The sequence below is a fragment of the Bactrocera tryoni genome, chromosome 3, assembly GCF_016617805.1.
Source record: "Bactrocera tryoni isolate S06 chromosome 3, CSIRO_BtryS06_freeze2, whole genome shotgun sequence".
Lineage (NCBI taxonomy): Eukaryota > Metazoa > Arthropoda > Insecta > Diptera > Tephritidae > Bactrocera > Bactrocera tryoni.
In genome coordinates, this window is record NC_052501.1 from 14,760,082 (window position 1) to 14,831,699 (window position 71,618).

At 37.7% G+C, this 71,618-nt stretch overlaps 6 protein-coding genes across 9 annotated transcripts in view; 3 read left to right on the forward strand and 3 right to left on the reverse strand.

The window, feature by feature from the left end:
- The first annotated feature begins 9,399 nt into the window (after positions 1–9,399).
- LOC120772085 lies at positions 9,400–44,132 on the forward strand. 2 transcript variants are annotated; one of them, XM_040100483.1, is made up of 11 exons: positions 9,400–9,538; positions 17,749–17,884; positions 18,045–19,489; positions 19,552–19,614; positions 39,817–41,100; positions 41,168–41,515; positions 41,603–41,920; positions 42,069–42,219; positions 42,401–42,606; positions 43,178–43,361; positions 43,443–44,132. In XM_040100483.1, exons 1-11 carry the CDS (start codon positions 9,400–9,402, stop codon positions 43,750–43,752), a joined length of 4,584 nt encoding a protein of 1,527 aa, XP_039956417.1. In that variant the 3' UTR covers positions 43,753–44,132. The 2 variants fall into 2 exon arrangements, with proteins under 2 accessions (XP_039956417.1, XP_039956418.1); XM_040100484.1 differs by lacking the exons at positions 9,400–9,538; positions 17,749–17,884; positions 18,045–19,489; positions 19,552–19,614 and adding an exon at positions 33,896–34,453.
- Positions 44,133–46,233: 2,101 nt separating this feature from the next.
- On the forward strand, positions 46,234–47,551 carry LOC120771155 (endonuclease G, mitochondrial). The gene is made up of 2 exons (XM_040099031.1): positions 46,234–46,502; positions 46,571–47,551. The coding sequence occupies exons 1-2, from the start codon at positions 46,359–46,361 to the stop codon at positions 47,381–47,383; spliced, it is 957 nt and encodes a 318-aa protein (XP_039954965.1). The 5' UTR covers positions 46,234–46,358; the 3' UTR covers positions 47,384–47,551.
- On the reverse strand, positions 47,547–50,157 carry LOC120771153 (T-complex protein 1 subunit epsilon). 2 transcript variants are annotated; one of them, XR_005704955.1, is made up of 5 exons: positions 49,917–50,157; positions 48,444–49,425; positions 48,226–48,380; positions 47,707–48,167; positions 47,547–47,647 (listed from the first exon to the last, which is right to left on the reverse strand). XR_005704955.1 is itself a non-coding variant. In XM_040099030.1 (4 exons), the coding sequence occupies exons 1-4, from the start codon at positions 50,022–50,024 to the stop codon at positions 47,790–47,792; spliced, it is 1,623 nt and encodes a 540-aa protein (XP_039954964.1). In that variant the 5' UTR covers positions 50,025–50,157; the 3' UTR covers positions 47,547–47,789. The 2 variants fall into 2 exon arrangements, 1 of the variants encoding a protein (XP_039954964.1); XM_040099030.1 differs by having other exon boundaries at positions 47,547–48,167.
- A 419-nt stretch (positions 50,158–50,576) lies between these two features.
- LOC120772262 lies at positions 50,577–52,483 on the forward strand. 2 transcript variants are annotated; one of them, XM_040100764.1, is made up of 2 exons: positions 50,577–50,766; positions 50,963–52,483. In XM_040100764.1, the coding sequence occupies exons 1-2, from the start codon at positions 50,704–50,706 to the stop codon at positions 51,806–51,808; spliced, it is 909 nt and encodes a 302-aa protein (XP_039956698.1). In that variant the 5' UTR covers positions 50,577–50,703; the 3' UTR covers positions 51,809–52,483. The 2 variants fall into 2 exon arrangements, with proteins under 2 accessions (XP_039956698.1, XP_039956699.1); XM_040100765.1 differs by having other exon boundaries at positions 50,578–50,766; positions 50,966–52,483.
- Positions 52,484–53,106: 623 nt separating this feature from the next.
- Positions 53,107–57,042, reverse strand: LOC120771229 (uncharacterized protein B0495.5). The gene is made up of 5 exons (XM_040099140.1): positions 56,438–57,042; positions 55,836–56,345; positions 54,615–55,769; positions 54,048–54,256; positions 53,107–53,977 (listed from the first exon to the last, which is right to left on the reverse strand). The coding sequence occupies exons 1-5, from the start codon at positions 56,614–56,616 to the stop codon at positions 53,514–53,516; spliced, it is 2,517 nt and encodes an 838-aa protein (XP_039955074.1). The 5' UTR covers positions 56,617–57,042; the 3' UTR covers positions 53,107–53,513.
- A 2,163-nt stretch (positions 57,043–59,205) lies between these two features.
- Positions 59,206–71,618, reverse strand: part of LOC120770991 (protein Shroom) — a 279,299-nt gene continuing 266,886 nt past the window's right edge. Inside the window, exons 7-9 of the mRNA XM_040098738.1 lie at positions 61,303–63,100; positions 60,973–61,242; positions 59,206–60,824 (exon numbers count right to left, since the gene is read on the reverse strand). Coding sequence (XP_039954672.1) covers positions 60,561–60,824; positions 60,973–61,242; positions 61,303–63,100 — 2,332 coding nt within the window. The 3' untranslated portion in view covers positions 59,206–60,560. The remainder of the gene's footprint in view (positions 60,825–60,972; positions 61,243–61,302; positions 63,101–71,618) is intronic.

Here is a 71,618-nt window from a genome sequence, read left to right on the forward strand (position 1 = left end):
TCCACTTTCTCTGCGAATGCCCAGCTCTAGCACAGACCCGACACAAAACACTCGGAATTCACCAAGCACCAAATCTTGAATGGATTTCCACCAAAAGCATATCGGACATAAGTAGTTTCATCGAAACCTCAAAATGGTTTGAGAGAGAAGGTGAAACGTTGGTAAAACCAGCGCTAATCTTTTCATTGACCAAAGTCTTCTCAGGTTGATTTAATAAATTATCACTGATGTGTGCAAAAATACCGCCGGATTGGTCTGCTTGGTCCGGGGGACTTTAAAGGCCGTGTCCTTGTCGCCATGATTTCTACCCTTGTATAAGTAAATCGGCTGATTAGAACTTAAAAAAGTAGTTTCTAGAAAAACGCCTTTAAAGTCCGGGTCACCAATATATGTATGTTAATAATGAAAGAGCAAATCGATTTTTTCCAAATTTCTAGACCAGAATTTCCCCTTAAACTGCACGGGCAAATCGAAGCAATAATTTTTTTTCATAGATTGCACTTAGCAAAGTCAATCATACAGCTATTGTAGGGGTTCTGACTGCAGACTGTCCAATAGGTACACACACGCGGTACGACTACATATTTTGTTGCACCCTCTTTGTTAAACTTATATGGAGGAAGGCAAAGTGGTATTACCTTGTCACTTTCTACTCAAATGGTCCTGCTTTTGCCAGACTGAGATTGAAATAACTCGCTAGACACACTTTTGAGAACATAAAGATGCTGAAATTGATACTAATCGACTTAATAAACTTGATGTAAGTTCAAATGGAAGTCTACTTTATCACGAAAGCAAGTATTTGAGCATTCAGTAAAGATCACGAAGTCATCGGAACACTTGTCTCATGCTCATCCACCTATGTCCATTGCCCTAACATCGAAGAGCTTAAAGAGAATTTTCTACAAAAACGTCGTGTTAGCATTAGACAGATATCAAATGATCTCAACATTACGTATGGATCGACTCATTTGTCTTATTTGAATATGAAGCGTGTTAATGCTAGATTCTGATCTAAGTCTTTTGCAAAAATGACGTCGAGTGGAAAGTCGCATTAGAGATGATTGATAACTTAACTGAAGACCCTACAGTCAAAAAAAAAAAAACGCATAATTACTGGCAACGAGACTTAGTTTTATGAATATGACGTCGAAACTGTCTAGTCAATGGTGTTCTAAAGTCGATACAAAAACTTCAAACTTTACTGAAGGCTGTACCAGACGAAGTTTATAGCAAGTAAAGATATATGGATAATTGGATTAAGCCTTGGTATGCTTATATTGGCACAGAAGCCTGTTTGTAAGCCGATAATAAATATTTATAAAAAATATATGAATAGGTTTTTTATTGTCAATCCGAATCGAATTTGATGTGTGTTGTTTGTTACTTATGACAGCTAAGAAATCACTTAAACGGTAGGTCTAGGTTAGGTTAGGTTAGCTGGCTGAACAAAGATCGTACGCGCTACGATCTATTGCTGCCTTAATGGCTGCAACCTCGGCTTCGTTTATCGTTGAATCCCAATGTATTACTGCTATTCAGGGGAAAATTGTCGGTGTTAACAAGAACCTACGAGGTATGGCTCGTCAATTTTTTCAATCAAAAAAGATTTTTTGGTGGTCGAACCATTTTCTTCATCAAAACTCTCGGCAAAAAAAAAAATCATATCTTTATTTGTTATAGATTTAAAATATCTTTGGCTTATGCAAGATTTAGGGAAGAACCAAAAAATTTCAAAATATGTATTAACAAAAAAACAAAATTATTAAAACTTCCCACTATGCCTCAAAGTTGGTATCAGCAACAGACACAACAACAACAATTGTTAGAAAAAACAGCAAACATGCTACAATATCAATAAACGCACCAACGACTCACAAAACAAAAAGACAACGCGAACTTGATGCTCCAACAGCAACACAACAACAACACAATAAATACAAAACTTGCCAACAACGACATGTGCCAGCAACTCCAGCAATGAGAGTCACATAGTACCGGCTTTGAACCTTAAATTGTACACAGCATGTACAACAACAAAAAAGCTGGCAAATAACAATTAGGTAAAAAGAACTAAACGATGGCAGTAATAATAGCAACAACAACAACACTAAGAGGCACAACAATTCAATAGCAAAAGCGCCAGCAAAAACACAAACAACAACATAACCAATGTGTGTGATGCGCAACAAAAAATTTTTAATAAAAATAAAACAGCAATACAACAACAAAACAGTTGATACAGAGAAAAAGGCATGAAGGAGAAAAAACATGGAAATTAATTTCATCCAAAAACTCATTGGAATACAAAACTAAATTAGAATTTATTCAGTTTCGATTGTTTAGAGAGTGCGGACGCGCAACGCAACAGTGACACAACGGATTATTTGCCAGCAATAACAACAAACACGATAAATTCTGTGGTGCTAAATGTGGCGTTTGGTGGCTGCAACATAACGTTGCAACTAAAATGTAGGCATTTCATTCGATTTTTGGCGGCGAATTAGTGCAATTTAAAACAAATTGTGATTTTGTGCTGGTTATGAGAATTTACAAATTTTATAAAAATATTTGTATGGTAACAGTAACATATTTTCGATATCGAAAACAGCAAGAACCTTGAATTAGAATAATTATAAATACAAATCGGAGAAATATTATACATGAATTAAAATATATGTTTGGACAAAGTCAATGCTATGCCATCGAACCGTTATCGAGCGCGTCCATCAGCTGCGGCTTAATGTTGCCTGCACAAAAACAAAAACTATATATATTATAATTGGCCAATGATATTAGGGACAGTGAAATGAAAGTGAAGTGACACTTGAAAGCGAAAGAGCCGAAGGCAAATAATGAAAAATTATTTATATATAAAATATATAAGTGTAAATCTAAGCAAACAGGGCTAGTTAGAAACTCTCGCCTTGGCGAACGTGTTTTGGGCATTTCCACGCAACGGAACCGGAAGTGACAAGCGCACAAATTTTCAAGCGGCTAATTGGCAAGCAGCCGTTAATAACGAAGGCAATTTCTTCGCAGCAAAAGTGTGTGCGAAACAATCATAAAGAAAGCTGGCTAATATTCTGCTTCAGCGCCGGCTTGACTTTTGAAGTGTAGCCATGCTAGCGCTAAAGTTAATTACGCAAAGCCAAAAAGACGTAGTTGACCCGTTTCCCGCGAATATGTTGAACTATGAATCGGATTACAGTAGTGATTATTTTTATTCGCCAAAAATGAGTCTGAAATGTTATGGCGGTTTGTGCGACGCTTCATAAAAAAGCGCTTAAAACTTTTTGCAACAATTTTTTTTTATAATTTTTGGGTATTTTGGCTTACTAATATATGTTTTAGAAAGCTGCAAGCGCTGTGTGCGTGAAAAGCAAAATTATTACGCACGTGTGTGTATATTTTTTTTGTTTATAATGCCGTTAAAGTAAATAAAAGTCACTGGACCATGCAAACTGGATGCCAACTATTTGCATAAAATTTATAGAAAAATAAACTAAACAAAAATATTTGAACCAGTTTGTAACGAACTTAGGAAAAATAAACTGCATTTTCACGAGTTTTAGCAAAAATCTTCATTATCGCCTTCAAAATATGGTAAATTCCTTTTGAGTCAACACCAGCGTACCAACGATGAACCCAATTAATCCAATTTTCCATATTCTTTCCCGGCTGCGATTGGCTTTAGTGCCTTCAGAGAAGTTTGGTTTCTTAGGTGTCAGCTCGTTTTTAGATTGTTGGACAGTTTCGACGTCGCAGTCATAAGCTCACGTCTCCAGTAATAATACGTTTATAAATAAAGACTTGTCATCTACGTTGTCAAGCAACCCTTTTTCATTGCCAAATACTATCTCTTCTGCGACCTTTACTCGTCATTGTTTTTGCAAAGAAATTATTCACTTTTGGCAGGAGTGTGGCATTACCTCACTTTATACCCAAAACATTAACCAAAATGTGTTCAGTCAATCCATAATAGACATTAATATCCGCTGCTATCTTTCTGATGACAATTTTCAAGCATTGTTTCTTTAATTTTCTCGATTTATTGTAACTAAAAGAGTGGTTTCGTATGAGAAATTTTTCGATGACTTCACTACCTTCGCTGAATGCTTTGTGCCACTCATGACTTTTGTTCGCGTTAAAGTAGACTACCCAAAACTTCATCAATGTTTTCCTAGTCGTGCTTCCATTGGAAATACACAACTTTAAGCACACACTTTTTAATCAGGGTAAAAATCGCCAGACAAACTTCGCGCCGTATTTAAACAACTCACAACACACACTAATTGACATATGCAGATCACAATTTATATGTACATATTTAGGGAAAATTGTTTATCGATTCGACTTTCTCTTGAACACTTCTAACGCCGACTCATCAAATGATGGCATTGTCCATGCCTCCACTCCATATACCAGGACAGTATTAATGAAGGACTTATTGAGTTTAGTCTTTTCTCGTCGAGAGAGGACTTTATTTCTCAATTGCCTCTTCAGCCTGAAGTAGCACCTGTTAGCAAGAGGCAATTCTGTGTTGGATTTCGAGCCTGACGTTGTTGTTATTGTTAATGCTAGTTCCAAGATAGACAAAATTAACTACGACTTCGAAGTTAACAGTAATGAGGGAGCCAATTCGCGAATGCAATGACTATTTGTTTGATGACAGGAGATATTTTGTCTTGTCCTTGTTCAAAACCAGACCCATACGCTTCGCTTCCTTATCCAGTCTGGAAAAAGCAGAATATCAATATCATCGGCTGTACACCCTTATAGAAGATAGTACCTTTTCTATTTAGCTCTGCAGCTCGTATTATTTTCTCCAGCAATAGATTGGAAAAGTCATACGAAAGGGAGTTGCTTTTTCTGAAACCTCGCTTGGTATCCAATAGCTCGGAGAGATCCTTACCGATCCTGACGGAGCTTTTGATGTTGCTCAACGTCAGTTTACACAGATTTTCGGGGATCCCAAGTTTAGACATAGTAAAATAGAAGCAGCTCCTTTTCGTGTTGTCCAAGGCGGATTCAAAATCGACGAAGAGGTGTTATGTGTCGATCTCCCTTTAACGAGTCTTTTCTGTTTCGTTGTCGGTTGTGATAGTAGCGTGCTTTTTTGTACAGACGCGGGTGCGTATCTTCGCTACAATAAGGTAGTGGTCCAAGTCGATGTTAGGTCCTCGGAGCGTACGCACGTCAAGGACACTGGTGGCATGTCCTCCATCTATAACAACATGATGGATCTGGTTTAGAAATTTTCATTCCGGAGACTAGTACTACAGACAATATTTCGGGCGCCTGCGAAGTCGATCTGCCTCAACCCCTTATTTACTTTTTGATTGTTCTAAAACTTCGTGTCGATTCACCTTTTTTTTGCATAGAAAATAAATTTGATTGTGTCATACCATAGCGAAAAGAACGTCTGCGTAGCTTTTTTATGTTCACATCGAAATTTTATGTATACATTTGAGAGTTTACTATAAATATGTGACCTGGTCTACGAAAAGGGGGCTGAGGTGTCAAAAAAAGGAGAACAATTAATGAGATAACGAGAAACTGACGATTATTTTTAACAGCTTTTCCCAGAAAACTAGTTTTCGCACGTTAGCCCCCTTTTCGTAGACCAGGTCACATATATCAATTAACGATCCCAGTAGGTGGCGCTGTAATAAAAATTTAACAATACCCTCATTGGAAAAAGGAAAAAATACTTCTCCAAAATCTTATACTTGTTACACGGATTACTCACAATTAATTGTAATTCATAATCGTATTATACACTGATATTAAGAAACATATTTATCACTAGATGGCGCAGTGGTTGGCTAACTGACATAACTTTGATCTATAAAAAGTATACCTTATTTTTTGGGTTTGGAAAAAAAAATCTGCTTATTTGACTTTTAAATAAGTAACTATATATATATCAAAAATCTGAAGTTATTAGTCATTTCGGTTAATATAAATTCAATATTAATTAAATTATGTGGAATTTTTCTCTTCGGAAACGCTTACTATTCTTTCTTTTTAATATTCGAAAGGGTATTTCCTGCTGGGTTATCTTCGAACTCAAACCGGGCTTACTTATATTATTAAAATAATATCAAAGTATTAATTATATTAAGAAACTTTGTACCAAAATATAAACTTTATGAAAATTCATGCGGAAATAACCCTTAATAACCGTGAAAGGCCGCCATAGGCTGTGTCGAATAATTTCGAATAAAAAACAGAGTAGCAAAATACATACTAGCATATGTGCTAACTCCAAATTTGTGAATTTTAATTAGTGGTTGCCACTGGATCTCTACTGTAGGGTTTAATTAAGTTAGCTTTAGGTCATTTAATTGTTCTGTTAACGCATTGCTGAGCGCTTTGTCCAACAATTGCAGTGCCACTTACACTGCCAGCGATTTGGTAAAACATAGAACCCAGAATACTATACACAACAAAAGCGGTAACAACCACACATAAAGAATTCGAATAATAAACCCAAATTAATACACTTTTCGGCTAAACAATCGAATTCTGAAAAATCAGAAAAAAATTAATCTAGAATAGAAGCTAATAAAAACTAACCCCAAACAATGAAGCGCCTCATTTTTTTTGCTATTAATAATTAGCAAAATGGTTAAAAATTTGCAAAAAAAAAATTTGCTAAATAAAAAGAGGAAAAAACGTGTAACCTTTGCCTGGTTCACAGAACACCCACCAAATAATTATTTATGCTAATCAAGCAGTGTTTTGTTAAACATTTGCTGGCATTCTAAAAAAAATAGACTATCTTCTTTTCATTAGAAGTTCTTAACCACAAAATGTGCCAATAAAGCCATAATGTAATTGGTAAATATAACGAAAGTTTTTGTCAACCGCTATTCTAGCTCAGCTCTCAGAAGACGTTGCCACAATTTTAAGAAAAATGTCACTTGTGAGCTGAACGAAGAATTAAGCCAATAGAACAATCTTCCCCTTTTTCGGCGCAGGTTCACTGAATGAAATCTTGGTTTTCACTGTTCCTTTGTCTTTAATGAATTTTAGTGCATCCATGTTTCGACGTGCATTGCAGAAATCCCTTTCAAACCTGCTTAAACAGCATCAATCATTATTTTGAGGTCATCTGGCGGTTGTGCTTGTTGCTCGGAGCAAATGCGGTCTTATTCGCCGAAAGCATTTTCATGTTCAATATTTAATACTGAATATGTCCCAGGGACCTTCTGAGAAGACTACTGTCTCAGTACTCTATAAACCAATCATACGAAATAGCAAAGAAATAAACCTTCTTAGTTGGCTTGGGAAGAAAATAAGCTTTGATGGATTATGTGATTTCCTTAAGCTTTGCTGAAGTCTATGGTTTTTACTGTGTCTTGGTCTTTAATAAGTTCTAATGGATCTATGTTTAGATGAGAGTTGCAGAAACCCCTTTCACACCCACTAAAAGAGAATCAAGCATTATTTTGAAGGCATATCGCGGTTGTGCTTGTTGTCTGAAGCAAAGGTGGATCCTACAGCTTTCTCAAGCTCAATATTTGATACAGAATATATCACAGTGGCTTTCTGAGAAGACTACTGTCTCAGCTCTCTATGCGCACCATAGACCAATCATACGAAATAGTAAAAAAAAAAATAAAACCTTCCTCGTTGGCTTGGAAAGATAATAAGCTGTTTGGTGGCTTATGTGCTTTCGTTTGTGGTGAGAAACTTTTTCATCTCTTTTTAACGAAACAACGCACTAACGACCACTTATACTTTATACCATATACATATATACATACCATATGTTCTATTCCTATATATAGTATTTATATTAACCATAATTACGCGTGACACCTAGATTTGACTTTAACCTTTTTAATAATGATTAAAAACCATATAAACTGTTTAAAGCATATCCAAAATGAACTGTCAACTACGAATTACAAAGAATTATTTAGATTAACAATCTGCGCTTGGCGGAAAGAGTTCTGCGCTTAAGTCTTTTCATTCGGTAAAGCTTTTGTCTAAGTATCTTGACCTTTCACGCTCAACCGCCGCTGAACGCTATGGCGTTTTGTGTGTGTCGGGTTAATGACAGAGGAAGATTTCAAACAAAAAATGTAACAATTTTTTAAATACAAATCAAATAATAGAACAACAGACTAGCGGATGGAGTCGGAACTCCCGCAGCTTAACCAAAGCTTAGTAGCAAATCAGCAAGCTATCACTATAGAGTACGTATGCCTTTGATTGGAGAGTGTATTTGCTGTAAAAACCATTTCAATACTATTCAAAGTGAGAAACGGTAAACTACAAAAACATATGTTTATGCTCGCCTGCGGCCAACCGCAGAGCTCGTCGCTGACTATTGCACACTTGTTGAAAGAACTTCAGCATGATTCATTATGTTGTGGGTGCAAGACTTCTCATTTCCACACACAATTCACACTCGTCTAAATACAATATTTGCTCTCCACGCTATCTTCCTATTTAAACACTTGGCATTGTTTTTGTTTTTCTTCCTCTTTCGCGGCAATTAGTGAAATTTCGTTAGGGTCCAACGACAGCCGCCGACAGCGCTGAGCAACAAAAAGCCGGTGGGGCACAGAAGAATCGCTAAAGATCGCATAGCGCGCAGAAAGCAGAAGATTGTCTCAGTGTGTGTGTGAGTGTGTAAGAAGTTAGAAAGAAAGCACGCAAGCAAGCAAATAATCTACAACAACATCAACTGATGAGCGAAGACGCATGCGCACAAGCGCGGCCCGCTGTCTTCAGCACCTGAGCGACCGAGAAGAAATCGTCAACGCCAATTGCGCCTAAGCACAAATAGCAATCGGAAGAGTAACAGCAAAAATAGCAAAAACAACATATTGGCGTTGGAGCATCATCAGCAAAATACTCAGCGTCGTTATTAACGTGGTGATCATTAGTGGCGGCGCCGCAACTTAGAAAGAAATGCCGCTGATTCTTTGTGTCTTCCTTTCACACACTTGACTTGTTGCCTCAGTTGTGCCGCGAATTTCGGTAAAAGCGGCCGCTTCTTTCTACTCGCCCACAAAAACTGAAAAGCAACAAATAAAAACACACTTAAAATATTCGATAAATATTTAAAGAAAAAAGTGTTGAAAATAGCGTGCGAATGTCGTTGCGTGTTTCAAAAATGCAAAATTGAAAAAGAAAAGAAAACGAAGTCGACTCTCGAAAATTATATAAACAAATATTCGCTAGTTGCGCATAAATTAATAAAAATTGATTGATGTGATTTGTGAAAAAAAGTCAAAAATTTAATGACATTGTGAGCGAGCTGCATTAAATATTTATAAGCAACGAGCTAGGGCTTAGTGAAAGTTTATGTTAAAAATAACTAAAAAAAATTAAAAATATAAACAAAAATCCCATAAATTTTTAAATTGCAAAAATAAAATGTCTCGATATAAAATTAAAAATAGTTTAATGCCAATAATATACACGCAAAAGAAATTAATTTTGCTGCTGCAAATAATTTTTGCTGGGCTCTCTGCAGCGCTTACGGTGGATAATCAACTGGTGTCGGCGCGAAGTGGTAAGTTTATGAATAAAATAAAGTACATTTTTTATATTGTACTATTTCAATATTCTAAATCATATAAACAAGCCATAAACTTTCAGAACGTCCAGCGTTTCACAAGTTCATAACAATGTTTGAAAAAAATTAAAATTTTTATTTTATTTAATAATTAAAATATTTTTTAATTTTCGCCATGAACTTTCATAGAGCATTATAGCGCTCCTCCACAAGTTCATAAAAATTAACTTAATAGAAAAATATATGTATATTTTTTTAATTTTATAATGAAAATATTTTTTAATTTTCTTAATGATCTTAAGTACCCTGAACTTTTAGAGAACTTTATAGCGTTCCACAAGTTCATAAAGTCTTGTAATCTTTATTGTATCGAAACTAAAATATTCTCATTATATTTCAATCCATCTTTCTCCTGCTTTCTTTTCTGCCTACAATTTTCAAAGGGCAAGGTGCCTACTGCGTCTATACCTACTACTACTTCTTTATTCACAAATGATTTCCATCCTACTTCTATCTACTTCTTTATTCATAAATGGTTTCGATTTCGAAATCACTTGACGCTCAATATTGTCCCTTGAATCTTAGTTGGACAAGAAATTACTAAATTTTCAAAGCATCTAATCTACATTAGATACCATCACATGTTCAGCTGTACACAAATTTCTACCAAAATTTTTTGTACGGGGGTTGCTTTTATATTTCGCGATTAGAAACCAAAAACAAATCGTATACTACTGTGAACAAAAAATAGTTAGATTCATAATTCCATTCGTCGAAATATTTTCTTTAGATTGGTATGACTGTCAGTGGAATCTTTGCCAAATGTCACAACAAAATAGTCTCTAATGTTTAGTATACGCTTGTCTTTCTGAAGAACATAAAGTGCATGCCGCGATTTTTACGATGAGTGAAATTATTCAACAAAGAAGTTCCAATAAATTTTGTGTGCGGAATCAAATTTCTGGTGTCGATACGTTCAGAATGTTGGCAAAGGCCTTCGGAGATAATTGGTATATTTTAATTGATACAAATTATTCAAAGAGGGTCGAGAACGCGTTGACAACGAACCACGTCCAGAATGTCAACATCAACTGATGATGTCGATAGAATAAAGAAATTGGTACTTGGGAATCGACGATTAACAGTCAGAGATTTTACTGGCAACGTTGGAATATCGAAAGTGAAATATCAGTTAAAAGCACTTTGAAAGATCATTTGGGTATAAGAAAAGTGAACGAAGGATTGGTTCCAAAATCACAAAACTTTCTCGAATAAAAGCGGCGCGTTGGCGTCGTCTGCTTTCCGACAATCAGGATTTCATGAAACGTATTATTATTGGTGACGAGTCTTGCAGCTATGCTTACTAAATCAGCCAAATATCGTGGCAAAGGTGAGCCGAAGCTGAAAAAACCACGTTAAAGCAAGCGGGTCAAAAATTAAGGTTATGTTGACAGTTTTCTTCAATTATCGAGATTTTGTGCACTTCGAACTCTTTCCTACCGGCAAACTGTCAACAAGAAATAGTATTTGAGTGTTATGCGTCGATTGCGCGAAGTTATTCATAAGAAGTGGCCGGAATTATGTGTCGACAAACCTTGGTTTTTGCACCACGATAAAGCACCGTCACATACCGCATTGACGGTATATTAACTTAATTTTCGTAATAAATTATTTTAATGGAGAAATGGCCTGTTGTTTGTTTTTCGACAAATTTTCAATCAATATCACGCCTCAGCCAACGTATCTGATTCCTGATTTAGCTCCGATTGACTTATGGCTATTCAGCAAACTCAACCGACCGCTCTGGGGAAACCGTTTTGAGTCGATTGAAGACATCGAACGTGAATCGCGACGCGCATTGAAATTGACTTTGACAACTGTTTCTAGATTTGTAAAGGAGTTGTCAATTTTGGGGAAGACGACATAGAGTTTGAAGAATAAACTAAGAATTTTAAAATTCACATTGCCGTGAAGAATGATCCGTCTTCGACGGTTTTCTTAATTTTTTGAGAGACAATTAGCAAGCAAATGCCAGAATTTACTCTTCTGCGTTGTTCTAGTGGTATGGTTGCGACATGTCCAATTAAAAAAAAAAAACAAAAACAGGCAACCATTTGCTTGGAAGTGCTTCGTACGCGAACAACTTTTGTAGGATTCGGCTCATCTTGAAGCGCCCCCCATATAGTTGACCACTGTTTACCTTCTGGCTCATACGCGGAAGTCTGCCATTTATCACCTTTCATGATGACATAGAAACACCGCTATAGTATTTTTTAACATTTCGCTCGATCAATCGACACGAGCCTGTTTTGAGCAATTGACAAATTGTGTGAAATGCAACGTGTTCAATTTTTTTACAATAGTTTCTGAAACAACAACTGATTTTGGACGACATACCCAAAACTCGTTTTGGAGTGATCTATGACCTCGATTAAATCCACCATGCCATCGATAAACCATGGTTCTTGATAGAGCTTCGTCGTCAAAATTTAAATTAAGTTCATCTATGCACCGTTGCTAAGTTAATCCACGTCGAAAGTTGTAAAAAGTTTTCCCACGAAAAGTTTCGCTATTTAATTACATTTTGTGGGCGAGATGAATATTTTAAGTTACTGTATGTGAAATTTTCTGAGAATGAGTATTGTCAAATATAAAAGGTAACCTACGCATACGTTACACTATGCTGTGACGGGACGTCTTACGAAATACCGTCCTTTCACTATTTTAAAAAGTACGAGTACTAACTCTTTATTATCTAGTAAACTGTAATTTATATTCTATAATAAATGTAAGATAGAACATCACTCTAGAATCGGCTGCTTATTTGACATATCCTTAGACATGTTTTAGTAGAGGTTGTGGGTGATGATCTCATAATCTGAATGGGTTTGTGTTCAACTGAAAATATTTTCGTGAATTTTAACTTAACAGAAGGTTACTGTGATACCTTAACGAAGTTAGAAGCCAGCTGGTTGTCGATAAATCAAGCGAATTTCTAACTTCCAGTGAAAAACGCAATGAACGATAATGCACTCCTACAAGTGCCCTTGAAAATACAAAGCCAACAAAGAAATTGTTGTTTTACTCTTAATTCAATTATTTAATTTAACAATTCTGCATTCATTGAATTTTATGTATTTTTAACAACTTGAGTTTAACAGGGCATACGAATACACAACAGTAGTGAACAATTCAGTACAACAACTTCAATCAAAACAAAAACTAAGGTGGGAAAGGTGAATGAGACCGTTGTTCATATGTATGTATTATGCAAACAATATTTGAATAATTTGAATAAAAGCCTAAAAGTACGAAATTTTCAAAAACCATCAAAATCGCTCACAGCTGTCAGACTGGTGCGTAGGTTCTGTCGCCATGACGAAAGGAAGTTGTCGAGTTTGTAGCAGAGTAACTATTGTTGGTGCGGTAGGGTAATGCCACTTTACGTATTTGTCATTTATGCTGTCACAGGCGTTGCTGTTGTTGGCGCTTTTTGTCACCAGCATGGCATTTTGTTGTACTTTTGGCTTTATGTGACCTTATTGAATAATTTATGAGCTGTGCCACAAAAGAGTTGGCATAAATGACATTTGATATAACTGACTTTTTTGATTAGTTCTATTAATGTGTGTTTCTGAAAAAAAGTTCTTTTCTACACTAAAGTTGAAGAAGACATTTTTGTTAAGCCATTTTCAACAAAATATTCTTTTTGACTAAAGAGCGAAAGTCTAAGAAAATAAAAAAGTAATTTTTATGAACTTTTGGAACACTTTGATTTCTTTGTAGTTTTCTCTAAAGCGGTGGTGTGAATTCGATGTTTTTTTTTATTGTTTGGATAAAACTATGGAAAAATACTTTTAGAATATTATAAGAATATTTTGAAAAAATAACACTAGAGAACAAAATGTTAACTTTTTTTGTGACACGTAAACTCTTATCAAATTTTGAATGTACTAAGACCCATAAACAATAATATGTTATTGAAGAGATTGACATGTCGGTTGTCTTGGGGCATCGGCATGAGCCGATAAGACTTTTTGTGGGAAATCTATAGAACAATTAAGGTTATTGAATTAGTGAAAGTGTTCGAAGAAAGAATCACTCACTTTTAAGGAATTTTTTTTTGCCTCTTAGGACGTTCTTCTTTTTCCAAAATACGATGACTTTCAATTCAGTTAGTAAAGGCGCGAATGGAGAGAATACCGATTTTCTACTCAATCAACTAGTTGTTTGTTGTTGTTATTAGTATCTACATAGTTCCAGTTAGGATGGTAAGGTTCAGATAAGTTGTCATCGAAGTCAGCCATTGATAGGGCTAGGAAACGTGCTGTTTCGACGTGGTCAGACCATAAGGAGAGGGGTGTCAGAAGTGTAGGGGTTAGCTTGGCATGTGGGACTTATTGCACGCTGGTCATGTATTTAATATGTCAGGGTCGATTCCGGATAAGTAGGAGTTTAATCTGCTACAGCATCCAGAACGAAGCTGCGCAAGGATCACTCTCGATTCTCCCGGCAACTCGAGCTTGTCATCTGCAATGGGTGGTGGATGGACTTGAAGTATGCCATTCTCTGAGACCGAGTCGGTGAAGGTGTTTATGGCTCCATTGTGAATGGCAGTCAGTATAACGTCCACGTAGTTAGGGAAGAACCTTTTGATGCTCCTAGGAGGCGGCTCCGCTATAAGCAGTTAATTGCAGGGATGATTTCTAGGAAAGCACTCCAGCAGAAACATCTGCATAGCAGCCGTAAATAAAGTTTTGCTAATTGGATTATTTCAAGGAAACTTAATAGCCGTTAAGCATAAAAATGGCACTAAATTTAATTTGGACTACATTTTGGTGATCTCGAAAGTCTAAGTCTATGGTCTACTACCGCCACTGCATACATATGTATGAACTGTGCGTAAGCGGTAATGAATAACAATTATCTGCTCATATCAGTTATTTGATCAGTGCGTTTGGAGGCAATTCTGTGACATTGAAAATGGGGGCTCAACCAAAGACAGAAACAAAATGAAAAATAGATTAATACATAAAAAACAACAAAGTAACAAAAAACATAAACACAAGTGTGAATAAAACAACAACAAACCCACATTTAACCACACGCACTTTGCATTGAAAATCATTCATTCAAAAGTTGTTGTTGCTCTTTTATGTTGCATGCATTCGTCACACGCATTTATGTCATTTATGACTGCTGGCGTTGTTGTAGCTTTTTTTCATTTACACTGTGCGCCGCTGTGGTCTGACACAAGGTGCGCGCAAGAATTTGCATGCAACACACTCGGTGTGCTCGTCATGCACCAGAAAGTTGCCATAACAACAACAACAACAGCAATCAAAAGAAATAATTATAACAGCACAGAAGTGAACAACACAGCCGGTGTAATAAAATCATGTAACAGCAACAACACCAATAAAACTTAAAATTGTGTTAGAACTGTGGCTGTTACCATTCATTGCCGCTTTAAATGCCGACGCGCAGGTTGCTCCAAAAAGTTAATTGCCGTTGCTGGGAGTAAATGAGGCCCAAAATGTATCTACGCCAACCTACAAGACAATTTTGCTTACACATTAACGGTTTCAGGGTGAAATGTGCTATAATTTTAAGGTTAGCGACGAAGATGGGGATGTGTGTGCATGTGTGCAGAAGCTTTGTAAATGAGTGTGGCTCCATTAAATATTTAGAAGCTTGATTTTTAAAATAAGAATTTCACTTTAATAGCGCCACATTAAAAATTACTCTGCTTAATAGGCTAAGTAATCATAAAATACTCATGATTATACTCAATGCATGTGGAAATAATAATTATATGAAGAACATGCGCTATAAATCATTATGAGGTGGTAAAGATCTAAAATTTATTCATAATAATATGAAAAATATGGCTCTCCACCGTGGCAGCGTGTTTTGTTGCTAATTTGCTCAGAGAAATTTTAGTACAGAAATTATAATAATAGTAACAACAGTTATGTTGTTCCATACCGATTTTTCAATCAAAAATATTGCAATATTTATTCGCCAAAAATTTAGTAATCATTTGTTCATTTTCACTCTTTATGATCATCTGATCAAATTTGACCCGGACTGACAAAAAATTTTTTTTTTTCCGTGTTATATTTTCAAAATAGACTCTATTTGATCCAATACAAGCATGTATACGCTTAATTAAATTTTCAATATACTAATTATAATCTCAGCAGGAGTAACCTTCAGCCCCTTCATTGAATTTTGGTTTTTTCGATTTCACTTTTTTGGACCTCCATTCACTACATTGTTGGATAATTTTGAGATTATATACATAAACCAAAACTTTGTTAGCAGAAATGATGCAAAAAGATTCAGGTCTTTTGATACGGATATAGGAATAACTTCGATTCGCTGAGCGTTACTTTCCAGCGAATCGAACAAATTATACCAGATGCTTAAGCAAATGAACAGCAGCTGGGGTGCAACCCTGCGCCGACATGTCTTTGAGATATGTACAATGGTGTTATGATTTAAGAGGTATGAACTCAACTCGATAAATTTGTGTTTGCTTTTACATGTATTTTGTTTTGACAAGCGAGCAGCAGCGAGCAGAGAAATGTCGAATCGAAGATAGCTTCACACATTTCATACCAGAAACATTAACCAAAATGTGTTAAGTCGATCTAAAAAAGTTCTTAAGATTCTCTTCTAGCTCTCTGATGCCAACAAAACGATTTTCAAGCCTTGTTTATTTAAGTTTTTCGATGTTATCGTCATTAACAGTAACAGCGGTGCATAAACAACACTGATGAGTCAAGTCTCCGACGACTTCCCACGACCTTCATGAATGCTTGGTGCCACTCAAATACTTGTGTTCGTGTTAAAATAGGCTCTCCGATAATTTTAATACATTTTCAATGATTTCATAGCCGTGGTTTTATTGAAAGTACAAAATTTCTAGTTAAACAGTCGTCAGACAAACAAACTTTTCGTGAACATAAAAACGGGTTGGACCAAAAAAATGAAAAATGGACCAGTCGAAGTCAAATTTTCAGAGCTGGAGTGTTTTCGTCCATACGTGCGACATGGCATAGCCAGCGCGGCACTATGCCAATGTCGTCATATATCTCATACAGCTCATTATTCCATCGAATGCGATATTCCCAAAGGTTCGCAGAATCTTTTTCTCTTAAACTCGTAACGTCGTCTCATCAGATGTTGGCATCTTCCACGTCTCTGCACAGTATAGCAGGACGGGAATAATGAGTGATTTATAGAGTTTGGTTTTTGTTCGTCGAGATAGGAGGATGGAGTCATCTGTAGAAGTTCTCGCAAGTGAGGAAAGTTCTCTGATTGCCATTCACTTGGGAGTGGCCAGATACGATTTTTTTACACATGGCTCAAGCAGCTCACGACTTCCAGTCCTAGACCAATCTTCTGGGTAGCCAAAGAACATCTCTTTGAAGGCGAGCTAAATTGAGAAGGCGGGACATCCCCACATTGTGCGCTGGGTTCGGGACCATGTAAAAAACGCCCCCCACAAAAAAGTTCAAACAGCATCGGATCAATAGATATCTGAAATATTTATCTCATAACACGTTTGAGAATTGCATATGCGCTTCAAAAAGTAACGAAATATTGGTACTTACGAAATGGGGATGCTTAGGATAAGGTTAGGCTATGTTAATCTGGTAGACCAATTTGTCCTTTGTGATACCAGATGGCTATTAGTAATTCGATTATGTTCCCACAGTCTCTTCTATCGAGTGCCAATAGAAACTTTGTGTACTTACGGTCTACCGTTTTGCACCTTTTGTACTTTAGCGCCCAGGTAGCTCGTTCCATCGGCCTTTGATTTACTTTACCATGCTTCTGTCCAGATCGTCATATAGACAATGCGTGGGTTTCCCAATGTTGACCTCGTTTTTGAGTGTTAGCCGTCCATCATCTATGTCAAATAATCTACCATATTTACACAGAAAGACGTACCAACTAAAGTGTTTGAAAAGTTTGGGGCTTTAGCGCACACTGAATACTTGGATTAACGTGAATGTTTATGCCACAAAAGCTCTATACTCTCACTATATTTCTTTCCACCGAAGCTTGTGAAATTAATGAACACAAATTGTCTAATATTTGCAACAAAATTGGGCTTGCGAAGCAAAATTTACTTCAAAATTGTTTTTTTTTTTTATTGCCAAAAATACATTAAAATCTTTTTATTTCCCTTTCAGATTGCTTTGAGCGGATCGCTTTGGAGGCTATGCTGCCATTTCAGAAGACATTTCGCACCGAAGACACCAACTCGCTAAAGATGTGCAAGGAGAAGTGCATACAGGCCGGCGATAAGTGTCAATCCCTCTCATTTGGGTCAGTCAAATTACAGACGTACACATTTTGCAATCTTATTTGCAACCATTGCAACATGCAACTTGGGCATGTGATGCGTGTTGCATTTTTGATTGTCTCGCTTTTCGCAAATCGATTACTTCATCCAGTTAATTTGTTTCTTTTGTTTCCCTATCCACAGTGTGCATCGACGCGGAAACGGCACTTGTCAGCTGTCAACAGAAAAATTCAGCTTGACGGGCGGTCGGCCGAGCGGCATCATTTTCGATCCCGATTTCGATTTGTATGCGCGCAAAACGAATTGTTTTGATTTAAGCGACAATACAATTACAGATACTACAGTTGGTGGCGATGGTGAAGATGGATATAGTGGCTTGTCGCCTACACCCACAATTCAGTTACCCCATCGACCGGTGGCGCAAGACACCACTTTACTGGTCGTGGACCCTACACCCACAACGGGCTCAACATTTGCAAATGAACGTCCTTCTACTGGTTATAGTCCTTCGCCGTCAACAACTTATGGCACTACGCCGGGTGTATATACGGACAGCATAAACCCCACTTTGGGCGCTACAACACCTGACGGTGACCGTTTGTACTTTTCACACGACATCTATCCATTATATAAGTTTCCGACACTTTATGAAAATAACTATCCTGCGCCCAACGATGATGTTTATATACCAGGTGGCTATGCTTCAAATGTGCCAGAAGTACATGATAGTTATCGACCACCGGGTCATAATCCCACCGAAGATACGCAGAGTCCACCACACGGTCCACCTCGTCCAATTTTTGGCTTAGGTTATGGCAATGGATTTAGTTATGGGCGCCCGGAATCATATGATCCCACAACAACACGTCCGTATGATCAAAGCTCTCAAGCTGATAGAGATCGTGATCAGAATAGTCCTGGCGGCTACACAACTCGTCCTGGTCCATACTCCAGCGATCGTCCAGATCGACCTGGTTCTTATCCAAGTGAAAGACCGAGTTCATATCCTAGCGAACGACCAGAACGACCGGTTTCTTATCCAAGTGAAAGACCTAGCCGTCGCCCTGATAGACCCAACTCCTATCCCAATGAACGTCCAGATAGACCGGATTTATATCCCAACGATCGACCCGAGCGTCCTGGCACGTATGCCAGTGATCGCCCTGGCCAATCTGGTTCCTATCCTAATAACCGCCCTGTGCCAACTGACACTTACTCCAGTGATCGTCCAATCGGTCCACCAAACTCTTATCGTCCAACGCGACCAGAGTACGACCCTACAACACCTACGACTTATTACACACGTCCTGAATATGACGGTCTCAATAGACGTCCTTCATACGAACAACGCCCCTCTTCTGCGCTACCCACCACAATGTCCAACGGACCACGACCGCCGGGTGATTTTATAGACTACACCAATCGTCCGGATGGACCAAATGGCAATGGTCTGAGTACATCAATGCGTCCACCAATGCGTGAGCCTGTCGGCTACGGTGGTGGATCAAATGTTGATTATGGTTATGTGCGACGAAATGGTACTGCTGCACGTCCAGATGGCGGTTATGATGGCGATAAGACAATAGCAACCTATTTCAATCCGGAGGACTATCTAACTGGCAATACAAGTAAGTACTTTCTCAGTAGAGCTCAATATGGAAAATTGTTATAATCATATTTTTCTTTTTAGGGCGACCAGGTAACGGTTATGATGACCGCGATGACGGAAGCTTTAGCATGGATAAGATGAAGGGTAAGTAATAAGTTGGAGAAAGTAATAATTTAGCGAAATTCGGAAGGAAAATTAATATGTTGGACCAACAACGCTTTTGGGGCTTCAATATTTAAGAGTGCTTGTAAATTATCTCATATGTGTGGGTCTAGAAAAAACGCTGTAATAATGCTTAGAATTGGGTACTGGTAATGTAATCTATGGAGGGGAAGTTACTCGAGTTCTAGGTGAGTTGTTCGAGTATTGAATGCATAATTTTCCTTTCATCCTTTTCAATTCCAAGGACGCAGCCTTACCTTGCTTGTTCAGTCAAAATAGATTCTTTATCTCTAATTTGTCTCGATTACGAACTTTCAGTCAAGCAGAGTATGACTTTTGACGCTTAGGTTAAATATCGGCAATGGAGTGCTGAGTGATATAACAAGTTAGTTCTGTTTCTCCCATAAATTTTTCAGTTAATAATGACGAACTGCGGATTCTTCATATTTCTTTAAAAGTACGTTTCCAATTTCTGAAGAGTCATAAATTCATAAAACTGTCTTTGGTTATGTTTCCTCACAAAGTTAATGGATATCTTATCGCCATCGAATGGGGTATTCGCCGTGGCAAAAAGGACCATAAACCTTCCGCTCGAAATCTCGTAGCGCACAACCCTGTGGAAGAGATGTTTCGCCTTCTCACTTTAGCTCGCCTTCAAACGGATGTTCTTTGGTTACTCAGAGGATACTTGACCTAGGACCGGAAGTCGTGAGGTGCTGGAGCCATATGTAAAAGAATAATTTCTGGCCACTCCCAAGTAAATAGCAATCAGAGAACTTTCCTCACTTGCGTGAACTCCATCCTCCAGTTAATGGATATATTTAGGAAAAAATATCTGTGATCTTAACAGCTCTTTCGTTAGGAGCTCTCTGAATGTAAATTGGTATTCTTAGGTCGATCCAGTTTGTCAAAAATTACTTCGCCAGTCCGTTCAGATACCTAAAACTTTTATGTATTGATAGGAACACCTTCGTAAATTTGAACCTGTTCAGGATTATTTTATCGCATCTTCCTTTATACTACTTTGACATTTTGCGTCCGGTTTTTAGTCTTACCCTGTGGAATGACTATTCAACATTGTCGATCAAAAGAAGTACAAAAGCTCGTAGTTCATCAGCGTCTGCTAAGCTCTCATGAGGACCAGAGCTAGAATACAGGGAGACTACATTAACCGAGATCGCTTCCAATCAATCAATCAAGATTCACAGTTTTTAGTGAATCCGCCATGACCAAGTGTCTAAGAGAGTCTGAATAAAGTAGTAGTAGAACAGATATTTCTTAACAAGAGCATCAATTTACTTCGTTATCAGACTCTTCGGTTCACAACTCTTAGATGAATCAAAAATAGTAATGTACCAAAAATAATTTCAGATTCTTTGAACAAAAAGTTTGTAAATATTTTTACTGTTAAAAATGGTACAAAAATTTAATTAAACTAATTTACAAAATTATATATACCAAATGCGTGACTAAATGATATATTCATACGACCTCCGTAAGTATTTCACTAAAAACGTTTACGCTTAAAAAATAATCTAATTCAACTTTTCGAGCTTCAATAGCCAGAAAAACTTAATTGATTAAAATTACACCCACAAATTAATGTGATAATTTGCTATATAAACCTTCTATTTATAACCGTAATAAAGTGATAATTCACATAATTGCAAGACTAACCGTATTTCATACTATTATTAGCGAGATAAAAGTTTTTACTTTCAAAACAACAAATAATTAGCGTGCCAAATTCTATAATCCCTTCTAATCACCAATTTGGCACAACTTGCAGAACTAAAAATAATAACAAAAGCAATGGATTTGCATAAAGAGAATAAATTTAATCGCATTAAATGCAAATTTGGCGCACATTTACCGTTGAATGCTGTAACTGTGATTGCGTTTGGCACCCACCAACAACCTTTGATCATTGCCAAATGGAAAAACAACGCAGAATTGCATTTTAGAGATCAAATATATTGCAAAAATGGTCACTGAACTGACCCACATTGTGGTTTTATTTCTGCCTGCTCAATTCATTTCAACTTCAAAAACTTAGAATATTCACAACTGATTTGCTTGTGTAACAAACACAATCTATGTAAATATGTATGGATACTCTATTTATTTGCTTGTTGTAACGAATGATCGACGCGTCGGGGTTCACTCACAATGTTTGTTTGCTTAACGCGCGCTGATGGCTAGTTTTTAGAGTTACTAGTAGGGTACAGTAAAAACCTTAGCTAATTAGTGGTAACTAGTTCCAGATTAGTTCGATTTGGACTATATTTGTAAGAAAAAACAAGAAAATATGTTAAATTTGGCTGCAACGAAGCTATAATACCCTACACAAAAGCATTTCTTATGTTATAAAAGGGTATAAAAAAGTCTTTGATTGGTCAGGGGCGAATCAAAAGTAGAATTTTAGAGGGGGAACTATATATTTTATACATGTTTTCAGCAATGTTTAGTTGTAGACTATAATTTTATTTTTGTATAACTTTCAACTTTTGAGGGAGATGAACTTTCCCACAGTTCCCCCCGTAGATACGCCCCTGTAGACACATATATGCTACAGTGGTCCGATCAAAACAATATGTTCGGTGAATGTGGCGTTGCTTTGGGCAATTATCCGTGCCGAATTTCAAGGAGGGTTTCTTGTCAAATAAAAAATTCCATACAAGAACTTGATTTTTAACAGCCAGTTTGTATGTAAGCTATATGTTATAGTGATCCAATATGGGGTGTTCTGACAAATGAGCAGCTGGTTGATGAGATTAAACGTGCGCAAAATGTCAGACCGATATCTCAAATACTTTGGGTTAGTTCGTACAGATGGACTGACGGACATGGCTAACTCGATTCAGTGCGTCCCACTGACCATTTATAAACATTTTTCAGAGGGCCTCCTATGTTTCCTTCTGGGTCTTACAAACTTTGTGGCAAATTCGATATACTTTGTTCAGGGTAGCTGCTGCATCCAGGTTAAGGAGGGGCTTGAATGCGTCTTCTGCAGAATAACTGGATATCTGATGACGATATCGATAAGGAGGGATACCGAGCAGGAGACTTCTAGATGAAAGGACTAGGAGTAAATGGCAAAACCATTGGACTAATAGCGGTAACGGTCGGTTGACTTACGAGTATATTCGGGATGTTGGGTTTATAGAAGTTAACCCAGACTTCAGATTCTGTCTGAGCTTGACTTTCCTACTTACTGGACATAATCCTCCAAATACATTTTTGCATAAGAGTTTCGGCTACGAGGTCTGACCGAAGACTTAATTCTGGTAACATTGAGAGCAGGAGCCCTTGGAGCTCGCTCCAACCTGCTCATACGAACTGGACCTTCGGGGAGTGTCGTGGTTGTTTTAGTTTAATACCCGAATGTGGGCAGAGTGTTGTGATCACTCAATGTTGAGTTGCATTGTAACCGGATGCCGGACCCAACACATGGCAGATGTTTTAAATGGGCCTGGGCCTCGAACCCCACCAAGGTACCGATAAACGCATTGATTAGATCCGCTGTACTTTGAAACATCGAGGATTAAGGCCGTCACCGGCAGGTAGTCAAGTTAAACACACCGGTTGACACCTTATTCAGAGTATAAGAAAAATTGTTTTTACGACATTTAATAGGTATCGGATTATTTTTAATTGGGTTCTATTTTGTAGATGCTTTTCACACAATTTTTTTTTTTGGTTTTTTTTTGTTTTTTTCAAAGTGATTTTACAAATAATTAACGTTTCTTATCTGTATAATTTAGATATGATATACTTATATGCGATCTGGCTTCCAAACCAATCTAATATGGAGGAAACTTGATGCTATTGCTAATGAGGTCATACATCCCTTTATCACAGTTAGAGAGCTCTAAGCAAGCTCTAAAGAAAACTGCAATTCGGAGCAGTAGTTCTATTGCTACCTTGATGGCAGCCACCTCCGCTTGAAATAAGCTGTTGTCTGATAGCCTGAAGATAGAGTTGACGGATAGCTCCCGACAGAAGACTCCATTTTCTACATATTAAGGGCATTAACTGTCATGTTACTGTTGTCCTTAGCGCACCATAGATACAGATAAGAGCCGTTCTTTGAACGCCCTTCATCTGCTTAGCCAGTGTAGTTTTTTCCGAGTGTCTTCTACCAAAAAACGGCCCCATAAATCATGATCTACACTACTGCTTAATAGAACCAGAATGCAACTTTTGGTAAGAGGCTCAGCTTCTTCATAATTTTTTGTCTACAGAGGGATCGATGCCTTCCTATCACTATCTCTTCAATGTTTGGCTTTCGTGAAAGTTGATATTCACTATTAAAAATAAGCTCCATGTGCAGACATTTTAAATACCATAAAGTTTCATAAAAGTTATTAAAAGTTTGAGAGCGAAACTTTTTTGTGGAAAAAACAAGTATTCTTCAAAAACTCAATTACCCACTAGCTCTCAACTAGTACCAAAGTAGTTAGTCCATCTATAAATATGCCTACACATTTTCCCAACAGTTTGAGTTAGTTAAAATTTATAAACTGTTTTTGTACACGTAAAGAGTAGAATTTAACTTTTATAATTGCAAAGTAGCTATTAAATAAAAATTCGAATGCGGCAGCTGCCACAGCTACACCCCTCTATATTCTAAACACATATGTATGTAAGTGTGTGTGAGAGCCAAAAACACATTCAAATTACCGGCATTGACTGATTGATCGTTGAAATTACACGATTGTGAACAATAAAATAAATTCCACTTGTGACTTTTTTATGCCGTTTTTAGAACAAGCTGGAGTTTCGAGTGCAATTAGAGCGCAAATTTGGGGTTTTGCGGTTCTTAAATTGTTATTTAAACAATTAAAATTTTCAAAATGTTGGCTGCAATGGGAGTAACTAAATAAAATATAGTTTAACTGGTTGTTGAGTACGACAAATTTTTGTAATTTTTTAATTAAGAGTAGTGGGCTCGGGCAAATTATAGTGGAGCATGGTTACTAGGTAGCTGATGAAGTTATTAAAATCACTAGAAAATGTATAAAAAATATATTTAGAGTATATATAAATATGTAAGTTTCGTTTAAAATCTACATAGACCAAAAAAGGTTACTCAAACTAACTGAGACTAACTGAAATGTGGTAATTGTTATACTTATGTTGCTAAAGCCAGTCAGTGCAAAATTTAAGGAACACTGAGCTATAGAGTAACCACGTCAGCCTTGTAAACAAACCATTAACCTAACTTCAGACATTCTAACTGATAAACTTCAAAATTAAGCCGATTAACTATCCCTGAAGCTTTTCTCACTTCAGTAGGATTCTTTATGTGACTTTTATTAGAGATCTTCTAGTCTCGTAAAGAAAATCTAACATATCGTCACCTAAAATGGAAAACAATGCATCATCAAAAGAATCGAAATTGAGTTTTTTATTGCTAACGATTCACTTCATCATATACATACATATACATATGTAACATAAAATTTTCAGCTCGAATGTCAGCTATAACCAATATATAACCAACTTATAATCATTTTATAACCAATACATAACCATTTTATAACCAATACTCTAGTTTTTTCAATATTTGTGGTTTCGTTGTGTGTGTTGGTTATATCGTTTTCCTTCGCCTGTAAGCTGACGTTGCGTTATTTTGTATTTTAGTTGACGATATATAAATATTACTTCGCACTTCTATTATCTACCCACAATTTCTCAGCAAAATTATCATTGTAAGCGGAAGTTAAACGCCAAAGTCATGCAACAAGCATGTTATCTTTAAGTTGAGCTTTTATCTTTGCGAACACAAAGCAACAACTCTAAATTACTTAGTCTCAAAACCAAGTAAACAAAACACAGAAAAATAGTAAAGTGAACTACTCAATTTGAATGACTCATTCGAAGACAAAAACCAAGAGCATAACAAAGCGCCAAAGCTTTCAGAAAACATGAGCTTTTTATGCCAAATTCAAAAGTGTATAAAAAGCCAACCGAGCAACCTGCAACCGACAACAACCAACAAACAACTATAAAATTATTGCGAATTTTTCTCGAGCTAAAAAAATATTCAAATAATAATAATGAGGTTGCTTGCAATTAATCAGTGTCAGTTTTTTTTCCAAGAACTAAAACTGAGTTCAATTTTTTGGTCACAGCAATTGATGGTCTTTTTGTTGTTATTGTTATTTTTTATATTTTTTTATTCTTATTTTTACTAAATAAAAGCGTTTTTATGAGAATTAATGTTTGAATGCAGGGGTTGCTGTATGACTTCATAAACGCTGATACTCACATATACGAGTACAGGTACCTGCATATACATATACCTGTACAGGAATGTATGCGTGTAAAGTTCACATATGAGCTAATAGTGATTAATATTTATTTTGATTAACATATGATTTTGTTCTAAGTCAAGTGTTGACTTCCCTTTTGTTCTGCTTGTGAATATTTTGATTGTGACATCTCGAGTGTGACGATCACGGAAAGCTAACATGTCGCATTTACATACATACATATGCTTTTTTTATGTCGTATGTGGATATTTGAGATGGTTGAGAGTATGATCTAATATAGTTTTCTGCTAACATATAATCAAATATCAGCATATATACATACATATATAAGTTAACTAACCACATTTATACCCGAACCAAATTAATATTAGTATGTATGTATTTATAAAGCGACATGACAGAAGTACATATAACCAGGAAAGTATGTATGACTAAAGGGGGTAATAACCATGGCACTCGCCCAAGTAAACATTTCGGCTAAAAGTTACTTCCCGGTGATACAAAGCGTTATGACATAATCTTACTTAAAAGCCATTTATAAAAAATTATATACCATACACAAAATTGGAATTACATATTAAAAATGTATATGCAAATACATACATACATATATGTATATGTAAGTAAATATATTCTAAAAAAACTATTTCCACCGAAAACCATCAAACCGCAACATGCATAGCTGTATGTATGTTCTGCTATGTCTCATCGCCTGTCTTCACATGCCTTCAACCAGCTCTAATTAAAATGTGTTTTAGATTTATTTTTTTATTAATAAATTTTGCATGAAATTTTATGTGCCATTAAAATATTTAAATAATTTTAATGACATAATTAAAAGCTGAATGGCGTAAACGTGCTGAGTCGGGTGGGAATGTAAGAAGAATGAACTGAGCCAATAATAGTGTTCTAATATTGCGAATATGGTTGGAAATAAGCTAATTTAATTGAATGCTAAGTTAAATATTTTTTTAATTTCGGTTCAAACTTTTATTTGAAATAAAATTTATAACTTCTTATTGATCGCTAGTAAGAATCTTCCACTGAAAAATTTTGTCAGCAATGTTGCAAAACGCCTCCGATAAATTTTAGTTATGCAAAGGCTTAACTCATTATATTTTGTTGATTTTAGAAAGCTGTTTTTAATTAAATTTTTACTAGATGTCAAGTTAAACCTGACAAGAAACCCAATTGACTTCTAAAGCTTAAAGAAAGTCTGCTTTATTGCTTCAGACCATCGACTTCAAATAACCCTACAAAAAGTAGTCTAATGCTGTTAAATCACAACTTCTTTGAGGCCATGCATTGTTGCAATTTCTTGAAATAATCGAATCTCCAAACTTTTCGGTGCTGTATAGCAGGTAGCCCCGTCTTATTTGAAACAGATGTTGTAAAGATCAACCTCTTCCAATTGTTGCCATAAAAAGTTGGTTATCATCGATTTATAGGCTCTCCATTGATAGTAATAGTGTCACCAGCTTCATTTCTAAAGAAGTACGGACCGATGAATTTTCGTCGCGCAACAATCGACAGTTGTGTTTATTTACCGCACCACTCAGATGAAGGTGAGCTTCATTGGAGAGATGATTTTCTTAAAAAAAAAATCGGAATCGTTTTCAAGTTGTTCCAAAACATCAAATTCACAACGTTTACGGTGATCCAATGGCTTCAGCTCTTGAGTGAGAACAATTTTATATTCTCGCTCAAAATTAGCCAGGTAGTGGTTTGAGAGTTCAGAAAGAAAATTCACTTTCGAAAATTTTCAACAATTCGACGAATAGCTAGCACGGGAGGACGATTATTACGACCATAAAATGCGAAAAATGAATAAAATTTTAATTTGAGAATGATTATTTTGGAAATAAATTTGAATAATTTGTAAACGTTGTTCTTGCATATATCTTCCCATGATGAAATTGTAAACATTACCTTCCCAATGAACAAAAAAATACAAATCATGATATTATATATAAAAAATAGCCGAAGCGACGTTTAGAAATCAAATTATCCCTATTGCAAAACCTAGTATTTGCCGAAAATATAAGCTTCGATTTGTTCCAAAACTTTTATATGCTTTTCATAGTTAGTTTTTCGATTGCAGTGGTTATTTGGAAAGGTAGCACCCGGTCACAATTATTCCTAAAATTTTTTTTAAGAAAAATTAAAAAAAAATATTCAATTTTGTTTGAATTACAGCCTTTAAAATTGTGCCCTCTCAGTTTAATCAGCTAAATAAGTTTAACTTAATATTAATTTTTCTCAATATTAGATTTTTAAAATTGACTGCTGCTGTACTTTTTTTTTATTATTTTGTTTTTGCATATTTCATAAATGTCCGTTGTACAATGCCTTTCCTCTTTTTCGATTTTATGAAAAATGTAATTATAACGGGCCAATCTTTTCTTACAATAATTCGGTTGTTGCACGTGCTGTGTGGCTCATTTTAGGGAAAAATTCGCTATCTTTCCGCAAAGTCGGTTATTTTGAAAATTTAATTTTTTTTAAACAATCGTCGATCATTAGAGATAAATACGTCTGTTTTCTTTAGCCAAGGCGGCAGTCACTGCAGCAGTAGTATATAGCACTCAAACGAAATGAGTAATTGAAAGATTTTCCATCTCAGAAAACTAAAAAATAGTACTCCCGCAAGCAAATACCAACCTTCAGCCATAAACTAAGAAGAACTGGGGTTGCAATCCACATTGCTCATAAATACGCCCTCATTGCCGTGCATTGAAACAAAAGACTTAAGCCACAAACCTAAGCACTTTTTTTTATTTTTTCACCGCTTCGCTGTTCTTCACAGTTTACTTGCAAGCACACGCCATATCTTCTGCGAATTCCTGCAATTACTCACGCCTATGAGCAAAATAATAACAATAAAAAGTCATAGACCTCAAACCGCGCAAAGTCGCTTATTTATTACCAAACAGGATGCGTATACGCACAGGTACCCTGCCAAGGTAAATCCATGTAATAATCAAACGCATGAGTGACTGACACTAAAACAACAAAAAACACACAATACACCGTTGACTTTGATGACGAAATAGAGGGAGGCATACATAATTAATGCACGAAGGTTCTAAAATGTTGGCAAGCGACGCCGCTAAGCTGAGTGTGAGCGCGCAGGTGGAGAATAAAAATCTGCTTCAAAAAACGCAAAAAATGCTTGTTTTTACTCGTTATAAATGAGAAATCAATGTTTCAGTGACTGTAAAGAAAAAAAAGCAAAACAGTCACACATAAAATGTACATATGTATGTGGCTGTTGTATTGCTTTTGCGCAAGCGCAATATTGTATGCAAATTAACTGCAACGCAGGCAGACAAGAACGTTTGCTGACCGTCACTGCCACTGCCAAATGGTCAGAAAACTGTTGGAAAACAGCTAGCATGTGTTTTTTCGGCTCAGCAAAGCTGCTGGTAAGCTGGAAAATCTGTCTGCCATCAAGGGAACGCCCGCAGCTAGTGCTTGTACAACTTTTGTTTTTGTTGCTTGCAATGTCGTTTTCTTTTTCTTTGAACTCTAACGGAAGTGACACTCTGTGGCCGCTGCCGGTTAGCTATTTGTTGTTTTGTCGGTTGCCAATTCTTGTTTATGTCTAGGTTGTTGCGCTGCTGTGCTGCTGCTTTTCTGAGCGCTTGTGTTCTACTTGCTGTAGTACATACTTACAAGCAAAGCATGTAAGCATATTTTCTGCCAGTCATAATCATGTTCTAAGTGTCTGCCACTCCACCGCATGCCTCTTTTTCGCATATGCTTCTTCTTCTACATTCATACATCAAATTATGACAGCTGCATTGCACTTTTGATAGATTTATCTTCTCGACAATTTGACTTGTGTTTGAGAATTTCAACATTTCCCAAAGCGTTAGTTATTTGATTATTGCTGTAGTGTTGAAATTTTCCGCCCAATAACGCAGTTAGCGAAGCAAGTTTGTTGCTTGAGTCTTTTGTTTGCATCTCACGGAAGTGTAACGTCGCAGTGAGGTTAAGTACAAACTGTCCAGAAATGAGACAAATGTCTTTATTTATGGCATTTCTAAGCAAATTTTTTATATTCCAACAATTTTTTTCTCCGTTTAGTCATTTTCCAGCAAACTTTTCAGCGTAATATGTAAATAAAATCGCTTGTCTAATTAATTTGTAGCAATTTAATGGTGTTATTGTGCAAATTTAATTAATTTTAAATTTTAATTAGCAAATAATTTTTATATTTAAATTGTGTATTTTCGTTTTAACGGCAATAAATTTTGGTTTTGTCTCAGCTTTGCCACACGCACTTTGGTTTGTCGCTCATTCTTTGCCTGCTCGGTTTTGTACTTTTTCTGTGTACAAAGCAGTTTTCAGCGCCTTGTTGCTTGCATTGTTTACTTTGCTGCTTTGTTGTTTATTAGTATTTGTTACTGGCTTGGTTGTTTCCTTGTCGCAGTTTTTACTGTTGTTCTTCTTCAGTTTGGCGGTAGGCTGTCAAGCTGTGGCTCATTAACTGCGGCTGAGGCTTCCTGTTCGATTGCGTTTTACTCCATACAAACTATGCAGAGTATGTGTACTTAAACAAATACAACAACAAAAATGCTATGGAATTTAAAAGCTTATGTGGCCATAAGAAAGCTTAAGAGCTTTTTTAAAGCATGCTTAAACGAGTTTTCCATGCCTTGTGAAGTAAATCAACCATATGTAATACTCAAAAATTTATTTCAGGAATAGGAAAATCTTATTTGATATCAAATCTTCCCAATAAAGCTCACCTTGAATAACTTTTCACTGTGTTCTTTTACCAGGAGTTGTGTGTTTCCGTAACTGCTGATAGAATTCTCTCTAATACTGCGCTGATTTTCAGACACAAATTACTTCACTTCATTTATGTTATTTTTATTGCAAGAGATGTTCGAATGATATATTATATATTTTCCACAATCCCACAAGCTGATATTTATGTCACTTGCGTTGTTGGTAGTCTCCCAAAATGCTCTTACCACGTTTCTAATATTTATAATAATTTCATTGAAAACAGCAAGGTTTCAGTCCTAAAAATTTATTTTTTTTTAATCAAAATCGAGTCTGGCATTAACACGCTTCATAACCAAAACATTAATGGAATGGTTTAGCTCTTAAAATGTTGGAAGTATTTGCTCCCTTTCGATGTTATCGTCATTAACAGAAGTCTAGGTGGATGGACTAGGCATCTTTTCGATGACTTCACAACCTCCACCAAATGTTTTGTACCACTTTAATACTTGTGTTAGAGTTAAAGTAAACTGCCCGAAACTCTTCTTCAACCTTTTTAATGATTCCGTAGCCGTCATTCCGTTAGAAACAAAAAAATTTAAGCAGACCCAGTGTTAAATTTCTTATTATCCATGGTAAAAATCACTAGACGGATCTTTCGTCATAACAAACCACTGTAAAACACACAATAATTGACATAGTATGGATATCAATCTTCACACAATCATACAAAAAGGGTTGCACCAATCTTAGAAAACAATTTTTGTCATTTGGGTTTGCGCGTGCAGTTCATATGGAATAATTCGCGTCAGACTTAATAAGATGGTACAAATTTAGTTACCAATTAATTTTAAGTTCTCAATGGCAAGCAAATGAATTTTAATAGCTGATCCATTTCGAGTTTCTCTACTCTTTCGAAAGAATATTCTTTGGCTTCTATTTATTGAAGATTATCTCTTTCAAATGTTGGCCGCGATTACGTCTCAGATGGTCCATCCGTTAGGTCCAATTTTCGATGACTCATTCAAGCATTTCGACTGATAACTGGTAAATGACACGTGTGAAGTTTTGCTTCAAGGTCAGATTGTCGGCATAAATTTTAGACTTTAATTATACCTGCAGGAAAAAGTCTAACGGTGTGATATCACGTGATCTTTGTGGCCAATCGACCGGCCCAAAACACGAAATCATCTGCTCACCGAAGTGTTCTTTCAATAAATCCATTGATTGATGCGATGTGTGGAAAGTGGCGCTGTTTTTGGAACTTTTCAAGAGCCCAAGGTCGAGCGGCTTCAGTTTATGCACAAGTTGTATATTGTACGCTTTGAATTTAAGGTCTTGACGTAAAATGCACCAAGTCGTTCCATACGTCAATCGAAGTTGCTGTCAACGACGCCGAATACACGGTCTTCGTATACATTCTCAGTCACAGCTGCTATATTTTCTTCACTCCATTCTATTCGGTCGAATATTATACAATAATGAATGCTGGGTCCCAAGATGGGCGATGGTGTTGCGAATAGTACACTTCGTAGGCCGATTACGTTAACCATAAGTTGAGCGAAGCGAGCGAAACACATTTTTTACAGAACGTGGATTGCCGTATTGAAGTTGAACGATTTCTAAACGTTGTTCAGTAAGTCTTTTAATGATAAAATGACAAACAATACTGAACAAAAATAACATGACACCTTGATACGACTCACGTGTGATCTGTCAAAAAAGGCTATTGAAAAAATACCCATTATATGTCAATAACCTTCAAACATACAACCTTTCTTAAGTAGGGACATAATACGCCGGAATTAACTCTGTATTACACGATATTTTTAAATACTTTAATGAGACCAATGATCCTATAAGACTGGTTGTTAGTACTATATATGATATAATACAGAATGCACCCATTTTTCGAGGCGATACTGATATGATATTTTAACTGTTTACAAACTCATCATCTAACCAATACACGTCTCATCTGGTTATGTGAAAAGAAATCCCCAAAGTGCGATTATACTTGAAAGCTTCATAGAATGTTCCCACACACACACATACATACACTTCTAAGCATACATATACAGCCATAAATAAACATATGTTTATAGCAGCGCAGCAAAATTCGCTTGCCACCAATTGGCGCGAGAGTTGTAAAAGCTTTGCGGCAGCGCCACAATTCAGCTGCGCAGCGCGGTAGCAGCACCGAAAAGCGTGTGATATAAAAACAAGATGCGCAACGCCAAAAGCGTTCAGTTGACGGCGTGACATTAGCATTTGCGCAACCGTAAAATTAGCAAAATATTCTCAACAAAGCATAAACGCACAACAAACTACGAAAAATAAAGAATTTTGAAGAAATGAAAAGCGGAAAATTAGAATTCAGATATTAATTTAAAGGAAGTGGCAGCAAAGTGAAGGAAATTAATTTGAAAAAAAATTGTATGCGCGTCTAAGCACAAGCTTAAAGTTGAATTAGCATAATTGAGTGCCAGCATTAATACAACAACAACAAAATAAAGCTACAAAAAGTGTTGAGAGCTCATAAACTGTGTTGTGACAAGAAGAAGGTGCGTGTGATTTCCGAAAAAGCGCGCTCCGTAGTCTAAATAAACGCCGCACGTTACGGTTAATGCACGCCAGCAGCGCCTATATATACATACATACATACTTATGTGTGCCTAATTATTTTAGCATATTTTTTGGGTGCGCTTGATGTGTATGAAAATTGAAAAATTTTGCAATTTGCATAACAATCGATTGGCGCGGTGACCGGCACAAGGATAACGCTGCACGCAACCACACCAAACGCCAGCGCCGAACAATAAATAATAAAAATTAGAAAAAAATTATTCAAAATATTTATACAAAGCGTAATAAAAGTACGAAATAAAACAATTTATTAGCCAATTGTGCTTGTGGCGGCGACAAATGAAGATTCACATGCGGCTTGCGGCACGGTGACGTTGACCGCACCACGAATGCGCTGTGACATCGAGTGCCTAATGTGTTTGACATTCAATTTTTTTTTCATATTGTTAGTTTTGTTTTTGTGCTGAATGCTGTTTACATGAGTATAAACAGCGATTTATTGTGTGGGCTGGAGTGAAAAATACGCGTGCTTACGTAATTGTGGAAAACTAAATTCATTATAAACTAAAGAAAAAAATTTAAAAAAATTCAAATAAAACAATAAATAAAACAAAAAATTAAAAAAAAAAAAAAAAATACAACAAAAAATTTAAATACAACAAAAAGCCAGAAAAATAAATAAAACAGAGTTAAAGCGCAACAAAAACCAAAATAAAAACTCCAAGCAAACAATTCTTCTCTTTACTGCTGTGCGTTCTAAGCTCTGCGTTGCATTGTTGTTGTGTGCATTACACCCAATTTTCGATTACATTAGACAGCGTATTACAATTGTTGGAATTTTGTATTTTTTTGCACGACGCATGCGTGATTGTTTGTTCTTGTTGTTTGTCACATAGTTAAATTAGTCGCTATTAAACATCGAATAGCACGCACATCGATTGTCACTGCCACATACATACAAAAAAACACACATAAATACATACACATATACAATATACGTAGACTTGAATTGAACATTTTTCGCGCTCGATTCGCCTACACACCGTCACTCGCGATTTAGTGCAAAAGTGTTGTCGTCAGAATGCGGTTGTGCAGCAGTTGGGTTGCTGCCTGGCTGTTGTTGGCCTACTGCAGCGGGGCAGGCGTAGTGCGTGTTGCGGCACGTGGATACACGACCAGCGGCAGTGGCGGCAGCACCATCATAATTGTCGAGGATGCAAAAGGTAGGAATATGAACGAGGAAAATTTAAGAATAATGTGTAGATAATCTAACATGCAACAAGAGAGGCTCGCAAATTGTTGGAGTTGAAAATTATCTAGCCTGTATACCGGTCAGAAAACAGTTTGAATAACCACAACCAATATTTTATTTGAAACGAAGTGAAAAAACTGAGAGGTCTCAACAAAAAAAAATTTAGATCGAATATCCACAGAATTATTTGGCATACAAATTTTTTATAAACAAAAAAGTTAGTGTGACAGTTTAAAAAAAGTCGATTTTCGAGAATTAAAAAAATTATTGTATCGCTTGTTTTGAAGTTTTCTGGAGATTATTTATACATGTTTCAAAAACTCACATAAAAATTTTTGAAAAAAAATTATTAATTCTTTGAATTATACGAGATCTCCGACGGCGGTAAAAAAAGATCCTCCACTTTTGAAGTGATTGCGGTCTTCTCTGAAGGCGAAACATAAAATTAAAAAATACTTCTTAAATTAGCGGATATTTTCTGTAAAATAACCAACGATCAGAAAAAATTCAAGATGATCGGATCTTTTGCCTTTGAGTTATTACTGCAGCAAATTCGAAAAATTGAACTAAGCTGCTATCCCTTAAATGGCTATAACTTCAAAACTAATTGAAATATCGAACGTCGATTTTTTTTGGAAATTTCACACCAGGTGTGCTTTTTAAAATAATAAAAAATTTTTTTTTGCCTATACAATACTTGTATATTGTATATATACTTACATATTGTATCTGCCTCTCTTCGCTTCAGCTTATAATTTTTGACTCAGGCGTCGCTTAGCAGATAATACTTAAAATAGTTCTCATAACGTAAAAAATAATAGTAATAATTCTAAAAGAATAGCCAATATACGATTTTTTGTAATAAAAATAACTTCAGTGCCATCTGTCGGACGTAAACACTCCATAAACACACTTATAAAATTAAAGGCTCCAGCGTTTACATTATACCTACATAAATTAAATTATAAAATACTAAACTTTGTTGCCCAGGTTTTGAAGTATACCATGTATCGGGTGATTTTTTAAGAGCTTGATAACTTTTTTAAAAAAAAAAAACGCATAAAATTTGCAAAATCTCATCGGTTCTTTATTTGAAACGTTAGATTGGTTCATGACATTTACTTTTTGAAGATAATTTCATTTAAATGTTGACTCATGTGGTTTCAACAAGATGGCGCTACATGCCACACAGCTCGCGATTCTATGGCCATTTTGAGGAAAACTTCGGAGAACAATTCATCTCAAGAAATGGACCCGTAAGTTGGCCACCAAGATCATGCGATTTAACGCCTTTAGACTATTTTTGTGGGGCTACGTCAAGTCTAAAGTCTACAGAAATAAGCCAGCAACTATTCCAGCTTTGAAGACAACATTTCCGAAGAAATTCGGGCTATTCCGGCCGAAATGCTCGAAAAAGTTGCCCAAAATTGGACTTTCCGAATGGACCACCTAAGACGCAGCCGCGGTCAACATTTAAATGAAATTATCTTCAAAAAGTAAATGTCATGAACCAATCTAACGTTTCAAATAAAGAACCGATGAGATTTTGCAAATTTTATGCGTTTATTTTTAAAAAAAAGTTATCAAGCTCTTAAAAAATCACCCGATATATGATTAGATTACCGTGAAAGTGAAATTTATTACAAACTTTATACAAAAAATTACACTAACATATTGGTATAATTAAGGGCAGTGCTAACTAATGGGCACATTTTGCTTAACTGATTGAAATTTTGGCGTCAACATATCAGCATATCTAGAACTGGGTCAAACAATTATTTATAGTTTTAGTAAAATAAGTGAATTTAAGAAAAATACGTTTATAAATAAACGTGTAGTTGCATGGACAGGCCACTAACTAAAAAAAAAAAACAAAAAAAAAACACATCAATGAAGAATGGTATGTTAATATTTTTTTCATATTTAAAATATACAAGCTATAAAATTAATTATTGCTTTAAGAGTTTAAAACATCCAGTATTACTTATATAGAGAATACTATAAGATATAGTTGATAAATCACCAATAAAGAGGATACAGGAATGTGATTTCGAGACATAAATCTGAGGCAGTCATTAATATTACTTAATAGGTGGCCTTAAGTTAGAGGAGATAAGAGAATATACTCTGTTTAACTTAATCGACACACGACTTTGTGTTTCTATCTAATACTCCTTTTATCTCGAAAAGATGACTAATTATTAAAATTAGCTTTAGTTATAATTTATATTACGATAACAAAAATTTTGGGGCCAAGGCTAATACGCTACGCATAAGAAAAATATCATTGATATCATTGAAACTTCTAAACTTCAAACAAGTCAGAGTGTTTTTTTTCACTTAAATAACTTTTAATTAATGTTTGTTTTAGATTCATAAGTTATTTTCATTTCAATGAGAAATAATTTTGCTGACTGAAGAGGAATATAACGCTTCAAAAATTCATTTTTCCTCAAAAATATATTCCTAGGGGTAGTTAATTGTATCGACGTTTTACATACATATGTTTCCAAATTGTAATTTGCTTTGTCCAGTTTCGAGATTTTATTTCAAGAGCTGAATAAATGTTTCCCTTTGCATAGTATATACATATTTGTACAAAACTATCATTATAATAATTTAAAATTATAAATAAAATAGTTTTAAACCCTTTTTCCGATTTTCTATTAATATTTTTCTTAAATAAATGTACTAACGTTTAATTACAACTGCTTGTTAACAGTTGAAATTTTTTGATTTTCTAGTCAAGTCCACTAAAACAGAGTTGAAAACCGTAATACCACAAAAAAAGTTGAAATGTGACAACACTTCAACCATTAATATTTTCGAGGAATTGGGTTGATATCGATACCGAATTTCAAAACTTCGACCAAGCCTTTAAAAGCCTTAAAAGGGATCTTAAACAATAATATGGGATTGAGTGTTTCAAATATGGCAGAAAGTTCATAAGCACAAATTTTTACGAGAAATTGAAATGTCTTTTTCAAATTGAAATACCTAAGTCAACTTAAGCTAATAGAATGTGTTGCCACAGTATGTTTGAAATTGTGTCTCTTCCTTAAAATTAATTCTAAAGATATAATTTTCAAAAAATGTTACTTTAAGTTATATTAATATATATTACTTTTTCTACCGGCTTAACTGTTTTTCAATCGTTTCGATTAGTATATATATTATTCTATAACAGGAGAGTTAAATTGTGGTTCTTTAAACATGTTATGAGATGAAGGTTGATCTGTACACTATGGTGTCTAAGACAACTACATTAGGTCAAAAGTTGGCGAATTGCGGCTGCGAAAATACTTTAGGGTTAATATAAGTTATGTGGGTAAGTTTAGCGCAATGGTTCTACGATTTCGATCTCAACACTATTATTAGGGAAAAAAATAATTTTCGTTCTAAAAATAATGGTCTAAACCAAACCCAAATATGGGTTGTTCCCGTTCTATCTACAAATTAACGATATAGATCGCACTGTAAAAATGGCTGACAATTATTGCAAATTTTATTTACATAGTCAGAAAATGTTCAGAGTTTTAAAAAGTTTATGCAGATTGAAGTAACAGAATATTGGAAGAGACTTTGCTGCTCTTATTGCATTCTTTCGCAGCCAACTTCACACTTAACCGCTTTACCGTTATATATTTGAACAGCTGAGGGCTTGTTTGTAAGAAATTTTTTTAAATATTTTTTGTTTGGTGCCTTAACGAAGGTGGAAGAAGGAAAATCATTGCAGTTTAAGCATTGCAAAAATTATGTGATGTGTACGGAAAGTCCTCTTTCAACGAACAAAGACCATCATCATCCTCGTCCTGCTATATGGGGCAGAGGCATGAACAACATCTGATGAGTCGGCGTTACGAGTTCTCGAGAGAAATGTTCTGCTGAAATGAAATTTTCTTCAATACAAATTCTTAAGTGTACTATGTTATGCAGTTATAGTATATCAATATTCAACTTAAGATGTATGAAAAACGTATAGGAAGTAGAGAGAGAACCAGAGATCAGGACAAAAGATGTATAATATTACTCGTATAAAATTATTATTAGTCAAAAGCAACCTGCTAAACCGATTTTAAGCCCGTGTTTTTTTAATTTGGTATGGTTTGAAAACTCTCTTTATAATTGAACGAACAACCTCAATTAAGGTCAAAACTGTATTTATTTATTTTATAAGAACAAAATTACTCCAAAGCAAGACAGTAGGAAAGTATTTGTTACAATAATAATACCAACACGCATATTTTAATGATACCAAATTTATTCTAGAGTAAAAGTAAAGCTAAAAAGCTCTTTCTCAGTAATTTGCAAGAAAATTGCAGCGTTTTTTTTTACACCTACTTTTCCTTCTTTGGAAAAAAAAACAGAAACTGAGTTTGTTAGGTCAAAAGTGTTTGACACAACGGTCACTGTACTTGGAATGAGTTTATAATAGGCGGAATTAACTACAAAAATAATGACCTCAAAAATGCGTGTTGAAAAGCGAGTAATTTTTCTAATTTCTATAATACCGCTGCGGCAGTTGGTAACAAAACCTTAAAGAATAATATTAATTCTTCTGACTAATGCGGTAAAACAACAATAGCAACAAATGTAAACGCATTCAAGCGGGTGAATATGGCGAAGCCACAGTTGGCAAGCAACGGATGCGAAAAATTTAAAAAAATAGGCAGACTGACTTAGCTGTGCATATATTTACTGTAAGCAAGTGTTTTACTCAGCATATCCGCGAAATAACTGCAACAACACTTGCGAAGAGTATTATTTTTCTTTAGTAACTGCGAATTTTCATTTCATCTGAAATAATTTTTGCTTAGCGGCAGAAACGTCTAGTCATGCCTTGCCTATTACACAGCTGTAATCATAAAATACATATCTACAAACATACCCAATACTCTATAGTTTGGCGCCATAAAGTAGTTACATATGTTTGTGTGTAAGAGTAATGAGTAGCCCAAAATGCGTTGAATGAAAAAGGAAATAATTTAAAGCGTTGTATCGGAAAATCTGCAATTGTTTGGGCTTAACGCCAACTTTGTTGTCTTGTTGTTGTTGCTGTCAGCATACATAGGTGGTATGAACAATCAAACATTCCATGCCAACGCTTGACCTTCGCGTTACGCTTGTGACCACCATAGCGGGAACGTGTTTTACACGCAAGCGTTATGTTCCAACAGCATCAATGAATTGGAAATCCACCACCGCATGCAGCGGCAGCCACAACGGAGGTTTTTGACAAAAAATATATAAAATATAGAATTTTTGTATACCCAACTTTTCACTATATAACACTCCATCTTTTCCTCTCTCTATATAACTCTCCTTATATTGCAGCCTGCTTCCGACGCGTCTTGGCTGGCAAACGCATTTCGCCACGCTTTGTACGCAGGACATTCGCATGCGAACGCGTCGAGGATTGCATGCGTCAGTGTGGCATCGAGAAGCGTTTTATGTGCGAAGGTTTCAACTATCGACTCGATCCATCCGGTCATGGTCAGGGCGATTGTGAACTGATCGAAATACCATTGGCGCAAATTGACTTGTACTCCAGTTCGAGTCAACGCGACTCGAATTTGCTGCGACATCCCGATTATGACTATTATGAACGTGATCGTAATGCGCCGCCTAGTTGTAGACGTACGCCATGCCGTGAGTGTTCGAAGGGTGGCACACTCAGTAGTCCACCGCTGTATTTGAAACCGAGCGGTTGGAGCGATAAACCGCCGTATCGTGAAGAGCATCATTATTTGCCTTCACCGCCAAGCGCCAGCGGCTATGGTAGCGATGAACATCGTTATCACCCACCAAGCAGCACTGCCATTGATCACTATCATCCGTCGGGACCACCGCCACCATCTTCATCGATTTCGTATGATCATCGACCACCGCCATCATCGTCTTCAGAGTATCACCATTCAAGCGCATTTGAGTTCTCTTCGCATGGTTCTTCTTATTTTGAGCATACGCCACCGAGTGGTTATGGTAGTACCGGCACCGGTTCTGGACCAGTGGATCGTTATGACTACATACGTCCGGACGAGCATCGTTATCGCCCAGACAGACTAGATCGTTGGGAGAGTATACCAAGTAGTCCTGGTTATGATGGTGCACATTATCGTCCCAGACCGGAAAGCGATCGCTTTCGTCCACCCTATAGGCCGGGTCCCGACTACTCGCCGTACCGTCCTGTCTCGCATGAAGTAAGCGGTCCATCCGGTCCACCAGACTCGTATAGACCGGGATTACCACCACCACCACCACCACCATCCACACATAATTATTTGGATCGTGATGGACCACCACCTAGCGGTTACAAAGGTTCTTCTAAATTTGTGCCCTACCTGATAGGCCAGGAGAAAGACTGGGGCAGTTATGGCGGTAGCTATGGTGGCAGCTATAATAAACAGTCATCGTATTGGGGTTTGAATGAGCATAATCGTCGTAGAGATCCGCTCGATTTCAATTACTTTGAGTTAGGTGGCGCAAGACCTGGCTCACAACGTGAACCGAACTCAGTGTTGAGTTATCCTGGTTCCAGTTATGGCGGATTCGGTTCGGAAGGATTCAGAGATCGTCACGATTACAGACACTCGTGGACACGGCGTCCTGGTCCGGATGGTGCGTTGAGTTTTAGTACAATTACGTGCACATACTTTGTTGGTTTACACTCCATTTACTTTTACAGAATGCTCGGCGAAGATCGGTGAGGGCTTCCGACTGCACAAAACCGCAATAAAACATTCCACCACTGTGCCAACACTTGTGGAATGCGAACAATTGTGTTCGGGACAGGATGGCTTCATCTGTCACACCTACAGTTACCGTTACAATCAAGCCGGCCGCGATAATTGCATGTTGTGCGATCGTCCCATCAACTCGTTGGATTATTACGTAGACATTGAACCGGACCGCGATTATGACATATATTCTATGTCTGATGATTTGGATGTATGTCGAAATCCATCACGCAGCGATGAGCCAGGTCATTATGGCGCAAGACCAGGCACCGCGCTCACAGATCCACGTAATGCTCGTACGTATTTTCGACGTCTTATGGTTTACATCGTATAAAAGTGGCTTACTCGTATAAAAGAAATTTCACATTTTCTTTCATTTACAGAGTGCTTCTTCCGTGCCATCGATGCAACACGTTTCTACAAGTCCATTGTGCGCGACTCGTTGACCGTGCGTTCGGTCGGCGAATGTGAAATGGAATGTATTAAATCGGTGAAATTCACTTGTCGCGCCTTTGCCTATCGCTACGGGCAGCAGCGTCATGCCAGCGTCATTGATAACTGTCAGCTGAGTGATTGGCCGGTGCGTGACATGGACAAGGGGCGTCATCTAATCCAGGATGCGGCCTTCGATGTGTTTGAGCGCGCAAGTTACGGACATGGCTGTGAAATACAGCCGATTGTGGATGATAAACATAAGAAATGTTAGTGCCAGCTTTATGAATTTTTACTCTCTCACTCGTCCTCTTTTGCTATCTCTGTTTCACTGCAGTGTAACTATTTCTAATGTGTTTACTATTTTCAGCGATATGTTAACCATTTCTAATGTGTTTTCTACTTTAATATTTCCAGCGGTGTGTTATTTGGGCTATGGTTCACCGGCGAAGCTCCTCTCCACAGCTATTAAAAAAGTGATATCCGTACCTTCCGAGCTGGCATGTAAGAAGGAATGTATACGTTATCGTGAAACGACATCCTTCAAGTGTTACTCCTTCAGTTACGGGTAAGTTTTGGCCTAGATTCTCAAGTGTTTCGAAGTTTTGGAAAAAATTCGTTGTGATCTTTTTGATCTTCTTGACCTGATTTTGCTGAAGGTTCTTAAAGCCCGAAAAAATGATTTAATCTTAACTTAATAATGTATATCCTAGAAGATTAATAATGTATATTCTTTTCTCCATTGTTAGTTCTCGTGCCACTTCCTACAACTGTGAACTCTCCGATCTCGATCAAACCGAATTGAAATTGAATGTCCATTACACACATACAGATGATCGCGATTATTGGCTCTTCGCTTGGAATCCCTTCGATTGGACTTGTCGTGATAAAGTGAACACTATCGGTGGATCTCGTGTGAATAACGACCGGCGTATGGATATATTCCGTGAACCGGGTAAACTGAAAATTCTAACCTGTTGCACCTCAGTACTAGTGTAAATAACAACTAGTTGCAGTTGTAAGGAATATAAATACATATATAATGAAGAAATAAAACCGAGTAATTGTCTAAAGAAAATACAAAGCAAAATGCCTTAAGTCTAGCAGCTTTCTGTCAAATGGTTTATTTTAGGTGGTGACAAGCTAACAAAGAAAACAACATAGTTTAATATTAAGTGAAGTAGCATGTAAACTATTTGTATAGAACATACTCCCAAGATAGCAACCCTTGTAAGATAGCAAACATTACTAAAAACAATTAACGATTTGTGTAAATAAGTACTGATCCCTAAGTTGTATGCTGGTACACATAATACCCTCTTAACCATATTGCCTTTAAGTCGCTCAAAGTTTTTGTATAACCGTATTGTATGTGACAACCTAACCATTTAGTACCAGATTCCAAGTAAATATAAATAATATTGCTATTACCTGGTATTGGTAAATCTAACAAACAAAAAAGCACCTTGAATACACAATATTGATTTCTCAACAACAAAAACCCTTCTTAAACCTAAAAACTTTAGGAGATGTCGCCTGGCGTCATTATACCGTCACCGGTAAGGCATGTCGCCCGAGCAGTCCGTGTGCGAAAAATCTCGTAACTGGTTTCTATTCGTGCGAAATCGAAGGTGGTGAGATTGGCTCGTGGGATTATTGCTGCAAGGCTGAACACCCCTGTGGCTACTCGCAGGGGTTCGATTATCCATGGTAAATACTTAGATATAATAAATATAATTAAAAATAAGTTAAATCTACGCAACCACTAACTAATTGTGCCTTAACCCTCAGGTGCTTTGTGGGCGATGAGGCTGATCAGTGGCGCAAATGCAGCGATCGCTATTATCCGGGCAACAAAACTACGTCTATCACACATTCCAGTTTTAAGTTCGCATCGCTGAAGGGCGAGAAGAAGAAGCATACGCTTGACAGCAGCACAGCAACCAATGAATATCAGCGACCGCCGCGACCCGGTGGCTTGCAGAGTTTGAGCGATTTTACCGCCGCGCGCCTATGGCCCGTTACATATCTTTACAGCGAGGGGCCACCTAATTCCACCGAGTTTAGTAATTTCGTCGACTGCAACAAGGAATCATGCTAGCGCCGCGCCAATCAATTGGCTTGGGATCCAAAAAAAATTTATATATAAATGTTTTAACTTCTAGTTGAGTTAGTTACTTATAGTGTTTGTATTTTTTACTCAAAAAAATTAAAAATGATAAAAAATATTAAGAAATAAATTTAAATGTGATTTGCTAGGAGATTTGGAATTTTTGAATGCCAGTTATAGCATTTTTCGAAAAATTTTAAGTTGCAAAAAGAAAAATAATATAAATTGATCCCCGTAGATCTAACTCTAGATGTTCGGCTAGCACTAAAATGTACTATTAATAATACTAAGCTTAAAACAAGTATTAAAATGTCGCTTCCAATGTAGTTTTGTATTTATTTAACGTGAAATAAAAATTAATTAATCTCAAATTTGTTGTCAATGTGGATACAGCGACTCGTTTAACAATATCAAAAAGGCTTTTTAATGTGCAGAGGGGCATTTATCGAGATAATAAGCAAGAAGATTATTAAATATGTATATGTAATCAAGATTTTCTACTCGACTTGTACTCCTGCTCTCTGAGAGCACTCATCAGAAACTCGGTATAAGAGAACTGTGGGACGGCATTTCAAGCTCCATACATACAGCTGCAAACGACACCATTGGTTTTCGGAAAAGGCAAAAATTATTTGATGTGATGAGGAATGCCTTGTTGCAGTGGAGAGAAAACATATTGCCGCAGGTGGAGAAGGACCTGGTTGCACTTGGTATCTCAAATTTGTGCTAAATAGCGAAAAGAAGAAACGACTGGCGCGCTGTTGTTAACTCGGCTATAATCGCGTAAACGATGTCTACGCCAGTAAAGAAGAAGATTATAGCTGCTATGCAAACTGATCGATCAATGTGAAGTCCTTGTATGAGAAACCTTTTTAATTGACAAAATATCATGACGAAATTCGGCACAGATTAATACCAAAGGCAACGCTTTGGTCTACGAAAAAATCGTTTGGATCGGACTACTATAGCATATAGCTGGGATACAAAGTGAATGATCGAACTGAAGTTCTTGTATAGAGAACTTTTCCATTTATCGAGATATATTCACGAAATTTGGCACGAGTTATTGTCTGAAGCTCCAATATAAGTATCCGAGCAAATTGTTCAGATCGGACTACTAAACCATATAGCATCCAATCAAGTGACCGCTTAAGCTCGAGATAAAATATTTTTAAACCCTTTTATGATATAAAATGCAACTGTGTAGTTTATTATAAATCCGCTGCAACCGAAGTTAACGGTTTTGCTTGTTTTTATTATGTTTATATATATACAAGAAACCAAGAAATACTTAATTGACAACATAACCTCCAAAATATTAAAGTTTGTTAAATAAATTAGTTTTATAATAATTGGCTCAGACTCACCAGCATGAAGAAATGTATATCGTCGTCTCTGGAGCCACATCTAATTATAAAAGCACAAATTACACATAATTAAATATATTTTTTAATTATTATTTTTTTTTTAATTTTATTTTTTTTATTAATTTTTTTTTTTAATTTTTTTATAATTTTAACTTTTTTATTGAAATAAAACATTCCAAATTTGCCTTTTTTAGGATGTTAAACACTCATACATAGATTTGAACAAATAAATATAAATATGCTGCTTTCTTTTCATTTTATTAAAACAAATACTCTTCGCTCACACGAAACAGCGAGGAACACAAACACAAATTATGACATACGCTTATTGGAAACTAATTTCATTGCTATAAATGCACACACGAACACATATTTTTGCATTGCCACAGTAGCAGTGCTTGCCGAACGCACAAAACACATACACATATACTTATTTGATGGGGCTCCTGTGGGCGCACCAAAACTTAATGATTTTAAACAGATTTTAATCGGCATTTTACGCATTTGCATTCAGGATATTGAGAAAACAAGGAAATACACCTTCATTAACCGGAAACATTGCTCCAATAAAGGATAAACCACTTCATCACAAAGCCGGCAGCCACAAACAATGCCGTGCAAAAATTTCCACTTGCAAACTGGGCATTGCGCTCAAAACACTTTTCAGCACTTCACTTTCACATTTATTAACGCGAATACACAAATTAACACTTGAAATATTTAAACAAACCACTTTAATTTAACAAAATTAATCTCGAGCGACGGAAGATGCACAAAAACGTATAGCGGATATCACGAACTGTCACAAAAACCGCTAGAATGCGCAGTTTGAGAGCCAACAGACGCTGTGCTGTCAGTGAGGCCACTCTGAGTTATCGATAATCATATGTCGATAAGTATTAAAGAAAGTGTGAACAAAATAAAATAAAAGCAGTTTCTTATAAAAATAATTTTCTTTTTTGAAAAAATTAAATGAAATTGTGTAAAGAAGTAAAAAGTTAAGGATCAGGCAGCTAAAATGCAAATCTATGTATTAATTTCAAGAAATTTTCATTATGCTTATTTGCACACAGTGCACTTACAGCTGTGCGCTGTTGGATAACCACAATCAGCTGTTAGCCTGCAGGTGAACTGATAAAAGGGAATTCACGTGGGGATAAGTGCATAATATGCTTATATTCAAATAACAATTACTGCCATATATGCTTATCTAAATAACTGGAAAAAACAATGAATAAAAGAATAGTTAGAAATATCGTAGTATGTGCGACGGCCGCTACTTGTGCCTACTACACGGGTAAATACGTAGAGCGTCAACAACTTGAGGCGCCACACACGGAGCAACGAACATTTGTGCAGGATGCACAGCAGAGGGTGAGAAATGCTTTACTTACAAAGAGCAACATTTATTTTCAACAAAAGTCGTTATTTTCTATCGCTAGTTTGAACGTCGTCCCGGACTACCCATTTTCGGTACTGTCTCCGCTGCAGTGCCAGTGCCTGCAGAAGAAGTGAACCTCACCGCCACACCAGCGCGCATTTCGCAAATCATGAAATACGGTTTTCCCGGCCTCGATCACGTACGCTCCTATTCCGATTTTGTGCTGTCCTATGATCGACGCAATCGCGTGCCACATTGGGTTTTCGAACATCTAACACCCGCATCGGTGGCGCGTAACGACGCAGTGGATCGTTCCAAATGTGACTTTCGTGCCGATGAAAGTATACATCCATTCTTTCGCGCACAAAATACCGATTACCGACGTTCAGGCTACGATCGCGGACACATGGCGGCGGCGGGCAATCACCGGCGTCATCAGAAACACTGTGAAGACACCTTCTTTCTATCGAATATGGCACCGCAAGTGGGGCAGGGTTTCAATCGCGATTCGTGGAATCGACTGGAGATGTATGTGCGTAAATTAACGCAGACCTACCCGAATGTGTACGTGTGCACGGGGCCATTGTATTTGCCGCGTAAAGAAGACGATGGCAAGACCTATGTGAAATATGAGGTAATCGGCGCCAATACTGTGGCGGTGCCGACGCATTTTTACAAAGTCATTGTGGGTGAAACGGCCGATCAGCAACTGGATATGGAGGCGTACGTAATGCCTAATCAAGTGATCAGCGACGACACGCCACTGCAGGTGTTTCAAGTGCCACCAGAAACGGTGGAACGTGCAGCTGGTCTACTCTTCTTCGATCAAGTGAATCGTAAGCAGCTTAGGCGTATCAACGGCAAGAAAGCCTGAACGTAAGCAGGCCTAACGGGTTTTGTGCAATTAAAAAGTGGTTGAATATCAAATTTGCCAGAAAGTGTTTACTGTTGTTGGCATTTTAAGTTTGAAATGTTCCTTTATATACCAGCGTTGTACTATACTTTGTAATTAGTTATACAATAAAAACAAAATATTATTTAATTTGTTCCTTCTTTTAGTACTTTATTAATTAAGCAAACAAATTATAATTGTTCAACGGCGCAAAGGAGCAGTATTCTTGTAGGTGCGCACGCGTCCCTTTAAAACATAGAATCATAGTGAGTTATTAAATTTTTATAAAAGTGAAGCAGACGTACAGACGGTAACAAATGCGTTTTAAGTATATGATGAGATGAGTTTAGTGTGTTTATGGTATTAATGCTGTTTGGTTTTCGCACATTTACTGGCCGTCCTTGGAGCGTACATCATCAATTTTAAGTATCATCTTCACCAACTGTGTCGCGAGGAGGATCTGTTGTTTCTTGGAATTCAACGATTCGACTACATTATGATTCTTCATATCAGAATCACCGGACAGCATGCAATCCACACCCAAGCTGGGGCACTTCTCTGAAACTTGACGTGCCTTCAACTCAGACAATGTTTCAATGGGATGCAAGCCGCTATTCTCGGCTAAAGCCAACGGTATGTTCTCGAGGGCCACGGAGAAGGCACGGAAGGCATACTGCTCCAGAGTGGACAACTGATCGGCCTCTTTGGCAACGGCTAGAGAGCAACTGATTTCAGCTGCACCACCACCGTAGACAATGCGATTATCCTAGAATGAAAATTATAATTTAGATCATATAATTTGCGAAAGCTTGTAGCGTGGTTACCTTAATCAACGAGCGTACAACACAAAGTGCATCGTGTATAGAACGTTTGGCCTCGGCAATGATCATGGCATTGCCGCCACGCAGGAAAATAGTTACAGCCTTGGAATTCTTGCACTCCTCAATAACCAACATTTTGTCCTTGGAAGTACCGAAAGCTACAAAGCAAACATTTATTAGCAAAATGTCATTAAACAAGAAAGCAAGTAGACTTTACTCACATAGTTCACGCACTAAACCAGCAGTACCCAGCTTTTCGGCTGTCAATTCCTCGAAACGTGGTACGATTCTGCCACCAGTGGCAATAGCAATCAATTCGATTTCAGGTCCACCGACCCAACGAACCGCAGGCAATTCGTGTTGCAGCAACAAATGGTTGGCTTCATCATCGAAGCCCCATTGGCAGATGGCCAAAGTGGCACCAGCGTCCTTAACTTGTTTAACCATATTTACGAATTTTTCCTGTTCGTATTCACGCAGCGCACGGTAGTCTTCGGCCGAAGTGACATCCAACTTATGCTTGGTCTTGGGCTTTGGTGGTTCAAATGGGCAGGTGAGTATAGCAAGCTTTACATCTTTCAACACTTTCGGCATTTGTGCATGGCTCATGGTTTTGTCGACCACAACACCTTTCACCAGCATCGAATCCTCCATGCGACCACCAACTTTGGTCTCAATTTTGATCAACTCGAAATTCACATCACGCTTCTCAATATCAGCCACGTTCAACACAGCATCCACGGCCATGGTAGCCATTTGCAAATGGCACTTGTTCACAATTTTACTGCCTAGTGTAGTCATAGCAATCTGTACGAGTGGTTCCTTATTTTTGGGATCGATAGGGAATGGTTCGGCAATAGATTCTAATTGTCTAACAGCGCACTGAGCGGCCAATTCGAAACCATCAGCAATACGAATTGGATGAATGCCACGATCAATAAGGCTTTCAGCTTGCTCGAGCAAAGCACCGGCTAAAACAACGACGCCAGTAGTGCCATCGCCGATTTCGTCATCCTGTGATTGTGACAATTGCACCATGAGTTTGCCAATCTCGTGATCGACCTCCATCAATTTCATTATTGTGGCACCATCATTTGTTACGGTCACATCGCCATCTGCGCTAACCATAATTTTATCCAAACCTTTTGGACCCAATGATGTTTTCAGCGTACTAGCGATTTGGCGTGCGGCCAAAATGTGACTCTGTAAAGCAAATATGATTCTAATTATTGAAAGGAAGATTGAACTCAAGTCAAATGTTATTAAAATAAAATTAATATAAATGATATGTGTTTGCAATTTACTAGTACACCGCTGAGTCACAGCGTCTTTAACCTCACATATGCACGCCATTATTGACGTGACGTCATATGGACACACCTGATCGGTTCTTCACAGAATTTATAGGATTTACGAACAAAATAATTAAAATTTTGAGTTTATTCATTATTTTAAGCACTTTTTTATAATTAAAACAAAAAATTTGCAATTTTTCGGCCAAGTATCATTGAAAAATTAGTGAACACAAAAGCAGCTGCTACCGTCTGGAAATTTCGGGAGCGGTATCAAAAACATTAGTCACTCATATAGTAATTTAGCACTTATGCTGAGAATTTACACAAAATCCTTCTTTATTCACCAAATATATTAGTTAAATATGTATTTTTTTGTTTTTGAAAAGCTATTGATCCAACCTTGATAGCATCGGTTCCAGTGATGCGCTTTTCGCGTTCTTGTTCACGTAAAATTATAAAAGGACGACCGTATTCGTCGAAGGCGATACTACCCGGGAAGGCGGACATTTTGAGTTAATTTCTCGAGCTTGGATTCGCTGGATTCACGCAGATAAATTTTTGCACTTTTTGGACGCTGTGAAACAAAAACCACGAAATTTGAAAGGTGAAAAAATTCTCACAAGACTACACGAATTGAACCGGCTGAACAAACGTCAGATTTTCGGTTGTCAGACATGACAGTTTTGCGAATGGCAGCACTGGCCACTGCAATGATGCATTCGGTGAAAAAAAAAGTTGTGCAAGAGTTTACAAATAATTGATTTAATAGACAACTACTATAATCTTTTAATTTTGGTTAACATCATTATTAATGTTATTCCACGACTTACACGAAAACTTAAATTCAATTTGTATAGGCATTCGATGCTATTTTCCAAGCGTCAGGGCTTCGTGCTAACAAAACCGTTTGTGTACACCTCCGCTAACTTAAAACTCTGATGAAAAGACCCCACCGAGTGGCAAATTATTGAAATGAAAACACATGTGAAACAATAACAAAAACCAGCAAAACAAAAAACAACGAGAACAAGAAACACGAAAGCAGAAACGAAAACAAAGAGGAAAAGGAAATCGTGAAAAATTTCGGGAAAAATTCCGTTCTCCTCGTATTCGCCGTTTTCCTCGTCATTTCACTTTGTTTTTGTTTATTTTCCTGACGACACGCTTTTCAAATCGACCCGACTCAATGATGGCGGAGTTCCATCGACTGGCTGACCAAAAATATACCGAGGCTGAATATCTCTTCCAGGTATGTGCCACAACTCCATTAAATTTGGATATTCCAGAAGTTTAACCATATCTAATTGAATTTCAACTTATACCTTGTGTATCTACATATTTTTCAACTATCTTCTTTTCACGCCCTTACCGATTATGCCGGAATTGATGTTTTTGTATTCATGTGCTGCTGCTTTTGTTATGGCCGTTGTGGGTAACGCAATCAGCAGACAATCGAAATGGCCAAATCGGATGAAGAGTATGATGTGGAATTATGTTCTACGCCACCGCCGCAAACAGGTGAAATGTATGATTTGGAGTTGGTGCCGCAAGAGCCCAGTATTTTCTCTTGGAAGGTTGTGAAACGTCGACAGCGGCCGCATCGCCGCTATACGGTGTCGCATGGCGCACCACCAGCGCCGCCATCCACGCCCACATCACTGACGGCAAATAATACGCCTGCGCCCTCACCCACCGCCTCCAGCAATCTCAACGTCAATGGTAGTAGTGCTGACGATGAGCCGCTGAACAGCCTCCTCTACATTCTCGATTATGCACCCAAGTACAAAAAGAAACTCAAGGAGCAACAACGCACCGATGCAGAATTAGCAGAACTCTTCAATGTTATCAAGATAACTAGTAGTGGTTTGGGCACAAGTGGGGCCGGTGGAGTTAGTGGGAATACGAGTAATGGTGGTGGTACGCTAGCGGAGGAAAATTCAGCAAAGCTACCGCCAGAACGTGGCATTAGCGTTAACTCCCGTGTGATACGAAAGCATGACGCCAATGCAAAAATCTTCAAAATCCATCGGAATCCTAAAGAGTTTTTTCGGGACCCGGTGGCAGTGGGTGGTGGTGGCGAAGAGGAGGACTCAGTGTCCGCGCCCGAATACGATGATGCCGAAGAAGAGGAGACACGTTTTCGGCGACTGAGACGCTACAAAGTTGCCACAATACGTCGTCGATTACGGATATCCAAGCGGCAAAGACGTTTTGCACGCTTTGAGCAGCAGGAGCGTATGGACGCTATGATGGACAATTTCGATGCCGCCATGACAATGCATGATGCCTAATAAGTTAGATACGCTAACGTGTCTAACCACTGCCAACTTGATGCAAGTTGGCTTGCAACAGTGAAATTGAAGGGAACACAACCGAGTTAAGGAACATAAATGACTAAAATTAGTAATATGGACGAGTACGATGACGACGAGTGCAGACGTCTACCTTCCAAATGGGTCTCAATGTGATCAATATGAATTTCTTCTGCTAAATTATTAATTAATGTACTGCAAAAATAATTTGTTCACTGAACTTTTTGCGTAAATTTAACTTTAAACGTAACGATAGATATTCTTTCTCTCCTTTTTATATTTTGTTTGAACAAAAAAGAAAAAAGAAAACACTAAAGAAAGAAACAAAACTTAAACATAAAATTATAAAAAAAATGAAATATACATAATTGTATTGTAAACTATTGTAGAAGAGGCGGTCCAGTGCTTCTGTGTATGCCCCGTCGCCAGCTGACCTCCAAACGCAGGATTTTATGCCATGACGTGCGGACGCACTGACGAACTGGGCATAATAAGTGGCTAAATGCGCCGCATTACTCTGTGTGTGAATTGTTTGTTTACATCTCTCTGATTATTTTGCGTTGTAAATGTGTGAGTAGCGAACACAAAGAATGCTGTGTGTTCGGCAAAACAAATAAATAAATACTAAAAAACAAAAAGAAATAAAACATAAAATAACAGTGGATTTTAATACAATAAAATTGACAGCAACAACAAGACCGTTTAGCGAAAATGCATGAAAAAAGTGAAACAAAGTGAAAGTATTTCATAAATCACAAAAAATTTTAATTATCCTCTAAATAGTGTATAATAATTTTATCACGAAGTTTATAACATCCAGAAAGGAACGTCCTAGACCCTATAAAATATAAATAACGACCTGAGTCGATTTAGCCATGTCCATCTGCTCGTATATACGCGAACTAGTCCCTCAACTTTTGGGATGGCTATCTGGAAATTTGGGTAGGTCAATTTCTCTCGAAGTAGCGGTTGGTTTGTATGAACCGCTGATATCGGACCACTATAGCATATAGCTGCCATACAAACCTACCTATGAAAACGAAGTTCTTGTATGGAAGCCTTTTTGTTTGGCAAGTTATCGTCTCGAAATTTGACGTGTAATATTATCCTGGGCAACGGTACAATCTCCGAAAAATTTATTCAGTTGGGACCACTATAGCATATAGCTGTCATACAAACTGACCGTTCAAAATCAAGCTCTTTAAGGATCATTTGTATTTTTAAATGGTAATATAGCTTCGTTGCGACCGTGTTTTCTTGCTTTGAAATAAAAATACTTGAAGTGGGTTCTGATTTTATTTTTTTACTGTTTAAAGTTCACTGCAAACTACTTAATAACATTCTTATGTGTATTTATTTAACAAGCAAAACAAATTTCACAATTATTTTTTTCACGCTGCTAAAATTACAAACACTTATCGCAAAGCGTATACAATTCAATTGATTTAATAAACATATTTGCGTATATACTATTTAAAATTAGTAAATAGCACTATTAATAACAGAACCGAAGTAAAATCTGACAGACACGAGCTCTAAACTATTTAGCAAAATTGTAACTAGCGCTTTGCACTAGCTCTTTCGTTTTTCAAACGTCTGCATACTAATAAGTTTTTATCACTACTGCTTTTGTTTATAAACGCTAGATGTAACAATTATTTTGGTTACAAATTTAAAAGCATCTTCACTCGTCTTGCTTAAAGAATCTCTCTTTCAGATTTTGTTCGAGTTCTTCAGGGTCAGTAACTGGCATACGGCAAACACGCTCATGACAGATATAAACCGTTGTTTTACCATTGACCATTTTGAATTTATCCTGCACCCGTTGATTGTAAGTCTCATCCGGATATTGCGGATCGACGTGTAATATTATCATGCCGGGTATATAGAATTTTCGTAATATTTCTACGAAGCGATGTGTCGTATTCGAGTCCGGACCAACTACAGCCACCAAATCGAGACCATTTTCATGCAACAATAACGCAGACATCATGGCTGGTAGTGTATAGCCGAATGGATTGATATCAGCGAAGAACTCCAGTAATTTAATAGCGCGGTCCTTGTAACTATCTTGGTCTAAATAGTGAGCGAGTAGGAGGAGGTTGCGTGCCGCAATGCTATTACCACATGGCTCGGCGCCATCGTGGTCTGTGGGAGGCAGAAACATTATTTTTGTTTGTGATTTCATATAATGAGGAGTTGTTGTCTGATTACCCACCTTCTTTTAGTCGCACAATCACATTCGGCGAGTTGGCTTCTGAGTAGAAATACGCACCATGCGTGTCATCCCAGAAGCGTGTATCCTGTACCTCTTGCAATTCTTTAGCCCATTTGAGCGCGCTGCCGTCCATTGAAGCTTTATAGTAGTCCAATAGACCCCTGATGAGAAACGCGTAATCGTCTAGAAAGCCATCGATGCTCTGGGCGCTGAAATAATTGGATAATTGTAGCAATACTTGAACATGTGTATATGTATATATTTCAACAAAGCAAGAGAAAAGGTAACTTCGACTGGATGGAAGCTATAATATCTGCGACAAATAGAGAAGGTGTCATACAAAAGTGTGTAACCGTTCCGGTTACGCAGAACCGACTGTCAATTTGTATGGTAGCTTTATGGTATAGTGGTCCGACGGCTGCGGTTCCAACAAATGAGCGGCTTCTTGAAGAGAAAATTACGTGTGCAAAGTTTCAGCGCGATATCTCAAAAACTTTGGGAATAGTTACAAACTTCGTGACAAACTTAATGTAACATGTTCCGGGTATAAAAATACACTAAACTTACGATACACTCTCCAAAGTTGAGTCATCGGTACCAAGGCCATAACAAGAACGCAGCAACACCTTCCTCTCCTCATCATACAAATGTTTATGCATAAATTTGTACAGTTCCTCTGCGGCTTTGACGTACTCAGCGCGTTTTGCTGAACGACAATTGGCCAATTTCGATAAACCGGAGAGCACTAAACCATTCCAGGCGCAAATTATTTTCGTATCCAAATGTGGGCGCGGTCGCAGATCGCGTATTTTGTGCAGCACCTCATTAGTTATGTCCAACACGTGCTGCAGTTGTCCCTCGGTGATATCAAATTTTGCGCAGGTTTCAGCTTTTGAGCCACGAACAATGTGTATATTTTTGGCCGTGAGATGACCATGCGGATCACTGTTGGGCTCAACATTACCCGTTTGACGCAAATCGTAGTGATGCGTGTAGATTTCAAATATGCGCTCCAGCTCCAATTTCAAGTCTGCATACAACGCTGCATTTGCATGCACCGCCTGCTTCACCTCGGACCAAGTCCAAGCGTAAAATGCACCCTCCACTTTGACGCTAGCATCAGCTGTCGGCAAAGAGTCAGCATCTTCGCCGGCGAAGAAACCGCCATCTGGATGTCTTAGGTCCTTCATCAGGTAACGAAAGATGCCATCAGCGTATTGCAAGTACGCCTGATCATTCGTTAATTTGTAAGCATTTGCGTAGGCTGTGAGTAGTTGGCCTTGATCGTAGAGCATTTTCTCAAAGTGCGGCACATGCCACACACGATCCACAGAGTAGCGCGCAAAACCACCGAAAACATGATCGTGTATGCCGCCGTGACCAATGTGCTGCAACGTTTGTAGCGCCATGTCGAGCACATCTGCATCCTTGGTGATAATATAGGCGTGGAAGAGAAAATTTATGCGCGCTACTTCGGGAAATTTCGGTTGCATGCCAAAACCACCGTATTCTTGATCATAGCGACGTTTGAAAATATTCACTGCCTCATGTAATTTGGCCTCAGCGCTACCTGGTTCAAAGGTGGCTGTCGTAGATTTTTCACTTAGCGACTTTTGTATTGCACTAATAACATGTTTGCCCGTTTGTTTTAACTCCTCTTGATCTGATTGCCATTTGGACGCTATCGTTTTTAGTACTGTCGTGAATGCGGGCATGCCCCAACTGCAAATATCATTAAATTAAACGCTTATATAGAAATTCATACTCGAAAATATTTTGCATACTCACCGATCGTTTGGTGGAAAATAGGTGCCTGCGGTAATTGGGGCTAGATCTGGTGTTAGCCACACCGACATGGGCCAACCGCCACTGCCGTTCAACATTAGCACAAATTGCATATAGATTTTATCGATATCTGGACGCTCTTCGCGATCAACTTTTATATTGATAAAATTTTTATTCATTATTTTAGCGACGTTCTCATTTTCAAATGATTCGTGTTCCATCACATGGCACCAGTGGCATGTTGAATAACCCACCGAGAGAAATATTAACTTGTTCTCCTTGCGTGCACGTTCAATCGCCTCCTCGCACCAGGGGTACCAATCGACCGGATTATGCGCATGTTGCAACAAATATGGCGACTTTTCATTTATCAAGCGATTCGTGTGCTTAGCTGCGTCACCTGTCGCACCAGCTACACTGCTCTTCGTCGTTTCTGCAGTGCTTTGGGGTGCACCTTTGTCGGACATTTTTCGTGTTTGAGCAGGTTGTCTGCTATAAGCAAAGCTGTTGTATCTAGAAATGTCATATTTGAAATATATTAAATTGAGAATATTATAAATATAAAATTATCAGACGTGAAGTTGCTGTCATAAGCTACTACTTACTTTTCACAACCACTTCTAAATATACTTCTTGTCACTGAAACTGTACAACTGGTTTGCCTTGATACTCCAGCTGCTGTGGTAGTTATAAATTGCTTGCTTGCTATTGCTACAGGCACTCGTGCGACCGTTTTGGCTATGACCTTACGTATCCAGCTAAGATGTAGAATATTATTCAACATAGCAAAAACAGATGTACAACACAAAGTTGTAGCAATTAGTCCTCAACTCCTCTTTGCAATTCGCAAACACAATCACAAACGTTTAAAGCCGAAAATTGCGTTATTTTCACGTTTGATCGACTTGAAAATTAGAGATTATGTGCTGCTGCAGCATTGACAGCTAGTCCAATAAGTAAGAAGATAACGTAGCGAGTTGCAAATGAATTGTTGGTGGGCAAGTGACAATTAACAGGTTTAGCACCTTGTTGTTGTCATTCTTGCCGTCTGTGTTGTTGTTCACAGGTTTATTTTCCATTTTGTTGACATATGCAATTTCGAAGGCCAATTTTTGTTGTGATTTATATTTTCACTCTTTTCATTATTAAATTACCTTTTATGGACATTTATAATTGTGGAAACACAGATATTGGATTTTTAGTTTTAATTAACGTTTAAGTAAATTTATATTCTTCTTTAACTGCATAGTAATAAGCAAATAAATATTTCGCTAATTTGTTTACCAAGGAAAATGTTGCCAAATTGTCAAAATATAGGGTTGCATTTTATATTCTTTATTGACAGTTGGTGGTTTAGTGGCCTTCAAACTGTACGAAATAGCGGTTGTTTTGTCAGTTTGCAACATCCGACGCGCTTCGCTAAACGTTTTCAGTGGTCCTCCGGTAAATTTGTTTAATTTATGTTTTATAACGTTTTTAAGATGTAATTTTTGGTAAAATTGTGCTTAATTAACGGAAACTATTGTGATGCAATATTTATTCTATGAAATGCCTAGCCTAAAAGTGTTTTTTCACCAGGTGCTTTCGAGCCGGTCGCTTCGTCTGTTTTGTCGTGTCTTTCTTCTTTGCGAAATTCAGGATTTCCTGCTAGCAAATGCCTATATCCGTTATTTCGATACGAAATCGGGAAAATGTGTAAAATATGTGTTTATTGGTGTAGATTTGTATTATCTAAATATAAAATTGCTCATTTTCTGTAAAAGAGGCTTTTGGGGCCCATTTTTTTTCTTAAGCGTCGCAAATTAATGCTAAGTGAAAGGTTGCTGCTGCTGTGAAGTGTGTTTTCGTGAGTAATATGTGTGTATGTGGTATCACTACTACAAGTGCAGCAAAAGGCTTCCGTAGAGCAATGCCAAAAGTGTGTGTGTTTGCAAATTTTACAGTGTCCAGGGTTCTTAAAGTGTTATAAAATAAAATAAAATAAAATGAAATAAAATAAAATAAGATAAAATAAAATAAAATAAAATAAAATAAAATAAAATAAAATAAAATAAAATAAAATAAAATAAAATAAAATAAAATAAAATAAAAAAATAAAATAAAATAAAATAAAATAAAATAAAATAAAATAAAATAAAATAAAATAAAATAAATAAAATAAAATAAAATAAAATAAAATAAAATAAAGTGAAAAATAAAATAAGTGAAATAAAAAAAAAGAAAATGCGATGCTAAATGAAATGAATTACATACATACATACAATATGTACATATTTTCATCAAAATAAAAAAAATTGGAATAAATATCTTCTGCTTCAAAGTAAACATTTTTATTTTTTAAAGGTGAGTTGCAAATAATTTTTTACCTACATATTTAAAATACTACTTGTATTGGAATTATGCATATCTTGTTATTGAGTATGTTATATCAGTCACTGAAAATCTTTTTAAAAATATTTACAATCTTATATTAGGGCTATAACTATACACATACATACATATGTACATACATACATACTTACGTATTTTGAATCTGAAAAAAAAATGAGAAAAACATGTACAATAGCATTCTTCAGGCATTGCCCATTTAAAGTTACAACATTTTTAAATTTTTCTGGCAAATTTTGGATCCATTCCAAAAGAATTATGACTGCTTGATGACCAACAATGAATCAAGCCAATTTTTATACCATGTTTCCCAGAGAACCGGAGAAAATCGTAGTTAGAAGAGGGGCTATAAGTCGGGAGAAGCTAAACTCCTCATCCTGTCTATTGCCTAGTGTCTAGTTGCAAATTCCGGGTAATCGTTCGCGTCAATTTGATGACTTGTTGTCATTTGTGTTTTTGACCGTCCATCCTTCATAACATTTTTCTTCGTCCAAGCCAAATTCACACTGTTTTCAAGCATGTCAAGTTTGTCATACTATTATAAAATGAGTAAATCAACGCATGTTCGTGATATTGAAATAATGGATTAAAGTCCAGTTACGCTAGGACAAGAGATTGTTTCCATGCTCATATGTAAATTAAATATTTTTGAAGGAGAAACACGTCCATTAAAAAAAATTAGCCCACAATTCCCAATAGCTATAGTTCCGATATAAAAGCTTCTTACTGAGGTTGGCATTCAGTGGAAAAAGAGGGACTTTCGATTCGTAGAGTTTTCGAATATTTTCTGTTGCCAGCACTTCAGAAGAGCAAAACAAAATGCCCTAAAATGCAATTGAACTAATCAAACTGAGTCTTAATTGCCTTAAAATCTCTTTCGATACAGTCATATATGTATGTATATCAATCAATATTTGAATATGTAAAATATGTAATACTCACCGTTACCAAAAAAAAATTCATAAAAAAAATAAAATACCAGAAATAAGTTTGAAGTATTTCTTTATTTATAATTCTTATCATAAGCATACATAAAATTAAAGTGGCTCAATTTGCAACAAATACTTCACAAACCCGTTAAAATTGCAGCGACATAAGTACACAAATCATTACATGCGCATACCTGCTGCATTTTGCGAAATATATGTACATTTGGGTAATAGAAATTTTTAATGCAAATTTCATTTAAATTGTTTTCTTTTTTTGTTGCTTTCTTCCATTTCTTTAATAACATTTACATTTCTTATATATATTATATAGTATATTGTTGTTGCATTGTTATTGTATTTCAGCTGTGGAGCTGTAGTTTGAGTTTAATTAAAATTTATTTATAGTACAGTTTTGCTCCAATGCCAGTGCATAAACTTAAGCTAATCAAATCTAAAATAGGACGCAGTTTACAGACACTTGAGTAAATAATTAAGAATCGCGAATCTTCTCTCCACAATACACGGTTTTAATGCGCGGTTTGAAGGCTAAGTCGCCAGAGTTGTCTAAGTTTAAAACATTTTTCGTTGTCGCATTGCTTTTGAGTTAACGTCAGCTCAAGCGCACAAAGTGGAGTTCACAGCGTAAACCCTGCGCATAGTGATAAGGACTAATTAAAATAAAATCGTACTTTTAAATCACATATTATACAATTAAGTGTGTGTGTATGTATTATAAATTCTACAAATTAAAGTAATTGAATTTTAAATAGTAACTGCATTCAGCAATTATGCCAAGTTGGCTTAATAATGCCTTTCAAAATATCCGTTTGCTTTGCTCTTCAAAGCTTAAAAGTTCTCTCTGTGTTATTTCAATGGTTTTCCAATGCCATAATTTTAATACATTTCTAAGTACTAGCAACTAAGTTTTACATAATAACGGTATATAATTTATTTAAAGCGTAGCACCCTGTTTGCGGCGTTTTGAAAAACAAATCTTTACAATTTACAGGCTCTACCCTTCTACACAAAAGAAACTAAGTGGAGAGCACCCAAATGTGTATGGGCGCTCCGCTACTCTACACTACAATGATCAAACTAGACTTCGATGAAAGCCGGCTCAGTTCAATTGCGCTCGTCATTTGTCCGCCATTTTCTTAACGATTCTCACACAAAACTTTCAACTTGTTGCCGTTGAAGGCATGGAAAATCCGCTTACTCAGCCAAAATACCCTAATTACAAACACATATCTATGTATCTAGCTATCTAAAAGTCATTACCTGACCTGGACCTGAGCTGCAGTTGCGCTATTCTCGATCATTTCTACTTTGTTTCTTCAACAAAAACACAAATATAGTTTTAGTAAAACGCCTTATTTAGAGCTTTGCTTGCGGCCGCAAAGTTTTCACTACTTTAACAATCACTTTGTATGAGCGCTTCGCTGAGCGCATTCAGTTGTTCTTCGCCACATTTGATCTTGTCGGCGACGTCGCGCGTATCCGCTATTAATTTCGCCTTCATATTGATGAAATAATCGAAATCGGCAAAATCATCGGCGCTGAGTGTTTTCTCGACGATATTAACCACGCTGCTACCACGTCGATCAATGTCCTCCTTAAGACGCTTCGCTTCGGCCAACTGATCGAGCAGGCGATCGCGTTTTAACTCGAGTGATTTCTGAAAAGTAGAAGAGCGGGAATCAATGAAAATGATTTGTTTAGTAGATAACAACAATTCTAGATAGTTTTCCTACTTAAGAAGCTATAATAAATGCAGGAAGATCCAAAAATAATTTTCTTAAGTAGTATTTTTGACTCTTTCTTACCTTTTCGGCGCTATTCTCAGCTGAAACGGTGCTCAAACTATTCTCTATGCGCGCTAATCGTTCGGAGAGCGAAAGCAGCAAACTGGTAATCTGCCCAACATCATCGATATAGGTGCGACATTTAGTTGCTTCGATTGGCCGCACCTTATCCGTTAGCTTGCCGACTAGACTGTTGCCCAATTCATCGTTGTGTTCAGCCTCCGCCTTAAGTGTCGTTTGTTCCTTATTAAGTATGCGTATTTTGCGATTTAACTGTTTCATAAGTTCATCCTGGAATAGTAATAAAACATTATAACTGTACTGTAACTAAATTATGCTCAGCTAACTTACCACTTTCGCCTTTAGCAAATCGCTCGTCTCCGATTCACTATCGCCGTTGGTCAATAGTACTTCCACTTCGGCATATTGTAGCTCAACGGTGAGCTTTTCCTGTGCATCATGTCCCTTCATGCGCAGCAGCGTTGAAGTGCCTACATCTCGTTTAGCCGGTCGCAATGGCACATTCGGATTGTATAAGTTACTAACATAGTCTGTGGGTGATTTGTGTGTGGGCGGCGCTAAAATCCGCACCAACTTCTCATTTGTGGCCAAGAGTGCTGCCAATTCCTGTGACATTTCCTCACAATCAATCTCGATCGGATGCCGTTGACGCGGCTGTAATGTTATGCGCTGTTGCTGTACATCCTCCTTGCTTTGTGGTTGTTCTGTGAGTCGTGTATGTTCGTCGGCATCGTTGTTTGCGGCGATCAGTTCGTCGTCGGTTTGTGAAGCTGCCTCCGTGGTGGCGGGATTTACGCGTAGTATGACTTCGCTGCGTTGCACGAGTTTTAAGCTCTCGGTGCTGGTATTCAGCTCGGCGGTTTGTGTTGCACTGAGATCCTCACTTGCGGTATTTGTGCTGGCGACGGTAGTGGCTGGTTGAGGTAGTGAAGCGTTTGCTGTTGGCGAGGTTGGCGTGGATGCTGTATTTGTAGGCGATTTTGGCGGCTGTGGGCTGTTCGAGTCCACTGCGCTATTTTCCATATTCTTGTTACAGATATTGTCGTTTTGTTCTTGCGTCAGTTCCACACAAATATCACTAGCCTGCTTCACGGTACTATCAGTTGTCAGTTGTGCGTGTGTATTTTCGGTCTTCGTTGTGGGTGTGGTCGGCACAGATGTCGTTGTATTAAGCGTTGTTTTCGAACCATAAATGCCTATCAAACTAGTTTCTGACTGATGTGCCGACATCAGTTTCGACTGCAGCTGCGTTATCTTTTCGATGTTTTCGCGTAGCGAATCCTTACGTATAACGGATTTAATAGGCGCAATCGGTGATGTTGACAGCGTAGCCGTGACGACTTCAGCACGAAAAATGCGACCCTCGCTGCCACTCGTACTGCCACTGCCACTATCACTGGAGTTACCGAGGCTCGAGAGCGGTTTCATGGACAACGGTTGCAGCTGACGTTTACATGGACTACTTAGGCTACTTTCCGATTGCGCAGGCGACAACACTGTGCCACTCTCGTTGAGCAAGGCGGCGGTGGTCTCTTCGAGCGTCGGCTCCAGTTGTTGTGTGCGCTTTAAATCCATAGTGGATTGTGACATAAACTTTGTGGGACTATTGGTAGCGTGACTGGGATGATAGAGATTACCACTGTGCGAGTTATTATGTGTGTCATATGACTGAGATCGACTGTAATTAGTTGCCTTGCCGGCAGTGTTCTCCATATTGTTGCTGTTGTAGCTATTCATGGTCGCTGGCGTCGAGTAGCGGTGCTGTGTAGGAGGATATGCGGGGTAGCAATTAGGAGACATCGGTTGTTGCTGCTGCTGTTGCTGCGACGACGTCGACACAGTTGTTGTATTCAAGTTATTGTTGGAACCATAGCGTAACGGCGAAGCATTGGCGGATGTGGGAGATGCAGGCTGTGGCTGTAACTTCGCGCCCAATGGCAGCACATCTGGCAAATTATTTGGCATTTTACCATTATGTGTATTGAGTATATCGTAGGCGGCGGGTTTTGTATTCGCCACCAAATCCTCGTTTGAGGTGAGCGTGAGCTTATAACTGCCATGATCCGGATCTAAGTTGTTCAACTTCTCGAGACTTTGGCGTGGCAAATACGAGGCCTTCGAGTTGCATCTGTGGAGAAGAAGAATAAGATAAAAGTACATATTAGAATGTGCGCTCGGAATATAAATTTAGTTGTCTATGTACGTAATTTATGTAAAATATTTAAGTTATGCATGGTATGCAACTGGTCTAAGATATCTCCATCGTATTGATGTCAATTTGACGTTTTTATTTATATTTATTTTTATTTCTTTAATACGCGTTGTTGTTCTGTGGGCGGCGGTGAAAAGTGCCAAGCGATGTTTAGTAATGGTTAATGGCTTGCACATTTGTACATTTGTGCAGTTGGCTTAAGTGGTATGCGCGCCAAAAAAGGCCGTACGCTACACGCTAGTAAGCGTGCAACTAGCAGAAACACATAGTTGATTGCTTTACTTTACTTTGCGGTTTGTTAGTTTGTTAGCTAACCTAGTCTTGGCGTATTCATAAATTGCTTGTATTCACACGCTCCCGTACCGTTGTCCAAGTGTAGTCATGTGATGCGTGTCTAGTATCCATTGACCGTATTTGGCTGACTGTTCGTTGCTTAGTTAGTTGGCTAAACATCTGCAATTCGGTGGCTAGCGCTCTGACAAAGTATAAAACACGGAAGCCCTGCATCACAACGCATTAGACAATCAATTTGTGGCTTTAGCCGTCAACAGAAAGCTTATAAATAAAATAAAGCACATACTTTAGTTTGTTGAATTTTTGGTTATGTAGAAGTAACGGGACTTCCATTAAACGCATGAAAGCGTAGAATTCCCAGACTACAATGTTCACAGAAAAGCAACTGAACCTCACATTTTGGATTGAGTTGTATGTATACAAGTAGAGAGTTTAATTAAGTAGATGTCAAAAGCCCACCGCCAACAAACTGATTGGACCTTATCAGTGTGGACTCCCGTGAAAAGGGAAGCGACACACACTTGTAAACGGACGTTGAGCAATATCGGGATCGGGAACGACTTCTCTGAGCCGTTCGATACCAAACGAAGCTTCAGACAAGGCGCGTCCCTATCATGCGACTTATTCAATCAACTTCTTAAGAGAAAATAATTCGAGCTCCAGATCTGAATAGAGAAGGTACAATCTTCTACCGGAGTGTATAACTGCTGACATGCTTCGATGACATAACAACCACGCCGTTGGTTCTCCTTTCTCCAGGTTCGACAAAGAAGCAAAGTAAATGGCCAAATTTTACAAGTCACTCATCATCACCTTCCTGCTATATGGTGCAGAGGCGTGGACGATGACAACATCTGATGAGTCGACGTTACGAGTTTTCGGGAAAACGGTTCTGCGGAAGAGTTATGGTCCTTTGCGCATTGGCAACGGCGAGTATCGCCTTAGATGGAACGATGAGCTGTACGATGTATATATAGATATTGATATACGACGACATTGATTGTTCAGCGTATTAAAAAACATAATGGACGAAAACACTCCGGCTCTGAGAGTAATCGACGTAGTATCCGCCGGAGGAAGCAGAGAAAGATCTCCATTCCCTTGGAAAGACTAGGTGACTTGGTGAAGAGGGACCTGGCTAGATTTGGAATCTTCAATTGACGGCAAAAAGCGAAAAGGAAGGACGACTGGGTTGTAAGCTCGGCTATAACTGCGTAAGTGGAGTCTCCGCAAATAAAGATAAGAAGAAAGTCGAGCGAAACGCCAAGGACTTATGACTAGACACTGCGCCATAATTTTCCGTGATGTCAACACTCGGCTTTATATTGCAAGACCGCTCAAAAACTATTTAAAAAAAACTTAGCTAAGAAGTTTGCTTTCACTCGTCTTAAAACCTAGACCCTGTCTAGAATACGGACCACTTTTATTGTAGCACAAAGTCAACATTACAATTCAAGGTCCCAGTACTCAAACAATTGCTCTTTAAAAGTTGCAGAAGTCAACGCTACAGGCTTAAATTGAAAATTATCCTCTTCGCAGGCAATTAAAAATCAACGTTAACTTCAGCTTCAGTTCCGGCACTTGTGTTATAGATCACTTACTACTTGCAACCAGATTCGACGACACAATTGCTATGCGATTCCACGACGATGATTTCATAAGAAATGTTATGGAAACCCAATGGTTGACACAATCTGTCATCAAGGAAAAAATCTGCCAACCCAGTAATTACCACCAAGTGTTCATACCCTTTTGCTGCCGACACAAGTAATTAAATTAAAATCGCGCAATAATTCACAACAAATTGCCGCTTCGTGCCAAGATGCCGCAGTTGAAGGAGGAAATTGATGCGCTGGCGCAGATCAAGTTGCAATCTCGATGCCCGACGCCAGATGGCCGCCACATAAAGCAGTTGACTTGATTGCCGTTGTTATTTGATTAATTTTCTTTTATTTGTGAAGGCGTGCTGCCAAGTGGCCGAGGCGTGTACGACAATATGCCAAAAATGCGGTTTGGCCGCTGGGTCGCTTTCGACAACCGAATCCCCCACACATACATGTACGTATAGCGGAAGCAATTGCCGACTCAAAAATATAATTAATAAAAAGAAAAAATGATGCTGCGTTGTAATGAACCGGTAAAGTGGCGTATGCAACGACATTGACATGACAATAAAGCACCGTTACTTGTATGCAACAAAGAAACGCGCCGTTTACTGTTTTATTTTGGCACGCAACATACCGAGTACTTGAGCCTACAAACCGCAACTGTGGGTTTGCAATGAATTTGCATTATTTAGCGCAAATGAATGAATGTGTTGAAGTGGCCCACGGCGTTTTGTCGCCGATACGACGCCGCCGCCTGTGTTCTGCGCTTGTCATAATATCATATTTGCCAGCCTCCGCAAAGCGCGCCGATCGTGCCAGTGAAATGTCACATTTGAGGTCACAGAACGGGTCAAACGCGCCATTAACAACAGCTAGCGATCACGATTCACTTAGGCGGTGTTTGGCAGATTTCGCAAACAGGCGTTGCAAAAAGCCGTTGGCTGAAGCCTTGTCGTCGACGCTGCGCTGAGTGTTACTGCTGTCACAAAATCTATGCAAATATTTCGTTACGCTCTTGTTTCGTCAGTGGCTTGCGACTCGGTTGTCGGCAGACTGGAGGTGATACAAATGTTTACTTCGCAGTGTATATGATAGAGGCGCGTTATAGTGTTGCCACTATTGTTTTTGTTGTCTTACAAAACGCTGTTGTTGTTGGTGGCAATATTTGTGCAACAAATTTCGGCTGGTACATTGATTAGGAGCGTCCATGATTTTTTCAATATGTTTTTTTGTTGTTATTTATTTGTGGTTGTTTCTTTGTGTGTTTTTCCAATTGTGGGGAGTGATTTGCTTGCGGTCACAGCTGTAGCCGTAACTATTGCCACAACCGCAACCGCTCCTTGTTATTAACATTACATTGTGGACATGACTTCCTGAACCGTCATCATCGTGTATAGAAGTGGTAGGAGTCCAGCTAGGGGGGAAATTCATATCACACAAAGATGCATATTAGATGTGGCAACAACGTCAAATGTACGTCAAGCATACGTCAAGTGTGCGATCGTGCCAAATATTGCAACCGTGATGAGCTCTGAAGCTTTGTGTCGGTGCGCTTAATGTTGTTTTGCCTGCCGGCTCTGCTTCGATTACCGCCTTATGGGTTGATTTGTCGGTGGTTTTGTGACTAATTAATGTTTGCGCTGCTTGCGGCGGCATGGCAGGAAGCTTAACGCTTTCTTCCTTACTTGAACTCACTTGAGCGCCGTTGCATCCACTGGCTATGCTTGTGTTGTACTATGCTGCAAGCTTTAGTAATTGCGTTGGTGGCCAAATGACAATTTCCTAACAGCCACTGGCTAAATGCAACTGACTAATGCGCGTATACTAGTCGACTGTTCGCGGCAAATGATCGGTGTTGATCGTGCAGTACATTAATGTGGTAATAACTGTTACTAGCGGGCCTAAAGGGTGTGGGAAATGGGCATTGAGCGGTAATGTGTTGTTTTTCTGAAGCACATAAAAGTCAATAAGCGTTGGTGGTGTGGAAGAAAGTTAAAAAACGTAGTTTGTTGCACAAAGTTCATGCAACACAAAGATAATATAGAAGATAGTGAAATAAATTATTGAGGTTTTTACTGAAAGTCAGTCCTTTTCAGCCTTATTTTAATAAAGTGTTGCATTTTTCTAATTTCGATTATGTGTAAGTCTCAAAGTTAAGGTTAGACTATGTCAGAACGTTGAAACATAGATTTTTCTCAATAGAGATAGTCTTCTATAAAGTCAAATAACATCAATCACGTTAGACTCGCTCCTGACCGCTTAACTATAGTTTAGTATACTTCTCATCCCTCTAAAAATATTCTTCCACTAGCTGACATCTTCAGCATTTAATCAACAATAAACTTTACAATCGTTTCTAAATCAAACTTTCTCATTTCTAAATAAATAAAAAAAAGAATGATTGAAAATTTGCTTTGCAGGAGTCAAAGCGCATGCGCGCCAACCTCTATTTACAGCAAGTATATTGACTGTGGCTAAAACAGCCACAAGCCGCAAAAGCCTTGCCATCACAAAGCCGTAAAAACCGCAACCACGATCAGCCCTCAAGAAAGCTACAAACAATTTAATGAAAAAATAACAACAAAAATCTGTTGTTGCAATCGCAAATGCAGTAGCTGACAAAATAAATTACCACATTAGCTTTTATTATTATTGTTTTTGTATGTTGGCTGTTGGCTGTTGGCTGTTATCGCTGCAGATGACGCTACCGCGTTTGGTTCTCTTTTCACATTTCATTCGTTTTATAAATCGCTTTTGCGCTTTTGTTGTAATTATTCTTAAGTATCAACATTGCGGTTGCTGTTGTTTTTGCATTGTTTCTGTTGTTGCTTTTGTTTTAGCGGTTTGTTTATTTCTTGCTTCCGCAGTCATCTTCATCTCGACGCAAATCGCGCTTTTTAACCATCTTCATTTCGATTCACAACAACAATAACAGTGTCAGCGTCAGTATGAAGCAAACCACAGCTCAGTTGTAGCAGCTTGCAATGTAAGCATTATAACAGCTTCCCCGTAGCTTCGCGTGCTGTGCGCCCGTCTGTTGTTGTTGTGTGTCAAGCCATTGCTGGATTGCAACAGATGCGCTTTGAAGCCGTCGTAGCTTTCATACTCGTACTATATACCCAATAGTGAAATTTTTGGGTTAGTAGTTTATTGATAAATGCTAATGAATGATGAAAAGATTGAAAAAAACTTGCTACTTTTACTTAATTAAAAGCTTATATTTGAGTAGAGGTCTCTCGAAGGCCCAAAAGTTGTTAGGTTTGAAATATTTGACAGTTATGGAGATAGTTGAGTCCTCTGAGTTGGCTTATCGTTTGAAATTCCGCAAGCTAGTGCTTTAAAATGATCTATCTTTTGAGCGCGTACCTAGTTTCTGAAAGCAAAGTGTTCTTCCAAGTCTTCCAAATTGAAAACTACGGCTATTGGGTGACCTCAGCTGGTCTAAGATCTAAAAAGTCTCCTTGTCTATTTGTTCAAGATTTTTATAAAACGATATTTTGTGATCTATACATCAAGTAAGAGAACGACTTTCTAGACTTTTCTTTGTATTGATTTGTAGTCTTATCAGAGTAGTCATCCTTCATGGAATATGCTGTATTATTGGGTTTGCGGAGTCGATAATTCTCATGCTCGAGGTCAGATTTTGGTAACATTACTTAACGTTTCTGTCTCACTCACTATTCCCTCCCCTCTTATTATATTTTTGCTCTCTCTACTTGCCTCCATCTCTCTTAATACACTTTTTCTGTCTCTATTGAGTACGTTTATTCGCGGTATCACAAATCTGGAAATTGTGATCTTGTGTTGTCTTCACAGCTAAAGGTATGTTATGAAGGTTGCAACAGCCAGATGGAAATGTCAATGTATATACAACATAAATGATCAACGTGATGAGCTGGGTCAATTTAACTATCTTATACGCGAACTAGTCCTTCAGTTTTTGAGATATCGATCTAAACCTTTGCACACGATCTTTTCTTCTCGAGGAGCTACTCATTTGTTGTAACCGTCGAAATAGCGCGACTGTAGCATATATGTAGCTGTCATACAAACTGAACGATCGGAATAAAGTGCTTGTATGGGAAACTTTTTTATTTGACGAGATATCTTTTCAAAATTTGAGATAAGTTACTGTCTGAGACAATGATTTAATCTCCGAAGAATTTCTTCAAATCGTATAATTATCGCACATAGTTGCCATACAGACTGAATAATCAAAATCAAGTTCTTCTATGGAAAACTTTTTTATATGACGAGGTATCTTCACGAAATTTGATATGAGTTATTGTTATCGACAATGATACAACCTCTGAAGAGTTGCTTTAGATCGAATCACTATAGCATATAGCTGTCATATAAACTGAAGTATCGGGCTCAAGTGCTTGTATGGGAAACCTTTTTATTTGAAGAGATTTCTTCACAAAATTATTGTCTGAGACAATGATTTAAACTTTGAAGAACTGCTTCATACGAACTGAACATTCGAAATCAAGTTCTTCTATGAAAAACTTTTTTATTTGACAAGATAAATTCATGAAATCTGGTATGAATTTTGGGCGGAATCAACCCTAATTGTTCCGTAGAAATTGTTCAGAACGGATCACTATAGCACATAGTTGTCATACAAACGTACCCTTGAAAATCAAGAATGACATATTTTTATATCCTTTAGTACGATAAAAAATGAACCTGTGAAGGGTATTACGCTTAGTTAGCATTGTTTTCTTGCTTTATTTATTTTTTCTTATTCTACCAAACGAGCATCTTCGTTTTCATTTTCTTGTTTACTTTTTAACTTTATTCTTCAGCTGGCTGTCGCCGTGGTTGCAACATTCAGTGCAATTCAATTCAATTCAAATCAATTCCGCTCAACTTAATTTATATTTGTATATACTTTTTATTGTTATTGTTATTGCTTTTATATGCTATTGTTTGCTTTATTGCTATTGCGCTGCTGCGTGGTGTTCTTGCCACATTCGGTGCAATTTGAAGTTGCACGACGAGCACAGCTTATCTGGGAGTATGCTGATTGCAACTATTGCGCATAAAATAAATGTGCACGAAGCACGCTGCATGTTGAAAGCTGGCTTGAGGCAACCATGACAGCACTTTTCATTGTTGTGCTTTGATTGTTTTCGTTTTTTGTTTTTGTTTTTGTGAAATTTCGCTTGCAGATGCAATAATATTTTTACTCACTGACACTTTTGCGACTGTGGTCCGAAGAAGCCAACTGATGCCTTGTCCCTTATTACTTTTAGAGGGGTCCCTTGAGTAGCAATGGTCAGCTTACTGTATGCGACTTGCTACCAGCATTGTGGCACGTATATTTTGCATTTCCGTTGCGGCCGCGCTTTGGTTCTTATTATTATTATATTTCTGCGGTTAGTGTCTGCTGGTCGCCAACATTTGCTGGGAACGACCTTGGCAATGCTGGAACTTGCCACATTTTGTGGTAGAAACATACACATATTTACAAGTGTTTATACATATTCGCGAACGGAAATACTTGACTTGCATATTTGAAGTCGAGGGAAAAGTTATTGAATTTCTCGGCTTCAGCTCACGGCGCAGAGGTCAGCTAAGAAGCCTCAAGAATTCTTGCACGCAAGCGCTGTGTTGCAAGTTAGCAAATTATTCGTTTGCCACTGCCTGCAATTTCACTTTCTGCCACATTCAAGTGGTCAGCGCGTTAAAAATCGAAATTGAAAAGTTCAACAGAAATTGGTGTTTCGCAAAAGCGAGTGCAATGCTACCACACATAACCGGCTCATTGTCGGACGGCAGTTACCGGTCTGGCTGCCGCTGCTGCGTAACGCAGTGGCAACAAGCAATCAGCATACAACACGCTATACAATCGATATCGATACCATCTCCCAGCAAGCGGTTGCTCCCACTACCCCAAACCACACAGCGCGCTCCCCCCGCACGCGTGCCATGAAAGTCAAGTTCAATTGCCTTGGCTGGCGGCAAGGAAAGTAAATATTCGTACATATGTTAAAAGAAAGCCTTACAAATTTCGCCTTACACCGCGTTAAGTGCAAGCAGCATTGGCGGTAGCACATTGAACTACATTCGCGCATGCGCCGCAGCCAACGAAATGCAACAATCTCCACCGCAAGCGCATTTTATATGCGTCGTGCGTCTGCCACACGCAAATTTTACGTCTGTGGCGGTGGCGGCGCTCAATTTTGCAGCGCTTGAACATATATTTTAACATAACGCATACCACATACCACATGAAATTCAAGCAAACAACACATTCATATTCATTCCAAGCTTCACTGGCGGCAAATAAATACTATCAATAACGTTGGCAACCGCTTTGCCGCGCGGCAATCTCAACAATAACTAATTGCGCGCCGTGTAACATAATATTTGATCTACTAACACATTAATTATGCCGTGCACGCGGTGAAGTGCTTTGTTGCCACATGCATATTTGCCTCGGCCGCGGTTTCTGCATAGATTTCGCATTTCTCTGCCAAACATTGCGTGGATCGTGATGAAAATGAAAGTGTTTGCTTTGACGTTTA

Excerpts from the sequence above, each read along its gene's own strand:
- LOC120772085 (XM_040100483.1), top strand. The coding sequence starts at position 9,400 with ATGTCTCGATATAAAATTAAAAATAGTTTAATGCCAATAATATACACG. Across the intron at positions 17,885-18,044 it reads TGTCAATCCCTCTCATTTGG|TGTGCATCGACGCGGAAACG; the intron begins GTCAGTCAAATT and ends CCCTATCCACAG. Across the intron at positions 41,516-41,602 it reads CACAGATCCACGTAATGCTC|AGTGCTTCTTCCGTGCCATC; the intron begins GTACGTATTTTC and ends TTTCATTTACAG.
- LOC120771155 (XM_040099031.1), top strand. The coding sequence starts at position 46,359 with ATGAATAAAAGAATAGTTAGAAATATCGTAGTATGTGCGACGGCCGCT. Across the intron at positions 46,503-46,570 it reads TGCAGGATGCACAGCAGAGG|TTTGAACGTCGTCCCGGACT; the intron begins GTGAGAAATGCT and ends TTCTATCGCTAG.
- LOC120771153 (XM_040099030.1), bottom strand. The coding sequence starts at position 50,024 with ATGTCCGCCTTCCCGGGTAGTATCGCCTTCGACGAATACGGTCGTCCT. Across the intron at positions 49,426-49,916 it reads CTGGAACCGATGCTATCAAG|AGTCACATTTTGGCCGCACG; the intron begins GTTGGATCAATA and ends TTTGCTTTACAG. Across the intron at positions 48,168-48,225 it reads TTGTACGCTCGTTGATTAAG|GATAATCGCATTGTCTACGG; the intron begins GTAACCACGCTA and ends TTTTCATTCTAG.
- LOC120772262 (XM_040100764.1), top strand. The coding sequence starts at position 50,704 with ATGATGGCGGAGTTCCATCGACTGGCTGACCAAAAATATACCGAGGCT. Across the intron at positions 50,767-50,962 it reads AGGCTGAATATCTCTTCCAG|CAGACAATCGAAATGGCCAA; the intron begins GTATGTGCCACA and ends TAACGCAATCAG.
- LOC120771229 (XM_040099140.1), bottom strand. The coding sequence starts at position 56,616 with ATGTTGAATAATATTCTACATCTTAGCTGGATACGTAAGGTCATAGCC. Across the intron at positions 56,346-56,437 it reads TTTAGAAGTGGTTGTGAAAA|ATACAACAGCTTTGCTTATA; the intron begins GTAAGTAGTAGC and ends TGACATTTCTAG. Across the intron at positions 54,257-54,614 it reads TCAACTTTGGAGAGTGTATC|CGCCCAGAGCATCGATGGCT; the intron begins GTAAGTTTAGTG and ends CAATTATTTCAG.